General features: G+C 35.5%; 6 protein-coding genes across 9 annotated transcripts; 3 read left to right on the plus strand and 3 right to left on the minus strand.

Annotated features, from left to right (window-relative positions):
• The first annotated feature begins 4,610 nt into the window (after positions 1-4,610).
• Positions 4,611-19,146, plus strand: LOC140973371 (F-box protein At2g27310-like). 3 transcript variants are annotated; one of them, XM_073436099.1, is made up of 3 exons: positions 4,611-4,912; positions 5,794-6,983; positions 19,038-19,146. In XM_073436099.1, the coding sequence occupies exon 2, from the start codon at positions 5,814-5,816 to the stop codon at positions 6,933-6,935; it is 1,122 nt and encodes a 373-aa protein (XP_073292200.1). In that variant the 5' UTR covers positions 4,611-4,912; positions 5,794-5,813; the 3' UTR covers positions 6,936-6,983; positions 19,038-19,146. The 3 variants fall into 3 exon arrangements, with proteins under 3 accessions (XP_073292200.1, XP_073292199.1, XP_073292201.1); XM_073436098.1 differs by lacking the exon at positions 19,038-19,146 and having other exon boundaries at positions 5,794-7,023; XM_073436100.1 differs by lacking the exons at positions 4,611-4,912; positions 19,038-19,146 and adding an exon at positions 4,928-5,140 and having other exon boundaries at positions 5,189-7,023.
• On the plus strand, positions 8,101-12,887 carry LOC140972117 (uncharacterized). Its single transcript, XM_073434585.1, has 5 exons — positions 8,101-9,029; positions 9,206-10,626; positions 11,257-11,868; positions 11,974-12,079; positions 12,821-12,887. The coding sequence occupies exons 1-5, from the start codon at positions 8,101-8,103 to the stop codon at positions 12,885-12,887; spliced, it is 3,135 nt and encodes a 1,044-aa protein (XP_073290686.1).
• Positions 19,147-27,266: 8,120 nt separating the features above from the next.
• On the minus strand, positions 27,267-27,683 carry LOC140972122 (antifungal protein ginkbilobin-like protein). The gene has a single exon (XM_073434588.1). The coding sequence runs from the start codon at positions 27,681-27,683 to the stop codon at positions 27,267-27,269; it is 417 nt and encodes a 138-aa protein (XP_073290689.1).
• Positions 27,684-43,037: 15,354 nt separating this feature from the next.
• Positions 43,038-49,214, plus strand: LOC140973372 (transcription factor BHLH42). Of its 2 annotated transcripts, XM_073436101.1 has the most exons (8): positions 43,038-43,274; positions 43,547-43,801; positions 44,600-44,696; positions 44,992-45,006; positions 45,126-45,182; positions 47,316-47,784; positions 47,884-48,641; positions 48,885-49,214. In XM_073436101.1, exons 1-8 carry the CDS (start codon positions 43,162-43,164, stop codon positions 48,960-48,962), a joined length of 1,842 nt encoding a protein of 613 aa, XP_073292202.1. In that variant the 5' UTR covers positions 43,038-43,161; the 3' UTR covers positions 48,963-49,214. The 2 variants fall into 2 exon arrangements, with proteins under 2 accessions (XP_073292202.1, XP_073292204.1); XM_073436103.1 differs by lacking the exon at positions 44,992-45,006.
• Positions 49,215-49,294: 80 nt separating this feature from the next.
• LOC140973373 (general transcription and DNA repair factor IIH helicase subunit XPD) lies at positions 49,295-55,211 on the minus strand. The gene is made up of 12 exons (XM_073436104.1): positions 54,532-55,211; positions 53,788-54,068; positions 52,886-52,968; positions 52,383-52,786; positions 51,900-52,093; positions 51,583-51,763; positions 51,349-51,473; positions 50,770-50,859; positions 50,294-50,372; positions 50,126-50,202; positions 49,813-49,921; positions 49,295-49,634 (listed from the first exon to the last, which is right to left on the minus strand). The coding sequence occupies exons 1-12, from the start codon at positions 55,063-55,065 to the stop codon at positions 49,509-49,511; spliced, it is 2,283 nt and encodes a 760-aa protein (XP_073292205.1). The 5' UTR covers positions 55,066-55,211; the 3' UTR covers positions 49,295-49,508.
• A 1,007-nt stretch (positions 55,212-56,218) lies between these two features.
• On the minus strand, positions 56,219-63,424 carry LOC140973374 (preprotein translocase subunit SCY2, chloroplastic). Its single transcript, XM_073436105.1, has 13 exons — positions 63,120-63,424; positions 62,416-62,937; positions 62,119-62,207; positions 61,089-61,168; positions 60,892-60,981; positions 60,176-60,267; positions 59,661-59,744; positions 58,783-58,924; positions 58,261-58,377; positions 57,728-57,857; positions 57,113-57,236; positions 56,925-57,031; positions 56,219-56,599 (listed from the first exon to the last, which is right to left on the minus strand). The coding sequence occupies exons 1-13, from the start codon at positions 63,163-63,165 to the stop codon at positions 56,510-56,512; spliced, it is 1,713 nt and encodes a 570-aa protein (XP_073292206.1). The 5' UTR covers positions 63,166-63,424; the 3' UTR covers positions 56,219-56,509.
• Positions 63,425-72,089: the final 8,665 nt, after the last annotated feature.

A 72,089-nucleotide genomic window follows, 5' to 3' on the forward strand; every position in this document is an offset into this window, starting at 1 on the left:
TTTTTATTGACTTTTATGAATTTGATAGATTTTTATTGACTTTTATGGATTCTCACAGATTTATAAACAGGTTTATGTGGATTCATGTAGACTTTTTTGCAAGATTTTTATAGAATTTTGTGAATTTTTTTTTATAGAATTTTATAAATTTTTTACTTAATTATAACATATTATTTTTTATTAATTTCTTTGAACCAATAATTAATTGACATATACAACATATTCAGTTTGAAAAACTTTTTCAATATTTATATTAATAAATATATGTGGGTTTGTATGCATGTTTGTAAATTTTTTAAAATAAATCAATTGATTAATCTGTAATATTGTTTTGGAATTGATAATATACAAGTAAAAAGAATATTGTTTATGATTGTGTGAATATAATTTTGTATAAAAATATCATAGCTTATATATTAATTGAAAATGCTAAAAAGAATTTAAAAAATCATGGTTATTGCGAGGCTATTAAATTATTAAAAATAAGCGATATTTTTTGGATCATCTTTTATTATTATTGAATATTACATTAATTTGTATAAATCATAAATTAAAAATCACAAAATCAATTCTAGAATTCAAAATTTCCCATGATATTAAAATAAAAAATTATTAAATGAACAATCAGCTGAAAAATAAAAAATTTGAAAAAGAAAGATGAAAATATATATAGAGATACACTTCGAAAATTTGAGAGAATGATAGAGATAGATGAGAGGTGATGTGAAGTGACAAAGAGATAAATAAATAGCTTGTGTATAAGTTAGAAGTTTTAAAAATCCATCCAAATCTTTGGGTTGAACCAAATACAATGTTTGACAATTTATAGTTGTACTTTAAGATTTAATGTTTGTATGTTAATGAATTACATGAAGTTATTAAAAGTCTATTGAAAATTTGAATACCTATAGAGTTTTTAAAAGTTAATGTTGAATACCACATGACTTATTAAAACTATATGAAAGTCTATATTGAATATCACTAGACTTCTATGGAGTATGTAAAAGTCTTAATTGAATACATCTAGACTTTTAAAATCTATAAAAATAATTAAAAGTCAATAAATCTCCTACATTGAATACATCTCCCTTAAGATAGTGTTATTTACACTCCACTTTTTTAAAATACACTTCGTATTTTTTTCTTTAGTCTAAAATGCCTAATATGTCATCAAATAATTTGTTAAAATATTGATATAAACCTGCAATGTTTTTTTTTATATATATTTTATCTTTTATCAGATATAAGAAAAATACTAAAACTAATTCAAAAATCTTTTATGAGACAATCTCATTAGTCAATTTGTATGACAGATCTTCTAACCAACCCGACTCATTAAAAATATTGTTTTATATCGAAATTATTATTTTTCACTCAAAATATGGATCGAGTCGAATCGTATCATTAATATAGATACGTGAGACCGTCTCAGAGAAGACTTACTGAAACTAATTTATTTAAATTTATTTTTTCTACTTTGAGTAAATTTTTGTTAATATGTCGACATACAGTATAATTAGACTATTGATTTCTAACATTTTATTAATATTGTAACACATTATTATACAATAATAATGTCGCTAATATTGTTTTTCTTCGAAAATATAATGTAGTGAATTTTACGATAGTTTATTTTTTTAAAATAATTATTTTTATTTTATTTATAATATTAATTTAATTTAATTTAATGAATTACAAAAAGAATTGTACATATTTGTATAGTTTGTAATTATTGTGTGTGTCATTGTATATTTATTTTGTCGAATAAATTTTTCTTTAGATAAATAATAAATATTTTGATAGGATCGATTGAAGGATAATCATTGAGTTACAATAGTTCGGTTCTTAAAATAGTGAACAACGATGAATTAAATCGAGTTTGATTTTCAAAACAAGTGGAAGACACTCAAAATAATCTTTCGTAGAAACCGAATAAACATTTTTGTAAAACATTTAAAACATATGCAAGTTGAATTTGTAAAAACATTTTTGATTGAAAATTTTTCAAACACTTGGTATACAATATTTTGGTATTGGAAATACACAGAAAATGCTTCAACGATGCATCTTAAAAATAGTAGTAATAATAAGTAAATGCGATAAATAAATAGACAAAAATTTGTTTATAGATGTTCGAAGATTAAAAATCCTTACGTCGCCTCTTCTTCCCCTTGGGAAGGATCCTTATTTATATAACTCTTTGTACAAACTTATTTTGACTTAGGACTTATCCATTGCCTAATCTAAAATCCTAGCACACTTCTCGATTGTATGCCGCAACCTCACAATCTGCATAATAGTTAATGTCTCTTATGTCAAGATTACAAATACAATCTTTAACAACTTTGTGTGAAGATTCACTTAACTAAAACTTTGAATCTCAACTCTTATGTATATGTGTGAATGATTGTGTGTAAGGATTTAATCAATTACAATGTGTGTATCTCTCAAATATATCCTCACACTTGAGCTTGCTCTCATTCTAGCTAATTTTTTTTATGTAAGTTATCCATACTTTGAATCCCCTCCAAAAGATTTTATTTGATCTTCAAGATGTTGTATTTATAGATCGAACAATGATATACACGTTAGATACAAGAATATGATCGTTTGGAAAGTTTATGTACAGTTTTTGATATTGAAATGGTCATTTCCGTCTTGCTGGCCATTTTTACCGAGCCTAAATGGTTTTGAGGTCCGCTGTCAGTTGGGCTCGTCAGCTAGACATATAATTCAATTGGGCTCGTCAGCTAGACTGAACTAAACTGATGAGGTCTCGTCAGCATGTGTAAAACCAATATCTTCATCGTCATTAATCAGTATCTTACACTCTGATTCAGAATTTGACTTGTAAAAATGATTTGTGGATCATCGTCGTAGATCCGTAATGCATACTGAATTGTCCCATTTGGATAACTGAGCTGATCAGGCTGACCAAAATACAACAACTGCTCATATCCAACTAATATTTGCTGATCAACCGAACTGATGAGCTTTCTTGCCACCCGTTTGCCTAGATAACATCCAAGTTAGCCCAACCGACATGAAATACGACATATTCCAAATTGAGTTTTCTATTCCGTCGTTTTTAGCGGCAAGTCATTTGTATTACCGAGCAGTGAAATATCATCGAAAAATTGTAACTCGTCAGATTTTTAGTTTGGATAAATTCGAGTTTCAGCCATCTTGAGTTAACAATTTCACATTTAAGTAAATATGTTATAAACACAATAAAATTTTTTGTAATCATCAAAATTAAGATTGTTAGAGTTTCTAAACCCAACATATTTGTACTCTTATATTTTAATGTAAATTATTTCTTTAATTACATATATACAATATTAATATAATTTTGTTTAATACTATTTCAAAATCAATACATTTAAATAAATATATGAGAAATAATGAAGAATATTATTATTTTTTAAAATAAAATAATTAATGATATTGGAAATTAAAACATAATTAAATATATCACTAATCCATATTTATTTCCTTTGGTAGCATGAAATTTTTAACGGAAATATACTATATATAACATCGACGCTGTTTTTATGTAATATATAAATTTGGTGGTACATACATGGCAAATGCAACAAGTTTTTAAGGTTTATCTGCCAATAACCCAAAATGAATGTGTGGATATGTGCCAACTGCCAAAATTGAAATAAATATAGGTGCTGTAACCATAAAAAAAAAATTAAGATTTCTACACTTCCACACTATCATTTTAAGATGGTAAACTTTGACATTTAGTTTTTCATAGAATTTTGCAATTAACAATATATATATAATAACTGTAAATACAACACATTTTATAATGTATAATAAAAAACGATCAATTTAATACATTTGAATTTGTATTGAGAATATTTTTTAAGATATGTATCTATACTATATTATTAAGTGTGAGGTTCTTAGAGTAACTATCTTAAAAGATACCAAAATATTTAATTTCATAATTACCCTTCTTATCTTATCAAAAACCTCCTCAAGTCACATAGAAAAAAATATAAACAAAACTTCCTTTTTATATCGAACAACTCTTCTAAATTGAAAATAATTTCGTGTTAATTTTATAGTATTATTTGATCAAATTAAAAATAATAATAACATATGCAACATATGTGCTTCTTTTACTAGTATATATTATTGAAGTCTATTTGTGTTAATTTTTTCATGTAATACAGTTAAATAAATCATCATTTTTAATGTGGTGCTATATTTTTTTTAGACCGCAGTCAAACATATTAAAATTTAAATAGATATATTTGTGTTAGTTCGGGATTTCTCAATATTTATTGATGGATAACAACTTTGAGTTCTAATTTTGTTGAAAAAAATAGATATTAATAATTGATACTAGTATATCGATGCACGCGTTGCGTGTTTGTGTAATATTTTTTTTATAATTCATTTTATTTATATTTAAGTGAGAATCAAAATGTAATTATAACAAATAGTGAGAGACTACACTGTAATTTTGATAAATTTTTCCATAATGAAGGGAAAAAAATGTATATATATTTTTTGATATCTCTGTCGATTTTTACGATGTCCTCAATTTTAATGAATAGAATAAATGTAATAATATGTTTTAATTTAAGAATATCTTTTGTCGCTAAAGTTCAATCTCCGGAATCGGGTACGCGGTGAAGCGTCATCGTAAACGTCGTCCGCCGGCTCCAATTTTTTTTCCTTCTAATTTTCACCTTGCGGAAACTCAGTGGTTAGAAACGAAATTTACACCACAAGATAATATTTTAAAAAAAAGATCTGGAAGTGGGCCTTCGATTTACCTTATTCTTTGAGTAGAAATATTCATCGATTTTCCCCAATTTCTCAGTTATAGTTCTTGCGGTGAATCTTTGCTGAAGACCCGAGTCAGATTCCGTTCATGCAACTTTGGGAGGTGGGTTTTCTTTTATTTGAATCTTTTTCACTCTTTTATGCCCTTTTGTTTCTTGAGTTGTTCTTATTTGTGGAATTTTGTTTATGATCGCAATAATTTGGTGTTGTTTACGCGTCATGCATAAATTTCCGTGTTAAGAAGTGGGTGATTAATCCAATTTTGTGGTTGCAAATTAGAGAAAATCTTGCCTTTTGCTGGTACGTTGCTGGCTCTGTTGGTTTTACTTTTGTGGATTTGGTGTGTTCTGATTTGATTTCGAGATACGGTGTTAATTAGGTGGGTTTGGTGTGTTCTGATTTGATTTCGAGATACGGTGTTAATTAGGTACTATTTGATATTATTAATCCATAATCTGTACAAAACTTTGGCTCGTTAACAGAACTTATCACATGCAAGAATAGACCTGGGGAAAGCAATTGTTAAGTAGGAAGATGTTCCTTTAAAACAGTGCCAAAGGTTCATTTTTTGTTAGTCATCCTCACATGGCAGCCAGGATAAGCTGCGGAACAAATTGTAGACTTAAATTTTTGAGCCACCATGTTCTATATGTGCTGTTGTAAATTTTATTTTTATTTTTTCAGTCCACAGTGTAGTGCCCCTGTTGTAGTCTTCTCTGAACTGTGTGTAAGCTTAGCTTGATGCGCTGATCACATATAGATTTGAAGTGGCCACAGCATTCACGAATGGGACACGGATGTTTTTCATTCAACTCTCAAAATACAAAAAAAAATTCCATTACTGAGGCTGATATTATTGATAGTTTATTGTATCATATGCATGGTCCTGTAAACTTTATAATGGTGTTGAGTAATCATGGGTCTGTGTCTCTCTCGTCCGCACTTATGGTTTTTATCCATCAATAGTTTCTTCAATTCTTTCAGATGGTAAGAGAATTCTAACCATGTCTATGTCATCGGTCGAAAGTATGACACCATTGAGCAGTGATCTTTTCTATGATATACTTGGTCGTCTTGATGGTTCGACTTTGGCTAGTGCTGCCTGTTCTTGTGCAACATTCTGCTCGATTTCAAAGGAAGAAAAATTGTGGGAAAATGTATGCTCTTCTATGTGGCCTTCAACTAATAGAGACGATGTTAAAAGTTTTATCTCGTCAATTGGTGGATTCAAAAAATTTTACGCCGATTGTTTTCCCCTCATAGTAAACAAGGAGGTTCGTGAGTTTCGTTGGAATGATTATTACGAATATCCTCAAGAATGGGCTGAAGCCGTATATTATGGCTACGAGGATGAAGTGGAAGATATTTCACCCTCTGATTTTGTCTCTTTGGTCGATATCAGATATCAAGATAAAACAATTTGTTCTAAAGTCCTCTGGGGCATCCCTTATGCAAATGACTTTAATGGGTGGTTTTATGATTGCCCATTTCGGATGGATCTTCTTGCATATACGTCTGAAGATGATGATCAGGCAGATGCAGTCACTATTTCTTTATCCGACGGCCTGCCTCCAGTTCAGTCAATCGAAAGAGAGAGGAAAGATGGAAAGCTCTGGCAAGAACTCCGTGGTGGCATTAGGCTTAGTTGGATTCTTGTTAACCATAAAATCAAGAAAGCTGCAAATCTATCCAGTTGGAGCACCATTGGAGGACAGAAACATTGGCCAACAGGAAAGGATTTCTTGATACGATTCGGCTCTGTTCTTCCGGCCAAAGATATCCTTCCTTGTCAAGTGGTGGAATGCATTCTCACCATGAAGTTCAGATTGATCCATACTGAAGGTGAAGGCACAAGTACGACTCTGAAGATAACAGAGCTAAGCATGCAACTTGGCGACATGGAGGGTTCTCATCTTAATGGTAGAAACACTTTGCTGGTACTGAAAGAAGCACTTAGCTGTCGAAGGAGCAAGAATTACAGTGAAGCCCTCGAGTCATGTCATCTGTACTCGAAAGTTCAGAGCGAGCTCAAGGAGGAGAAGATGAGATATGAAAACCGGTTGGACAGATTATGGATTTTAGGAAGCATTACAGCTTGCGCCACTTTTTGTTTGTACTGTTTATGAGAAAAGGAATGAGTCGAATGATTGTTCTTGTATGAATCAATGCTCGATGTAAGTTCTCGTTTTCAATGTCTCAGCTGATTTTTCTACATGTCACTTATCGTTTTGGTGCCAGTATAGTTGTAGGTTAGTGTTGCTTGTATGCATATATCACTTTATTATGCTGGTGAATATTTAATTATTAAAACACATTCTAAGGTAGACTGCTCATTATTCGTATTCAAGTTCATGTTGAAGGGAAATAATATTTCCAAGTTTAAATGATATACTGATTTAAATTAGTTCCCCAATATACTTTTCTTTGTTGATTTGATTGAGTAAATATTTAATATGATTTTTCCTTTCTTAGATAATGAGACATTAATTCAAATATATTCGAAGATTTGTTATTTGTGATAGAAGATTGATGAGATATAGTATTAGTGTTTAAAAAGAGTTTATTTCTATTAAAACTCTTACCTTCCTTGTGGTTTAGGTTTCCTTGTGGAGATAAAAGTCTACATCTATAAATAAGAGACCAAGGACATCATTGAAGCTCTCTCTTCTCGATCACACATACACGCACTTGTGCACATTGAAGATTTCAGAGAAAATATTCTGCAAGGACGTTGCTGTTTCGAAGTGTGTTGTCTCGAGTGTTGCCTTGAATGTTGGGAACATCTGCAGACAACATCCGTAACGAAGTTGGCTGAAGATCGTTTTCGTGGATTTCCTTTCGGCATTACGTTTTTTGCTTTCTTGTTTTAGTTTTTATTCTGGTTATGTGTTTTAGAAAGCGTTTGTTTTCTCAACTTGTTGAGAGAATTGATTTTTGTTATAATCATTAGTGATAGGTTTTTGTGTAAACGATTTGGTTTTCTAGTGATTAATTTTTGGCATAAGGCACCGATACTTGTGCATATTTAATTTTGTTCATCGATTTATTTCAAGTCAATTTGTGTTATAAAAAGTTTCCGCTGCATGAAGATGTTGTTCGAGATGTTGTAACATCTGGCACAACATTTAATTCTGACAAAACAAAAATTTAATACTTTTACTCTTATTCTGATATTTTCATTATTTATTGATATCTGTCGGACAAAAGAATCCTTACAAGTGGTATCAGAGCTGACTCTTTACATACTAAGTGCTGATTCTGGTTTGTTTTTTGTTTGACAGAATTATTTGAATGGACACATCACTAGCAAACACAGCACTTCGTCCACCAGTCCTAGATGGTACAAATTACAGCCTATGGAAGGTCAAAATCAGATATTACATAAAATCCATAGATGAACGGGCATGGCAGCGTGTCATCAGTGGATGGACTTCACCAAGTGTGACAGATCAAGATGGTGACAGCCTGCCAAAACCTGAAACTGACTGGACTGCTGATGAGGTGCAAAACTCGAACTACAACTCAAAGGCCTTAAATGCTATATTCACGTCGGTTGACATGAACATGTTCAGCTTGATCACAAATTGTACGTCTGCTAAAAGTGCATGGGATATCCTCCAAAGACACTGTGAAGGTTCTGAAAGTGTGCGGCGAACCAGATTAAGGATGCTCACTTCCAAATTCGAGATGATGAGAATGGAAGAATCTGAAAATATACTAGATTATGATCGTCGCCTACGGGAAATTGCTAATGAGGCGTTCAGTCTTGGAGATCCTATCTCAAATGAGCGTTTAGTCAGCAAGGTCCTTCGCTTTCTGCCTGAAAGATTTAACATAAAAATCTGTGCAATAGATGAGGCCAAGGACACTTCTCAGATGGCTTTGGAAGATCTTATCAGCTCACTCCTCACTTTCGAGATGAACACGGACATGCAGAAGAAAGAAAAGGGGAAGACAATTGCATTCCAAGTCTCGAATGACTCTTATGATGATCTTCTTCAAATATCCCAGGAAGTTAATGAATCAGATCTTTGTGAGGACTCTATCTCCTTTATCACAAAGAAATTCGGGGATTACCTGAAAAGAATCAGAGATAAAAAGAAAGATGCACAACCCTCGAAATTTCCAAGTCTTCCTGCACCTGAAAGACCACAAAAATTCCCAGCCAAGCAACAATTTCAACCAAAGAATGAAGGTAAGGGACAATACAATTCAAAGAGGTATGATTCGGTGCATTGTAGAGAGTGCAAGGGCTTTGGACATTATGCCAATGGATGTGCTAACAGATTGCGGAAAAATAAAGGATATAATGTTTCTTTAAGCGATGAAGAATATGATGAGGAGGAGAAATCTAATGATGAAGATAATCACTTCTCCTTGACTGCACTGCTGACAGAAAAACACTGCCTACAAGTGAACCCTTAAGTGTTGCCTTAGGTGTTGCCACACCTGGTCGCAACATCTGCAAAAATTCAGTCTACTTAAAATCTGCAACTTCTGAAAACCCCAATGCAGATGATGACTTGGATGATGATGGTGAAGAAATCACTCTTGAGAGTGTCCAAAAGCTTTATGAGGAGTTGTATGCCGATTGGACCAAAAGAAACAAGCTTAACTCAACTTTCATGAAAGAAAACACCGAACTTAAAGCCGTGGTTGCCAAACTTGAAGTAATTCTTAGCAAAAAAGACTTGGAGATGGGCAAGATCAAGGATGAGCTTCAAATAGCGACTGAAACATTGACAAAGTTCAACTCGAGCATGTCTAAACTTGAGTCCATACTTTTGATGGGAAGAGATGACAAGAAAGGCTTAGGTTTCAAAGACAGTGTGTTTGAAATTGGTGAATCATCAAAATCTCCTGTCTTTGTGAAAGGAAAAACTGAAACATTCACACCGCCACAAACTACATTGTCAACTAAAAGCTCTTCACCGAAAAGACAACATGCTACACATACTCCTAAGAAAAGAAAACGTAGGTATGTTTGCCATTACTGTTTTAAGGCTGGACATATAAGGCCATATTGTTGTAAACTCAGGGAAGACCGCATGAATCAAAAGGCGAGTCGGATGTTGCCACGAATGTTGCACAACATTTCCCGCAACACCTCCTATCATCGACCTACAGTAAGACAAATTTGGGTCCCGGAGGTAAAAACTCACTGTAATGTTGTTTATACTTCACTGAAAACTAACACTGCAGGTCATTGGTACTTTGATAGTGGAAGCTCACGCCATATGACAGGATCACGAGAATATCTCATCGACTATGTTGATCAAAAAGGTGGTAGAGTGACCTATGGAGGGGGAGCTAAAGGAAAAATTGTCGGGAAGGGCACTTTGAATGTTGAAGGATTACCTAAGCTCCACAATGTGCTTCATGTTGAAGGATTAAATTCGAATCTTATAAGCATAAGCCAATTGTGTGATGATAATCTACTTGTTAAGTTTGATAAACATAACTGTGAAGTTTTCAATGAAGCTAACAAAGGCATTATGACAGGTACAAGGTCCTCAGACAATTGCTACCAAATAGGTGAAGAACCTTCATGCAAACATGTGCAAATCACCGAACTTGACCTGTGGCATCAAAAACTCGGATATACAAATTTCAAAACCTTGAAGAACTTAAGTAAGTACGATGTAGTACGAGGTATACCTAATCTTTCATCTGGAATACCACATGTGTGCGGAGATTGTCAAAAAGGAAAGCAGACTCGCGTGTCACACCCAGTGTTGCCAACATCTGGGACAACACGCTGTCTGGAATTACTACACATGGATCTTATGGGTTCTATGGAAGTTGAAAGCCTCGGAGGTAAGAAATATTCCTTTGTATGCGTTGATGATTTCTCACGTTTTTCATGGGTTAGATTTATTAGAGAGAAATCAGATACCTTCGATGTATTTACAAATTTGATCAAAAGAATCACTAACTTCCACAACTTGAAGGTAAGAAACATCAGAACTGATCACGGTAAAGAATTTGAAAACATTTCATTTTCATCCTTCTGTAGCAGGAAAGGTATTTCACACGAATTTTCGGCACCAAAAACACCACAACAAAATGGCATTGCCGATCGTAAGAACAGAACTTTGCAAGAAATGGCAAGGGTGATGCTAGCTTCAAAGAATATCTCAAAGCGTTTTTGGGCAGAAGCCCTTAATACAGCATGTCATATTTCGAATAGGGTCTATTTAAGAAGTTGATCAACCATGACTTCTTATGAAATAATCATGGGAAGAAAGCCTAACCTTAAATATTTTCATGTTTTTGGCTGTGTGTGTTACATCTTGAATGACAGAGATCAATTTGCTAAGTTTGATTCAAAGAGTGACAAGTGTTTATTTTTGAGTTATGTCACTAATAGTCGTGCTTATCGAATGTTTAACTTAAGAACTAGAACTATTATGGAATCTATTAATGTTGTTTTTGATGATTGTGCAGATCTCAGGAAGAAAACTGCTGAAGATGAAGTTGAAGACCTTCTGGAGAATGAAATGCCACTGGGAAATACAGATGTTGTCCCAGATGTTGCAACATCTGGCACAACATGTGAAAATGAAGTCACTAACTCACAAGAAGATGATCACAGCGATGATGAGGCAGTAGATGATGGACCGAACATTCCAAGCAAAATTCAGAGGAACCATCCATCATCTCAAATAATTGGACATATGCAAGAAAGCGTTCAAACCCGTGAGAAAGAAAAAGTTGATTACCGAAAAATGGCTGGACTCATATGCATGAGCTCTACATATTCACAGGTTAGATTTTCATGTTTTGTATTCAATGTCGAACCTAAAAATGTTGATGAAGCCTTAAAAGATCAATTTTGGATTAATGCAATACATGATGAGCTTGAGCAATTTGTTCGAAATAATGTTTGGACTTTGGTTCCACTTTCTGACCATGGGAATATAATTGGAACAAAATGGATTTTTAAAAATAAAACTGATGATTCGAGGAACATCATTCGAAACAAAGAAAGGTTGGTCGCTCAAGGGTACACACAGGTTGAAGGGGTTGATTTTGATGAGACCTTTGCACCTGTTGCCCGTATTGAGTCAATCCGACTTTTGCTAGCCATTGCATGCTTTATGAAAATCAAACTGTTTCAAATGGATGTTAAAAGTGCATTTCTGAATGGTATCTTGTGTGAAGAAGTATATGTTAGACAGCCTAAAGGATTCGAAGATCCACATAATCTTGATCATGTGTACAAGTTGAAAAAAGCTCTCTATGGCTTGAAGCAAGCACCCCGTGCTTGGTATGGCAGACTGACTGAATACCTACTCGAAATCGGATTCAAAAGAGGTGAGGTAGATAAGACTCTGTTTATTCAAAAATCCAAAGGTGAGATCCTTATTTGCCAAATCTATGTTGATGATATTATTTTCGGGTCTTCATCCCAAAAGCATGCAAATGATTTTGTTGAATGCATGTCTACTACATTTGAAATGAGTATGGTTGGTGAATTACACTTCTTTCTTGGCTTACAAATCAAACAAATGCATGATGGCAACTTTTTGTGCCAAAGTAAGTACGCCAAAAATCTGATAAGAAATTTGCTAATGAGAACACCAAGCACATGAAGACACCTATGGGCTCAAATGAAAAATTATCCAAAGACGATGCTGCCGAAATGTTGACAACACCCTATATCGCAGCATCACAGGAAGTCTCTTGTACTTGATTGCTAGCCGACCTGACTTAATGTTTAGTGTTTGTTTGTGTGCTAGATACCAATCTAATCCTAAGATTTCTCACTTAAAAGCCGTAAAACGTATCTTACGATACATAGCCGGAACCATTGACTTAGGATTATGGTATACACGCGAAACCAACTCTAATCTAGTAGGGTTCTCAGATGCTGATTGGGCTGGGGATTTAGAAGATAGAAAGAGTACTTCTGGAGGATGTTTTTATCTTGGAAATAATTTGATCTCATGGCATAGTAGAAAACAGAACTGTGTATCACTTTCAACTGCTGAATCTGAATATGTGGCAGGTGGAAGTGGTTGCACTCAACTTTTGTGGATGAATCAAATGATCGAAGATTATGGATTAAAGAGTGAACCCTTAGTTATGTACTGTGACAACTCTAGTGCGATTAACATTTCAAAAAATCCAGTACAACACTCTCGAACAAAACACATTGACATAAGACATCATTTTATTCGAGATCTTGTAGAAAAAAGATTGATTCGAATGGAGTTTGTTGATACAAATAACCAACTAGCCGACATATTCACCAAAGCATTAGATTTTGAGAGGTTATTCAATCTTAAGAAATCTCTCAGCATGTGTTCTGTTTAATCATTATTGGATGTTGTCTCAGATGTTACAACATCTCAGACAACATCTACCATGCATCTGCATCTTTAGGACTTAGACATATTGCATTACATTCATATTGTGATATGCTGTGTTGAAACTGTGTAGCATAATTTTCTGATGCACTTACAATTCCTAGTTATCTTTTAAACATCACACCTCTACATACAAACTTAATCACAAAAGAATTGCAGAATGGTCACTTAACCGTAACCAATGTGACAAGTAATCCAAGAAAAATTTGAAAAGTTGTGATTAAAATCTTGGGTCTGTGATTAGAAGGCAAGATGGAAAAAGCTGCCTAAAGTAGCCCAATGAAGGCTGGACTTTTAGTGCGGGAGCTACCCCTTCTAAATGTTAACACAGAAATAGAAGAAAATGGAAAAAGCTGCCTAGAAAAGTCCTTGGAAGACTGTTCTTCTATTGTGAGAGCTGCCACTTCTATGTTCAGAAAGTTTACAAGTTAGTGTGAAGAAAAACTGAAAATTGGTTATGGAATTGTAGGTGTTGTCAGAAGATGTTGCCAACATTTGTGACAACACCCCATCTGTACACGTATCTCATATTTGTTTTCATGTTTCTATTTAAGTTGCATTCTGTTATTAGGCATCCATAAGTCATGCATAAACATAACATAGTGAATATTGTTGGGTCATAAGGATATTCGTATTTTTTTAACAAATGAAAATTCTATAAAAATCCAATTTTTGCAGGAAATTGAAATCATGTGCTCTATAATGTTAAGTGGAGCTAAAATTCGATGTGTGTTTTATCTCTGGATTTTTTTAAAGTAATTGCTCGTAATTATCAAGATAATTTTTGAAGATAGTAACGGTTAAATTTTGTATACCCGTTTCTTTTTACCGTTGGACTGAGTCAATTACTGATATGGCATGTTACCGTTGCACTGTAGGCTTATGTTTATCCGTTTTGATTTGCATAGCCTAAATTATCATTATTGGCCTAATTGTTTCTCGAATTTCCTTGCTCGCAAATTTCTCTTCTACACTTTGCTTTTGAAAAGTTTTGTTTCACACAATCTAAACAATGGCAGGAAAGGGTTTCGATCCCTAAGATATCCGCAGTGAAATGGGTCATACAGAGGATGTTTCCCCAACTCCCGCAACATCTGATGAAACACTCACAACTCCGCATCTCCAAATCATCCCGGCTGTTCTAACCCCTGAACCGTTGGAGGTTATTGCTCCAGGAGAACCAGGGAACCCAGTAGATCTTGACAATCCTCCTATGTTCAGGTTTCCAAATCCACCACAACCACCAAAGAGACGATCAAAGAGACAAGCTGGGTATAACCCAGACCTCACGCCTGGCAAACGTTTTCGATACAAGGGCCAGCCGTTCATTCGCCCATCACTGATTGATCCTGCTGAATCGTCAGGAGATGACTCGAATGATGGTGACTATGAATTTGTGGCTCGCAAGAAGACTGTCCCTCCACCTAAGGACAGTAATACATCCAGTGAAGCCACTGAATCTGATGAGGACGCACCACCTGTTCCTCCACCAAAGCCCTCACCGTCTACTGAAGAGGAAATCACGTTGGCCCAGTTTATGGCCAACTTGAGAAATCAAAGAGCTGACACTTTTGATGCTGTCGGTGCACCCCAAGAATCGGGAGGTTCTACTGAATCTAGCAGTTCTACTGACAAACCTGCTGAGGAAACTATGGTGTCTGAAGAACTGGGGTCTGATGAACAAGATGTTGCCGAGGATGTTGTACACATTGAGGACGGCACTGACATCAGCACTGACATCAGTGATTATGACTTGGAGACTGCCATCTCTACTAAATTCTACACTGAGCACGCATTTGCTCAGTTGCCTCTTTATACAAATCGCGACTTGATTGAAGAAAAGAACGTTGACACTGATGCCTTTGAAAAGCAAAATTTGATTGTTTTTCTGAAACACTGCTCTCTGCTCTCCACAGTCTCAGTAGTCTCACCGTTTAGCCGATGGCCTGTGTTAGAATTTTATTCAAACCTCTCACCTGGAGTAGGTAATGCACGATCTGCGAAATATGGGAAAGTGTTTGTTCAAAACAAAGTCTTTGAGTTCAGCCCGAAATCCATCAACTCTCATTATCAGACTCCTGCCGCCGATGAGGATGGTCTTGATCCAGACATTCATCTAGTTACTTCCACACTCACTGGGGGTCTTGTGACTCACTTTCCAAGTCATCCACAGAAGCTATCAGCAGCGAAGTTAACTTCATTCTACTCAGTGCTTCACAAGTTGTCTGTTCGAAATTGGACACCCTCTACCAATACCACTGTTGTCACTCGACACCAAGCAATAGTGTTGTACTCCATTGGAACACATAGGTGCTTCAACTTTGGGAAGTTAGTATTCAGTACAGTGCTGCAGTATGCTGATGGTGGACTTAAAGCATCTAAGCTTCCATTCCCTAGTCTAATATATGGACGGTTTTGTCAGGGATATAAATGAGCAATTATCTGACCTTGGTGAACCTTTCATGATTGCTCCTGCATTACTCAAGGGAAATCGCAAGATTGACCTTCCTTGGTCTTCATCTCCTACAGTATCACCGCCTTCTGCAATATCTCCTGAACCCCCAATTACTCATGCTCCTCCACAGACCACTGATTTCATCAAGCTCACTGTTCCTGAAGTACAAGCACACATTGATCATGCTATGGCCAAGATTGAACAAGCCAAAGCTGACATTGCCTACTATGAAGATGTGGCTGCTCACTTCAAGTTACTTCTGGACGTAGGTATCTTTCCAGGACAAAAAGGGGGAGTTGATCAAACAGCAGCTGGTCCATCTGGGACCAAAGAAACTGATAAGGAAGAAGAAACAGATGAAGGGGATGATCAGGATGGAAACTAAGTATCTTTATGTTTCCTTGGTTATGAAGGGGATGATGAGGATGGAAAATAAGTATCTTTATGTTTCCTTGGTTCCTTGTTCTGGTTTTGTTTTTTTTTTTTTGGTCTTATTTTGCTGATGTAGTGATTTGGGTTTCTTTCTGTCTTGATGAACTGTAAATGAAATGGTGCAGGTGTTGTGTCAAGTGTTGCCAACAATTCTAACAACACCCGTACTAACAGTGTCTTATTCAGGGGGAGTAAATCTCTAATTAAGGGGATTTAAATTGAACATGTCAAGTATTAATGGTTTGATCTCATTTTGTCCAAGAAAGGCAAAAAGGGGGAGATTGAAGGGAAATAATATTTTCAAGTTTAAATGATATATTGATTTAAATTAGTTCCCCAATATACTTTTCCTTGTTGATTTGATTGAGTAAATATTTAATATGATTTTGCCTTTCTTAGATAATGAGACATTAATTCAAATATATTCGAAGATTTGTTATTTGTGATAGAAGATTGATGAGATACAGTATTAGTGTTTAAAAAGTGTTTATTCCTATTAAAACTCTTACCTTTCTTGTGGTTTAGGTTTCCTTGTGGAGATAAAAGTCTACATCAATAAATAAGAGACCAAGGACATCATTGAAGCTCTCTCTTCTCGATCACACATACACGCACTTGTGCACATTGAAGATTTCAGAGAAAATATTCTGCAAGGACGTTGCTGTTTCGAAGTGTGTTGTCTCGAGTGTTGCCTTGAATGTTGGGAACATCTGCAGACAACATCCGTAACGAAGTTGACTGAAGATCGTTTTCGTGGATTTCTTTTCGGCATCACGTTTTTTGCTTTCTTGCTTTAGTTTTTATTCTGGTTATGTGTTTTAGAAAGCGTTTGTTTTCTCAACTTGTTGAGAGAATTGATTTTTGTTATAATCACTAGTGATAGGTTTTTGTGTAAACGATTTGGTTTTATAGTGATTAATTTTTGCCATAAGGCATCGCACAAGTATTTATACTTGTGCATATTTAATTTTTTTCATCGATTTATTTCAAGTCAATTTGTGTTATAAAAAGTTTCCGCTGCATGAAGATGTTGTCCGAGAGGTTGTAACATCTGGCACAACATTTAATTCTGACAAAACAAAAATTTACTACTTTTATTCTTATTCTGATATTTTCATTATTTATTGATATCTGTCGGACAAAAGAATCCTTACACATATGTTAACTAAGAGCTATTTCAACTACGTACTTACCATTCTTGCTTCATGTCCAATATCTGATATCTTCACCTCCTCGCCGATTTAAAGGATTGCTGAGAATTGCTTCAGCTTCGTGTACTGGAAAATACCTCCTCACGGCTTCCTCGTGCCAACCTCCTAAACTTGTATCAAAGTTCTCCACTTCAGCGTATTTATCAGAAAGTAGATTAGCACTACTATGATACGAATGTATACTAGGTATCCATGGATCTGAATCAGCCGAGATTTTCCTACCATTACCCACTCTCCAACACAATCTTTTTTCTATAAGATCACGAATCCACAATATCAGTGTTCTAAATGGCGGTTAAGGCGGCCGCCTATGCGATAGGCGGCCCTCAACCGCACCGCCTATGCATGAGGCGGGTTTTTTAGGCGGCCCAAGCTATACGGCGTTGGGGAGGTGGGTCGAGGCAGCGAGCAGGCGGGTCGAGGCGGCGAGCAGGCGGGCGAGGCAGGCAGTCAAGATTTTTAAGTTGTAGTCAACAATTTTAAAAACCTAGTCAACAATTTTATAAACCAAATCAAAGTCAACTAATTTTAAATATTAAAACCCTAGCACACCTCAATTTCTTTATTTTATTTTTGGTTTTCACTCTCAACCACCACACACAATCCGCCCGCCGCACCCGCCGCCGCCGATGATGAGAGGATCATGGATGTAGTAGATGGTGCATATGTAGATGATTTGGAAGATTAGTTATGTTTAGTCTACTACTTGTACTAATGATGGATAATTGATTGAAACTTTAAAATTTAAACTTAGTTTTTTGGTAAAAATAATTATATTACTTTTTTAGCATAATAGCATTAATATGATGATGAATTTTTATTAATTGCACATTATCTAGATGATATTATATCCCGTGCTTAAACATTATTTAATTGCACATTTTATATAAAAATGATTATATTGAATTATTATCTATAAAAAAATTACTTAAAAAAATTCAAGGCGACCGCCTACCGCCACCGCCTCTCGCCATTTACAACCTTGCACAATATAGAACGCCAGATATAAGATGGATTCGATCCCAATCCAAACTTCATAATGTCCGTGTGTTTAAAATATCGAGCCTTAAGAACTTGTCATCAAAGAATTGGGTTTCTGATAATTCTTATTTGTTTAGCTAACAGTGCTTTGTTAAAAGGCTAAAGTTAGGAAAACCCATGTCACCCACAATTTTGTCGAACCCAATCCAACCTTCATAACGTCCTGTGTGTAAAATATCGAGCCTTAAGAACTTGTGCCGTAAAAGAATTGGGTTTTCGGATAATTCTCCATATTTGTGTAGCTAACAGTGCTTTGTTAAAAGCTTTTAAGTTACGAAAACCCATGCCACCCACACTTTTGGGTCGACACAGATTCTCCCATTTCAATCTAAGCATGGTTCCACCGTCTTTTCAATCTAAGCAGCCTAATCTTTCTTGGTAGAAAACATTGTGGAAGCTAAGTATCCCGCCTAAAATCCGTATTTTAATGTGGTGGGCCTCACTTGATCTTCTCCCAACAGCGACTACTTTATTATCTCATCATGTTCCTGTCGATGAGAACTGCTTTCTGTGTAAGTTCCACTGTGCATCTACTAGCCATTTCATTTTCTTTTGTCCAGTTTTTAGGGACGCTTGGAAAACTACTCCCTTATAGGTATTGTTTGAAATCATATTGGGATGCTTCTTTTCTTGAGTGTGTCTTATATGTGTCGAAGCTCTTTAATCAAGAGGATCTTGAATTGTTTGTTATTTTTTGCTGGGCCATATGGTATGAAGTCTGCAAAAGAAAGCACGGAGGCGTTCGACATAAAGATGCATTTAGATTGGAATGGGCGTATGCGCCGATGGATAGATAACATGCGAAATTCCAAATTGGTGAATGTTACAGTAGTGAGTGAAATACAACAGTATTTAGACTAGACGTCGATGCGGGTTTTGATAATTCAAATAACATATTTAGCATTAGGGCAGTTGTCAAAGACTTCAAAGGGATGATCTGTGGAGCTCATGCTTATGCTATCGGGCATCCAGGTACTGTACATGGTGCGGAGCTGTTTGCAATTCAACGTGGAATGGACTTATGTTTGAAGCTTGGTCTCTCCAACTTGTGTATTTAATCAGACTCCTCTGACGCTGTTAGAGCAATACTCAACCCAGATGATGAACTCGGTGCTGTAGGTGTTTTGGCTTTGGAAATCAATCGTCTGATTGGGACAAATATTTTCATATATCTTAGTCATATGAATTAGTTAGCCAATAGTGTGGCTCACATGTTAGCTCGCAAAGCACTATCGATCTCGGTTTGTTTAGAATGGCCAAATGGAAATATTCCATCTAGGCTTTACAATATTTACCGACTTAGACTTTATGAAAGTTCTTTCGAAAAACCTGGCTCATTTTGGCACATCCCGAATCCGACATATGCCCTCGGCTGGCTACATAATTTATTTGGTGTAAATATAATCAATTTTGTGGCATAAAAATCAGCAACTAACCTTTATCAGCAAATGCCACTCTTATTACAACAATACACACAGTTTTTGCGTCATTAAAGAGTTTTTGGTATCTTCATAATCCAAAAAGAGAATGAAAGTTAAAAAAAAAAAGCGAGAAACTGAATTTGGAACATTACGACCCCAAAAACACGAAAATGTTTTCTGATGTTTCATGAAATGCATGCAACAAAAACACAAAATCTTGTTCTGAGTTGAATGCGCACATTTGTCTTCTCTCTTTTCCATATCCCCCCTCTCTTTAACTGTTTAATAAAATCACTAATTGGATTCTCATTCAATACCACCGAAATACTGTTGTATTAGCATATCAATTATCCTATGCCGTTTTCCCTTGTTTGATGATAAAAAAATCTTGTATTCTTCTGAAATCTCAAGATGAAAAGGAGAGAAGAAAAAGAGAACTCTATGCCATTTCCGGTCTGTGTTGGTTATGGTTTGTGTTAACACAAATCTTTTTTATAAAAACAACAAGAGGGAGGGCCGATAAACATCTATCAACTTGGAATCAGGTATTTTATTCGACCCTGGTTCAACGTAACAAGACAACACAAATCACTGAATCTGAGTGTATATGAAGCTAACACATAAAATGATAGCTGGAATTACATATGCAGAGATGGTTTTCGAGATTCTTGATGTGCTTGAGACTCGGTATTTTGGCAGAAAATCTACAAGCAAAAGGGTTATCTAGTTCAAATATCTCAGCTAATGTAGTCGATACAACGTTCATAATTCAGACAATATTTGGTATATATGATAAATTAGTTTTCATTTCCTCACTACAATAGTTCTCAGGGGAAGAGTTCTTCGAAAAGGATTGCTCTCAAGCCAAGTTTGATCGTTCAATCACTGAATTTAACCTGACCATACCAATTTAAGGCCAGGTGCCATTGGAAATAATTAGCCAAATCTTAGTTTTAGTCCTTTTTTTGGTTACCCGTACCAATCGTCCGTTGAATATTGTTAAGAGATTGCCACTTACCCTGCTCGTGAATCCAGGAATCATCCGATGCTCTGGGAAAAATATGGGTCGATATACCTGGAGAACCTCTGAGGATGAAAAGACTTTGAGAGCTATACACCTAGCTGGGGTGCGTAGATGTCCTGACAGCTTAAAACGAAAGAATGAACGTTAGAAAGAGGTCAGAAGTTTGATTAGAGTGTCTGAGAAGATCACTTTCTAGCTAGTACAAACTATCTAAATCAGCCTAGATTTGTGGGGATTTGTATTCCCATAGGAGAGATAGGATCACTATTCTCAAATTGGCACTTTCTTGCTTTTGGGTAGGATCTTTCGTTGATTTGAGATGTATGTCCAACCTCACCAAAAGAGGTCGGATCTCAACCAACTATTAGTCATTTCTGAGCTATGAAGCCTTGCTGAGTAATTTACGAGCCAGTACCCCTTACTATACGCACAATCGAGCACTCTGTCGGTAAAAAAGTCAACAAAGGTGGCTGAAGTTGTTGAAAACGTGGTGGTAGGCAATTCAAACTAAAATTTTCAGAGGAAAAAACGTGTTTTTATACGCGTTTTCACACGGTCAAGGGGCTCTATAAATAAAGCTCCCCCCTTCATTCTGAAATCATCCCTTTTTCGAGTTTTCTCTCATCTTATAACATTCTATAATATTTGTGAGGTGTTTGTTCTCCTGTATTAAAAGAGTGTGTGTTCTCTTTGGAAACACAGTGAGTGAGTTGTACACCACAAAATATTATAGTGGAATTCTTTTCATCTTGCCCGTGGTTTTTACCCTAATAATTTTTAGGGGTTTTTCACGTAAATCTCGGTGTTTAGTTTATTCTTTATTTTCGGGTTTATTATTTTAAAATACGTCAAGTGGGACCAACAAGTGGTATCAGAGCCTTGGTTTAAAATTTCTTAAAATTCTGAGTATGCTCTGTGGTTGCAGCCTAGACTGATCTTCCATATCAGAAAAGATTTTTTGAGATTTTTTATTTAAGGCGGGATTATTTTGTCCAGTCTACTAAAATTTTTGTAAACATAATGGCGGGCAGGTACGAGATATCAAAGTTCAATGAAAGCAATTTTATGCTGTGGAAAATAAAGATACAAGCAGTTTTAAGAAAGGAGAATTGTTTGGTGGCTATTGGAGATAGACCCGTGGAGATTACGGATGATGGAAAGTGGAATGAGGTGAATGATAATGCTGTTGCCAATTTACACTTGGCTATAGCAGACGAAGTATTGTCAAGTATCTCTGAGATAAAAACAGCAAAATTTATCTGGGATACTCTAACAAAGATGTACGAGGTCAAGTCGCTACACAACATGATTTTCCTAAAGAGAAGGCTTTATACTCTTCGGATGACGGAATCTTTATCGATGACCGACCATATCAACACACTGAATATTATATTTGCCCAACTCACTTCCATGGGGCATAAAATAGGAGAAAATGAACGTGCGAAGCTTCTAGTTCAAAGTCTACCAGATTCATATGATCAACTTATCATCAACATAACCAACAATATTCTTATGGGCTTTCTAAGATTCGATGATGTCTTAATTGCGGTGCTCGGTGAAGAAGGCTGGCGCAAGAATAAGGAAGACAGGTTGGTAACATCGAAGCAAGCAGAAGCTTTACCGATGATAAGAGGAAGATTTATGGACCGTGACTCCAGTGGGAGCCAAAGACTAGGTAGATCAAAGTCGAGAAGTAAGAAGAAAAATATTTACTGCTTTAAATGTGGCGGTAAAGGGCACTTCAAGAAAGAGTGTACGAGTATCGAGAAGAGTTCTCAAGGAAATGTAGCGAGTACTTCAGGCAGTGGTGAAATTTTATTCAGCGAAGCAGCAAATGTTACAGAAGGCAGGCACAAATTTTGTGACACATGGATTATGGATTCAGGAGCGACGTGGTACATGACGTCTCGGAGAGAATGGTTTGACCATTATGAACCAGTCTCAGGAGGATCTGTATTCATTGGAAATGATCATGTCTTGGAAATCACTGGGGTTGGTACTATCAGAATTAAAATGTTTGATGACACCATTTGCACCATACAGGAGGTACGACATGTGAAAAGACTGACGAAGAATCTTTTGTCCTTGGGCCAATCGGATGACATCGGGTGCAAAACTCGTATCGAGAATGAGATCATGAAAATTGTGAATTGTGCGCTTGTGGTTATGAAGGCGGAAAAGGTTGCTGCAAATCTGTATATACTTTTGGGAGAAAAACATAAAGAGGCAGAACTAGTTGTTGCATCAAATGGTTCAGGAGAAGAATTAACAGTGTTATGGTATAGAAAGCTCGGGCATATGTCAGAACGGGGGTTGAAAATTCTCTCAAAACGGAAGCTGCTGCCAGGACTTACAAAAGTGTCACTACCCTTTTGTGAGCATTGTGTTACCAGTAAACAACACAGATTAAAGTTTGACACTTCTACTTCCAGGAGCAAAAGCATATTGGAGCTAATTCATTATGATGTTTGGCAAGCACCGGTTGTATCCCTAAGAGGAGCGAGATACTTTGTCTCGTTCATTGATGATTTCTCTGGGAGATGTTGGGTGTATACAATCAAGAAGAAATCAGATGTTTTCCAGATCTTCAAAAATTTCAAAGCGCGGGTTGAACTTGATTCTGAGAATAAAATCAAGTGTCTGAGGACTGACAATGGAGGAGAATATACCAGTGATGAGTTTGATGCATATTGTCAACATGAGGGCATTAAAAGACAATTCACGACGGCTTACACACCTCAACAGAATGGAGTGGCGGAGCGGATGAACAGGACCTTGTTGGACAGAACAAGAGCTATGTTGAGGACTGCGGGTCTAGACAAGTCATTTTGGGAGAAGCAGTCAAAACCGCTTCTTATATTATCAATCGTTCTCCTTCAGTGGCGATTGATCTGAAGACTCCAATGGAGATGTGGACTGGGAAGCCGACATATTATTCTCATTTGCATACATTTGGAAGTCCGGTGCACGTTCTGTACAATGAGCAAGAAAGATCAAAGTTGGATTCAAAATTCAGAAAATGTATTTTCTTGGGTTATGCTGATGGAGTAAAGGGGTTTCGCTTGTGGGATCCTACTGTCCAAAAGCTTGTCATCAGCAGGGATGTTATCTTCGAGGAAGATAAAGTAAAGGGAGACAAAGGCACACCGAATTCAGAAACTACTATATTTCAGGTGAAAAGTAAGATGGACGAAGGTCAAGTTTCTTGTGAAGCAGTACCAGAGCGCGAAGAACAAGAAAAAGTTGAGTCTGATGTTTCTAATGTGAGGCAGTCAACTCGAGACAGAAGACTACCAGGTTGGCTTTCAGATTATGTCACTGAAAGCAATATTGCATATTGTCTATTATCAGAGGATGGTGAGCCATCGAGTTTCCACGAGGCTACTCAAGGCTCGGATGTATCCTTATGGATGATAGCAATGCAAGAAGAGTTGGAGGCATTAGACAGGAATAAAACTTGGGATCTTGTTACACTACCACGAGGAAGGAAAGCCATTGGTAACAGATGGGTCTATAAGATCAAGCGTGATGGCAATAATCAAGTGGAGCGGTATCGATCTAGATTGGTGGTAAAAGGGTATGCTCAGAGAGAAGGAATTGACTTCAATGAGATATTTTCTCATGTGGTTCGTCTTACAATAGTCAGAGTGGTGCTGAAATTGTGTGCGGTGTTTGACATACATCTAGAATAACTAGATGTGAAAACGGCGTTTCTTCATGGAGATCTTGAAGAAGAAATCTATATGCTCCAGCCAGAAGGTTTTGCGGAAAAAGGCAAAGAGAACTTGGTTTGCAGGTTGAACAAATCTCTGTACGGTCTCAAACAGGCGCCGAGGTGTTGGTACAAGAGATTTGATTCCTATATCATGAGCCTTGGATACAACAGACTGAGTGCAGACCCTTGTACGTATTTCAAGAGGTCTGGTGATGATTATATCATTTTGCTGTTGTATGTGGACGACATGTTGGTAGCAGGCCCCAACAAAGATCAGGTCCAAGGATTGAAGGCACAGTTGGCTAGGGAATTTGATATGAAGGACTTGGGACCAGCAAACAAGATTCTAGGGATGCAAGTTCACCGAGACAGAAGTAACAGAAAGATTTGGCTTTCCCAGAAAAATTATTTGAAGAAAGTCTTGCAACGCTTCAACATGCAAGATAGTAAGCCAATTTCGACCCCTCTTCCTGTTAACTTCAAGTTATCCTCCGAGATGTGTCCTAGCAGTAAAGCAAAGAAGATGGAGATGTCTCGAGTACCATATGCATCAGCAGTGGGAAGTTTGATGTTCGCTATGATCTGTACAAGACCAGACATTGCTCAAGCAGTGGGAGCAGTTAGCCGGTATATGGCGAATCCTGGACGAGAGCATTGGAGCACTGTTAAGAGGATCCTTAGATACATTAAGGGTACCTCGAATGCTGCATTATGTTATGGAGGATCGGATTTTACACTCAAGGGCTATGTCGATTCAGATTATGCAGGTGATCCTGATAAGAGAAAATCTATTACTGGTTATGTGTTTACACTTGCAGGAGGAGGAGTAAGCTGGGTTTCAAAACTGCAAACAGTTGTGGCGTTATCTACAACGGAAGCAGAATATATGGCAGCTACTCAAGCTTGCAAGGAGGCAATATGGATTAAAAGGTTATTGGAGGAGATCGGACACAAACAAGAGATTGTTCCTTTGTTTTGTGACAGTCAGAGTGCTTTGCACATCGCAAGGAATCCAGCCTTTCATTCCAGGACGGAACACATTGCAGTACAATTTTATTTTGTGCGAGAAGTAGTAGAAGAAGGAAACGTGGATATGCAGAAGATCCATATAAAGGATAACATAGCTGATTTTCTGACCAAGCCAGTGAACACTGATAAGTTTGAGTTGTGTAGATCCTCAAGTGGCCTAGAGAAACGTAAGCAACAGGGAATGACAAGATTGAAAGGATGTGTGGAGATGTGTTTGATTCTCAATCAAATCTCCAAGTGGGAGAAATATCGGTAGAAAAGTCAACAAAGGTGGCTGAAGTTGTTGAAAACGTGGTGGTAGGCAATTCAGACGAAAATTTTCAGAGGAGACGCGTTTTCACACGGTCAAGGGGCTCTATAAATAGAGCTCCCCCCTTCATTCTGAAATCATCCCTTCTTCGAGTTTTCTCTCATCTTATAACATTCTATAATATTTGTGAGGTGTTTGTTCTCCAGTATTAAGAGAGTGTGTGTTCTCTTTGGAAACACAGTGAGTGAGTTGTACATCACAAAATATTATAGTGGAATTCTTTTCATCTTGCCCGTGGTTTTTACCCTAATAATTTTTAGGAGTCTTCCACGTAAATCTTGGTGTTCAGTTTATTCTTTATTTTCGGGTTTATTATCTCAAATTACTGCAAGTAAGACCAACAAACTATTCCCGCCTAGTGGTGTGCAATCGGTCCGATCGAATCGCCCGAACTGAAAACAACGAGACCAAACAAAATGAATTTTTTTACCAACCGAGCCATTAAAACCGATTAAACCGAAGCCATAAAATATCAGTTTTTTCGGTTACCCAGTAACCGAAATAATCGATACTTTTTTAAAAAAATTTGGTTTTTTCTTTTATTATTTTAACGCCTCAAACACTCAATAAAATAAAATAATAAGTTGTGAAATAATTATAATGATTTATGACTTATAATAATAAAATTGAACTTTTGTTTAAACCTAATATTTTTGTTAAGATATGTTTAAAGACCAATATAAAAAGTATAAATTATAAAATGTCTGACACAAAAATAATTATACCTATGATATCGGTTTAATCAGTTTAATACTAGCGCAACCTAGGTGAGTTGAATGTCGGATCGATCCAAACTAAAATCGCCTAGCATAGGTTATGCCACCTTTTACAATTCTTTTCCCTCATAAGAGACTTTCCACATGTCATGTGAGATTTTTCACATGCCTGATTGTTGGTGCTCTATCTAACTGACTGTTGGTGCTTCGGCTGCCCATGTAGTACTCTTTTGTTCGCCAGTGTGGTGGTTTGTGCAAAATCACTACTCCTTGGAAACAGTCGCCCGGTTAAATCTTCGAAGCACATACCGGAGGTGCCAAATCTGTTTTAAAGAAACTTACTTGCTACAAGTCTCGGTTGGTTTTTTTCTTACATATACGATACTCATATTTTCAACAGTATACTTGTTCTGTTTATTGCTTTGTCTTTACGAGCTTGCTTCTACAATTCTGATATTAGCAATTTCGGTAACAGTAAATACAATATAATTCATAAGATTGTGCATTTATAAGCTAAGCCCACACGATTCAAATGTCAAAGAAATGAGATACAATACCCCAGCTACTAAACACAACGCACGAACAAAGCACCATATGGTGTGCATATCAAAGTACATGAGAAATATATAGGGAAAAGGAACACAACGTGAATTCAAACAACTCAAAACATATTCGGAACATATTATTTAGCAAAAAACATTGTTTCTGGGTCGATGCCAGTCGTGCCAAATCTACGCGAACGCATAGTTCTCGTACCTCATGCTACAATCAACCATCGTAACTTGGCCACCGATGCGATTAGCACAGAATCTGGACACATCTCCTCGTGCAGCAATCAAGCAACTGACGCACTCCGAATTTCCCAGCTTTACACTACAAGTTGCATGTCCATAAGCAATGGGTTTGAAAGGAGAGACTGTGTAGTAATTGTAGCCTTGCTGCGAAGGCGTAACGTTCGTTAGATCCGCTAAAACATAAGCCACGCTGCTGGCAAAAGGGCCATTTGGTGAATACGAATTCAAGTTGCAGATAAGGGATTGCACAGTGGTGTCTGGACGACTCTCCACTGCAGAAAATGAAGATGCTGCCAGTATTCCCATTATCAATGTGATTATAATCTTCATAGAATTATTAACTGGATTAGGCATTGCCCTTTTGTTTACGATTCTTGATTTCTTTTATTGGTGATGCATGATGGTGAGATCGATTGGCATATATATATATATATGCATGAGGTCTGGATCGATACATTTGGCACATGCAATTTGGATCATATGGTATATATGTGCGCATTTGCTTGTACTTGAGGATGAAGTATTTTGACTGAACACAATTATGCATTTGTTGTTACCATTCAAGTTATGTGCATAATAATTAAGAATGATTCAATTCATTTAACTTTATATCTTCCTAGTTGAATTTATTGCATAGCCATCGCCATAAAAGACTAATTCAATGGTCATCATCGACACTATATCGAACAAATAGGTCANCATGTGAGTTGCACATGTGGAATACACAAAGATGATATGATAAGAACAATTATCACCTTACTATCACTATTTTTTATTTTTCAACTATTAATTCAATTTACGATACTTTGATAAAGTTTGGATCTTATTTTTTGTTTGAGTTATTGAATACTAACATAATTGAGTTGTTTTAGGTTTGATATACATATAAGTATATAGTGTTATAATATTTTGTCTAAATATAAAATTATTTATTAATGTGACTACTAATCAGAACCATATTCTTACTATCACTGTGACAGCTATTTTAATATCACACAAATCTTAAAATTGTACAAATAATAAGGTCATACTATTTAACAACAATCATAATTTCTAATTTTTATGATATTTTTTGAAGTTATAAAGTTCGATACATAAATCGCGTCCTTATAAAATCAACTGCAAGTTGTATAATTATTCATCAATGGAAATTCGACATGACATAAAACATGAGACATTTGTAATATTTTTAAATTCTTTTATTTTTCGAGCAAAAAATTTTTTTAAAAAGCATAAGAAAATTTTAAAAATTTATAAATAATTTTAAGTAAATTAGATGTAAGAGTAATTTTTTTCGCATAAAAAAATTTGAATTCATTTTAATTTCTTCTTTTATATCACTTTGATGTATATAAGAGTAATTGTTTAGCACAAAATCAACTTAAACTCATTTTGATTCTTTTGAAGTGTTTTCTTGTGACGCCCAACAATTATTGTACTTGTCATACTTAGGGTTTTACGGTTTGACCTATTAGCGCCCACATCAGTGCAATCCTCATTATGTCAACCATCCGCTTAGTATAAATCTTTACATGGTAAATCACAATTATAAGAAATAGAAGTCGTGTTTTAGATAACAATTATAACTTTTGACCTAAAGATCAAGAAAATTTTGAACTAAAATATTAATCTTTCTATCATTCAATTTAGTTAATAATATTTTTTTTACACAAGTACATAAAAATATCCATATTGAGTAGGGATGACAACTTTTTCCACGAGTTTGGAGCCCCGCCGAAAAAACCCGAAACGGGTACGGGGATCCTCGATTTTTTCGGGTTTAGGTTTAGGTTCGGGTTCGGAGATTTTTTAAAATCTCCGAAGTACTTCGGGACGGGTATGTGATTACTATCCCCATCCTGAACCCGCATCGAAAGTAATATCAATAATAAAATANAATAATATTAATATTAATATTATCACTAATAATAATTGATAATAATAAGTTTTGATTTGATAATATCCCCGAACCCGCATTCGTCTTGTCCAATTAATATTTTTGAAACGGGGATGGAGGCGGGGATGAGAAGTTGATCCACGCTGGCTCGGGGAATCGGTTTTCGCTCCGAACCCGAAAAAACGAGGATCGGAGCGGGTATAGGGGTAGGGATGAAATTCGGGGACGAGGATGTGAATGGAAAAACCCGCCCCGCCTCATTATCATCCCTAATATTGAGTATAATTTTGGTCTATTAGTTTACCACTTAAATTTTTGTGGTCCTTATTATTTTTGTTCAATATTTTTTCTCTCCGATCTTTAAAATTAATAAAAAATATGTCCCCTTTATTAATTTGATATTTATAATTAATAACTTAATAAATTTTTTGATTTCCTTTAAAAGTCTAAGTAATCAAAACATTAATCTAAAAAAATTCATTGGGGATAGGCATTGAGGAGGAAATAAGTCAAAAAAAATTAATAATTTTTTTTATAATCATATATATGATAAAAATTTATAAATTTTTTTAAAATTTTGATAATATATTTGAAATGATCTAATTTATTTAATAATTCAAAATATCTGTACTATATAACTTTTAAAATAGAAATATAATTTTTAATACAATTAACTATAAAAATAATAGGAATTTCTTTCAAAAAAAAAAAGAAATATAAAGAGAATCAGATGAGAGCTATAAATAAAATGGTTTAGATAAAATGTACATAAGCTACTTGACAAAGATAATATGACCAAGAGATTCAAGAAAATTATATATTCAAAGCTTGAGCCAAATAACCAAAAGAAATTTAAATAGTAAGCCGAAATAAAAACATGCACTATAACTATGTGTTACCATTTGCACAAGATTGTGGTTTTAATTATGGATGAACAACAATTATCTTTTAATAAACAAAATATGTGAATCCGAGGCTAAAAAGACGGCGGGGAGTAATCGTCGGCGCCAATAGGTTGCACGGGCAAGGGACGATTCGTGGCAAATTAATAGATAGAAAAAATAAATAGAGAGACGTGTATTTATTATTATTTAATAAAAATAAAGACATATATGTAAATTCACAACTCAAAGTAATGTATTTATAATTGTATATATAGATATAGATAATAATGCAATATCATGTGTGTCCCAATTGGGCACCTTCTGTGGGGACCCAGACGCTAATCATCTTCTTAATCATTATTTTGAGAATAAATGGATCAATTAATTAAACTGGTTCTAAAATTTTTTTTTATACAAATGCGGAACGTAATGGAATCAGTCTAATATACATGTCAACATAAAAATACAAGTCTTGTACAAAATACATTCAAACTAGGGTTCAACAACTATATATACATCAAGTGCTGAAACTAAATCTACATCAAAGTCCGGAATCACCACTCTAATCTCGATCTCTCATCCTCTTCTTGACCCTGATTCAGTCCCACCTGTCGTCATGCACACATACAAACACAACAACAGCCGGATAACTCCGGTGAGAATATATTCCCAGTATAAAACAACGAAACATGCATTGTATAAAATCATATACATTCATTAAAAGCATCTAAACATAATCGATAAAAACATGTAACTGAATCAATGAAACATAATCGAGACAATTCAGTAAATCAAACTCGGATTCTCATTCTTTGACTCGACTCAATCTGGCCTAGTCTAGGGATCCCGGTTGAATAAGAACGCAACAACTCATCTACTCTCCTCAGCTAGATAATGGTACGTTCTTATTCCCAGACTTTGGTACACTATATCGAATCTTTGCAATAGAAGTTGATCTGCATTCTAAGCAACATCAATATAAACCAAACGTCTTGTGACCTGGCACCTCTGCCAAAGACTCTATGTCTTAAATCAATCGTCTAACTCATGCTTTCTACAAATCAATAGAACAAGCATATAAATGCAATGAATTCAAATATTTGAAAACAATAGCAAATAAGTATCTGGTTTAAGGGAAAATCGAGTCAAATCTAACTCGAGTCGATCTCCCGGTTAACATTGGTTTATATCTTTCTTTTCGTAGTCTCGGTCTGAAGAAATGGAAGTTCTGAATTCAAAGATGTCACTACAATCTGAAATGACATATTCGACAGGTACAATATCAATATACCATCCAAATCAAATCTGTTCTGATCAATCTTAATCTGATTCAAAATCAACGGCATAACGACACTATAATGATGTCCCTGGTAACTCAACAACACGAGATATCAATTACAAGTCATAACCAATAGCCAATACAATCCATAATTAATCAATAATCGCAATTTCAATACCAAATCTGTATATCTCAATCATATCAATTCTGAAAATCATAACAATTGCATAAACAGTCTGTTCTTCGATCCGTTTTCAATTCTACGATGTCTAGTATTTCCAGAACACGTAATCATAAACAAATCACAATTCCTTCAATACCCTAATGTCAAATCATATCAGAAATCAATAAAACTTACGTCCTGTAGTAGCTGTCGACGAGATGAGTACAGAACTGAACTCGGATCAAAATTCTGATAACTGGAGCTTGTAAAAATCAAATTCTAAGCAAATTAAGAAATTGGAGAATTCCCTGAAGCTTTCTTTTCATCTCAAGGAGAAATGAGATTGTTATATATCAAATACATGATGAAGACAAGTGTCTCACTCAACATTCCAAAAGTCATAAATTAAATAATCTCATATTAAAATGATAAAATCTCGGGCCTTACACCTTCATCAATAAATTTTTATCTAATTAATATGGCTTTGTGCCGAAAGATAATTTGAAAACCATCTTGAAATTAATACAACTAATATATATAACTTGGGAATATTCTCAAAATAATTGATCTCAGATTCTTTTATATATATATGAAACTAATATCTAAGAAAAACTATTTGAAATGTTCCCCAATTCTAATTGTGTGATCCGAGAATCGTAATATTTGATAAAAGAATCTGAGATCAATTATTTTGAGAATATTCCCAAGTTGGTGATTTTATTTAAGATGGCCGGCTTCGGCTAATAAGCTTATATAACGTGTCTGGCCGGCTATGGCTTGTTAGATACGACCAAATATGAAAAAGGAAATATCGCATTTTTATCTTTTCACGATTTTGATCATTTATACTAATATTTTATATCCTTGAAGTAATACCAAAATTAGAACTATCAAAATATAAAAAAGCATAATTTTGAATCTAATAGAAAATATTAATTGTGTTTTTTGTTAATTTTTTTCAAAGTACTCTCTTTATAAAAAAAGGATTGAAAGAGAACTATTATAATAATTAAGGCAAAAACTTGTGTGAGACGGTCTCACGGGTCATATTTTGTGAGACAGATCTCTATTTGGGTCATCCATGAAAAAATATTGTTTTTTATGCTAAGAGTATTACTTTTTATTGTAAATATTGGTAGGGATGACCCGTCTCACAGATAAATATTCGTGAGACCGTCTCTTATCAATAATTAATAAGCATAATCTCCGGTTACATTTTTAAAATAGTAATAATAACTTGAACAATTGATTTCCACTACAAAGAAAAAGTGATTCGGACACAATTACATGTGCAAGAGAACAGTTGAATCTCAAATTAATTAGATTTTATTTTTCTTTCTTCTTCTCGACAAAGTTCTGAATCAAAACATAAGTTAAAAAGATTAATGAAGCAACTTCCATATTGATAAATTAAATTGTACGCTGAAGAAGAGGTAAATAAATGGGAAATTAAACTATATATTATATGAACAACGATCTCTAATTTAAACTTTGATCAGATAAGATAGTAACATTCTAATGTCCTATGCCTACAATTAGAAATGTAAACGAACTAAAACGCTGAAGAGCTATTCAGAACTTAGCTCGGTAAAAAGCTCATCCGGGTTTGTTTGTTAATATTATCGAGCCAAGCTCAATTTCGAGCTTGAGTTTAAGGATATTCGGCTCGTGAGTTCACGAGTCTATTCGCAAGCTCGGCTCGTTTATTGTTCGCGAATATTTTTGTTTATATAGCTAGCAAGCTCGAGTTCACCTTGTGTGTGAGGATACGCTTGAGAGTATGTACACTGTAATGGATTAATTTTCTCACACACACAACCATTTACAGTCTTCACACAAAGACCTTAAAAATTGTGTTTATATTCTTGGCACAAAAAGCATTAAACAGTATGCGAATTGTGAGGTTGTGACCTACATTCGAGAGTGTGTTAGGAGTTTCAATTAGGAAAATGATAAGTCCAAAGTCGAAATAGGTTTATACAAAAGTTTGTATAAATCAAAGTCTTCTAGTGAATCTTTACAAGAGAAAGAATTGGTGACATATGAGTTGTTAATCTTAATATCTATCAACAAATTTGTGTCTATTTATTTATTATATTTATTTTATTTTGCTACTGTTTTTGGTAGCCATAGTTGAAGTATTTTAAGTGTTTTTCAAATAATATTGCATACAGGGTGTTTGATAAAAATGCTTCAATAAAGCTTTGTTATACATCCAAATTTCATTCTTTTCAAATGTTTTACAAAATGTGTAATCGGTTTAAGAGAGATTACTTTGAGTTTCTTTCGTTTGGTTTTAGAACCAAACTTGATTTCATTTCTCAGTGCTCGATTCATTTTTTACCATTTCAAGAACGAGCTATTGTAACTCATGTTTTTAAAGAAATTTTTCAAAAGAGTTTATTCAACCCCCTCTAAGCTCTACTTCGATCATAACAAATTATATCAGAACGTGTAGTTCTTGAAAGAGTATTTGAAACTGATTTTGATCTTTAAAATTTTGAATTTAACATATATATGCATAGTTGAGTTTTCTGATAGCTTGTAGCAACCTTGGGAAAATATTATAAATCCTTGCTCCATTGCTTAAATGATGAACCTCATTTTGCGTTTCAAACAGACTTGTAGATGATCGCAACAGTATAAAATTTGAAGTCTGTTCATGCACGAGAAAAAGAATATTATTCATTGAATTCAGACTATGAGTGTTGCTGCAGAGAAAGGCATGTCCAAAAGTTGGCTTTTTTTTTTTTTAAAAGAAGCTCAAGGATATAGCATTCATCAAAGAAAGGACGATTATATTCAAATTTTAGTCACATATCATAAAGAAAACTCGGAACCCTCACTCCAATTTTTATTTATTCTATGATATTTGTGTAAAATGGCAATTAGATATTCCATCTTATGCTAACTTGGCTAGCAATTCCCTTGCATTTGTTGATTGTGCTTAATGACTAATAAAGGACACTTTCAATGTTTATAAATTTTGGAATTGACAAGCATGTCTTGATTTTGTGTTGGCTACAATTTATAAGTTTGATTTTCTTATTCTTGTTAAAGATAGGTGTTTGATTCATGTATTCATGTGTGAGACATTTTTGTGTTATTAATTGAGCATTGCATATTTTGAAAATATCATTTTGAAAATATTTACATTTATTATCCGCCCCTCTACCTTTATCAATTTCAAAGTTTCTAAAATTTAGGGGAGAACTAATTATAAATTAAAGAGGGATATTGAATTTTAATTTTGAGGGGATAAAAACTTTGCGAATAATTTTGTTTTTTTTTTTAAATCAATTTTTTTTACTCTCACAAAAAGGGAGAGAAATATGTTGGACAATTTTTTTTTTCTAAGTTTTGTGATCATACAAAATGGAAGATTGTTGGGTTGCGGAAACGCTAGAAATCTTGATTTTGATGATAGCAAAGTTTGTTGTTGTATTTCTAACATATTTTCTAGTGTGTAGTTGCAAGATATCAAACTGAGATATTTGACAAGCTGGAACCTAAATGGAGTCAAGCTAGAAATCCGACGAAGTCAAGTATTTCAATGATATCTCACACACAATAATCCAAATGACTAGATGCCAAAATGGTTGGAAATCAAACTAAATTATTTAGAAACCATATTTCATGCCGATCGAGTAAATTCGGATTTTATTATCTAAATAAAACTTGTTAATGAATTAATACACAACTACTAAGATCGTACTTATATTTTTATTTATAAGTGAAATAACAATTCAATTTAAAGTATAAAAAAGAGCTAGAATCATATACGATGAATGTTTATTTTGATAATTAAAATTAAAATTATTCAATAAAAATAGTTAAAGTACTAAAAACAAACTAAAAAAATTTATTCATTATTTTAAATAATTTCTTGAACAAAAATACGAAAATAAAAATAATTACAAGAAAACAAGGCTCCAGAGATATATTTTTGAGAAGTAAATAAAATGTTTCTCAAATTTATGTAAATCAATGACGGATTTTCTACTGAATTATCCATCAATTTTACTTTAATAAAATATAATATGAAATATAAATGGACCAAAAAAATTTCAAATTTAATGAAATTTGAGATGGGAAAAAACTATTTCAGATTCATATAAAACAGAGACATTGTTATGGAACTATAAATATTTTTATATTTGAAGGGAAATAATATTGTCGAGTTTGTTAGAATTATAGAATTAAAATATTTCCCTAATTATGTCTTTCCTTATTGATTTAAATTGAGTATGAAAGTATTATGAGATTTTGCCTTTCTTAAGATAATGAGATAATTGTACAAATATATTTAAGCATATTTTTGATTTATTGAGATATTATATTTTTGTTAATGATTTGATGAGATATGATATCAATGTTTAAATAGAGTTTATTTCTAAACAAACTCTTATCTTCCCTTGTTTAACAGATTTTCTTATGAGATAAGGGTCTCATCTATAAAAAGGAAGACCAAGGACTTTGTAGGGTTGGCCGTTCTTTCTCAATAATACACATGCACGTTGCACGTTCTGAACCTTAGAGAAGAACACTTTCAACGTTACTGTTGCCATGAAGACTGCCGATAGCAAGTGTTGCCTTGAGTGTTGGGAACATCTTCAGACAACATCCGTGATGAAGTTGGCCGAAGAGTGTTTTTGAAACTCTAGTTTTCGTTGGCGTTTTTTTTGCTTTCTTATTCACATTTTAATATTGTTGGGTGTTTTAGAAAGCTTTATTTTCTCAACTTGTTGAGAAAATTGATTTTTGTTATAATAACTAGTGATAGGTTTTTGTAAACAGTGTGGTTTTCTAGTGATTAATTTTTGCCATAAGGCACCGCACAAGTATTTATACTTGTGCATATTCAATCTTGTCCATCGTATTTATTTAAAGCAAATTTGTGTTACAAACTTTAATTTTCCGCTGCATGTTGTCCGAGATGTTGTAACATCTGGCACAACATTTAATTCTGATTAAACACAAATTCAATATTTTACATCCTATTCTGATATTATCGTTATTTTTATTATCTGTCGGACAAAATAAATCCTAACAATATTAAACATATTTTAAATAAAAATTCATATAATTTTTTACGGACCATAAACAAAAATATTATGGTGGTATTATTTTATTTGGTATAGATGTTATATTTTGGGATGTTTAATGATGCACTGAGTGTATGTTTTTAGTTAATAAGTTTGTTGTTTTGGTTATTTATGATTGAATTTCTCATTTATGATTGAGTTTAGAATTAATTTATAGGGATACGTTCTATTGTATGCTCGAGCTTGATTCTATATTTAACGAGCTTGAATCAATATCAAACTCGAGCTCAACCGTATGCTTGACGAGAACACAAGCCCGTTTAGTAAGCTGAGCTAGAGCCGGACTCATTAAACAAAATAAACGAATTATCAACAAATCGAGCTCGAGCTATTCGCGAGCTTAGTAATTTCAAAACGACTTGAGCTCGAGCCTCATGATAAAGGCTCTTATCGAGTTTAAGCCTATATATATCTTAAACGAGTCGAGCTTGAGCCTGATATTGTTCTGCTCGGCTTAGTTCGTTTATATCGCTAGCTACAATCAACCAACTCAGTCTTTGCGTAAACGATATTCCGGAATCGGATCAGATCTGACTCATTAAAATCGCAACTGGTTCGAAGTATCTGGTTCCGAAAAACTGCCCCAAATCCATTAGTGAATGGATCAGGGTGGTTTTTCACTTATGCAACCGGAACCAAAAGCGGTTAGGATTTAAAAAAGAAAAATAAAATAGCAGTTGGGCCATATTTAAGTAAATTGTGATAAATTTTAAATGTTTAATATAGATATCATGTTTCATTTATATTTATTTTTTTGTATGATGTATTTTCTCAATTCAAAATATTAAATAAAAATAATATTTTCTACCATTTATTTTTGTACGCTATTAATTTTTAAAAAAGGCTTGGAAGAGGTCCGGAACTGGTTACGAGTTTAATGAGTGGATATTTATTCTTGACAATACACTTATTCAATTGTCGGTCAATACATATTCTCATTCTACGATCTTTATTCTTGACAAATAGAAAATGTGCATCTCAAGGTGAAGAACTCGGACGCATATAACATTTACTCAACAAATGTTGGGTGCAATGATTGTCCCTACTTGGTAGAACGATCGAACCATGGTGCTTGAGCTATGTGCGGTTTAAAGATTTGAGTTGCACCATTACCACCAGCTATAACTTTTGGTAAAGCGGCAAGCGCTAGGTCCTACAAAAAATCATAAAATTGTTCTTCCAATTTTTCACTCGACATGAGCTAAACAGTAAGTGCTCGAGCTATAGATTCATTTCTGGCATCGATTCGATACTGAAATCGACTTCTTGTTCTAGTGAAAAACCATGAATTTCTTCCGAAAACTCACAAACAACAGGAATATCATATATTTGTCGCTCACCTTGTTACAGATCGACAATATAAACAAAAAACTTTTGTGGCCCGAATCTAACACATGTGTCATCTCGATAGAAGATATCAAAGGAATTTTGGCTTGATAACCGCGTCTATAGAAATTCCACTTAGAAGCAAAATTGGGTCGAAGACGAAATATTCCTTGATAACAGTCAACAATATCTCTATTAACGGTCAGAACGTCCATATCAATAATACAATCAAAATCATGCATAGGTAGGATTATAAGATTTAGATACATAACATCTTCACCATGAAACAACACCACATTAAACACTACATCATCAGTGATAACCATCATTCCCATCGAAGTAGCAATAGATAAATTGAAAGTCATACTAGTAGTGCAAAGGTCATGCGAAACAACAAATGCATGAGAAATAAAAGAATAAGATGCTCTAGTAACAAACAGTACTCGTGTTGTAAATCCACATAAAGTAGAGTTATTGATAATAATAGTACATGCATACAGCTGTTTGAGCCTCATCCTCAATCAATGCAAACACACAAACAAGTGGCTGATTCTGCTGTTGACCACCTTGTCTTCTGAACTGATGCAAAGGTCGACTAGACTACTGAGAAGAGTGAGATGATGCTGAAATTCTGTTACCCAGCGTTCCATCAACTTCTTGAACTGTTTTTCCTGTTTGACTAGGACAAACACTAGCAAAGTGATTTGGTCAATCACAAATATTGCAAACCCCTTATACTCCAACACACTGATTATTGTAATGTTTACATCCGCAATATTCACAATAAGTTCCAGTATAACGCTATCCACTACGATTCCCAATGCTCTTAGAACTCGAACTGCTAGAATCAGATTTCTTAAATTGCTTTCCTCTAGAGTGAAGTGATGCAGAACCAGATGGACTGAAATGTTTCCTCTCAGATTGATGGTGTTGAGTAGGAGCTCGGTTACCACTCCTTTTCAAGCTCGCCTCAGCTCTCTTAGCTAATTTCACTGCTTCAGGATAATTCATTAGTTTCCCAATATAAACAAAAAGTTGCAGACAATCATTAAATCCTTTAACAAAACTCTCAAAAAACGGCTCCCCAACTGGCAGCAACATGAGGATCATACCTTAACATAACAAAGAAAGTATCAGCATATTGCAACTGATTTATCTCCATGTTTCAGATTCTGGAATTCGGAAGCCTTAGAACTATAGAATGACGGAAGAAAATAAGTATCCTGAAACTTCAAAATAAAGACATCCCAAGATGGAACAATCCTCTGAGCATCTAGATTCATCAATGTAGTAGACGACTACATCTTAGCACAGTCCCTCAACGAATTGAAGGGCTAACCTCAGACGAGGCTTAAGTGGATACTCGATCAAAGCTTTTTCATCTCCTTCAGTACCATTATAACGAGATGGATGCACGGTATGAAAAGGGCAACTAACTCGTCCATCTTAAGTTTCTCTAAGTGACCAGCAGCTTAGGAAACATCATCATCATTAACACGAGTACTAGTTCTACCACGTCTATGACTTGGACATCGACAATGACACCTACAATCAGAGGTTTCACTTCCATCTTCCATTCTATAAAATATAACAAATACTAATTACAACGGAAATAAACAGGGCACATAAATACATACATGATGGCAAGTAGCATATACAAGCACAACAAACATTTTAATGCCAACACATCAGTGTCCTATATTCTAGTTCGAGCTTACCCTAGTTTACGCTTTCATACCATGATGTGAGGCTCAGTTATTGTCATTACAATTAATTATCAGACAATAATGATTAATTTAAAATTGTAGTGTAAAAATAGTTTAAAATACTTAAAATGGACCCCAGGGCATATAAAAATTTCGGCACGACCTCCTCGTAAAAAAGACATACCAAAAATTTAAAATGCATATAAAAAGAGAAATTACTCAAGGACGACGATGATGTAATCATAAACAGTCACACACAAGTGCCGACTAGGAACAAATCAATGATTCACAAGCAGCATTTCAAATAAAGTCGACAAAGCTCACAACAACACAAACTAAATCAATACACATAACAACAACTACAAATTATCTTACAGATGCACAAGGCATCTCCCTTATAAATAAAATTTGGTATAAGCTATAAGCCCCAACATCCCTTAACAAAAACAACTTACGAAACTTATACTTCTTCTTCCGATTCATCTTAGAAAAAGGGATGCAGGGCTTGGGAAAACTGGTTTTATATTTATTTTACACGCTTATGTTATTTTAACTCTATAAATATTTTATATAGTTTAAATTCTTATATTCTAAAATACATATTTTTAACATACTTACTAAATATAGTTGTCATAAATAATTATTTTAATTTATCAAATTAATAATTATTTTAATTATGCTAAATTACCAGTTAATTAATTTACAGGAGCTTACAGCTTTGGTTGAGGGTTTCTACTTCTCTTTATTATTTTTGGAAAGCGAAATCTCTTTTCACAACATCCGTGAAATGTTGGTGTATGTTGTCCTTTATATAAATTTTCAATCCCCTTGGCAACCCATGGTTTTATTTTTCAACCAATCCAAATAAACTATAGTTGATTTGGTCATTGCCATATTCCGGATTGGTCTAAGCATTGTAACATGCATTTGCAAGACGTTTGTCTTCGCCCTTCCTCCAACGTTTTCTAGCGATAGATTCACTCTCATCAGACACAGCAACGACCTTCTTCCATTTCTTTTTTGATTTAGAAAATGTGGTTTCAAAATTAGGAATAACGACTTCATATGGATTTTGGGAGAATTGAGCTTGGTTGAACATTGACTCAACATTTTCTAGTTGGTGTATCGAGATTGGGAAAGATCAATCCATTGAGAATTGAATTGAGAAAATTTGGTGAATGAGATACGAATCTATTTTCTTATTTTTGGATTGGATTAAATCAAACATGAATAAAAAAAAATTCTAATGAAATTGGAATAAGATGTAAATTTTTGAAAGCATGATGAATTGAATTTATAGGAAATTAAATAATATAGCTGTGACTCTCATTGTACATGGTCTTAGTCTTGCTCTTGCATAATTTACTAGATGGTCGGCCGGTTTTCAAGCTTCAACTATTTATAATGAAAAATGTGTAAACAATAAGTTCATTAACATTAAGAAGAGATATTGGGAGCAACTGGTCTTTTTCTATGCTATTATAACTCACAAGTTACTCAACATATGAATTTATATAAATATTTATTGATTTTTCTCATAACATTATTTTATAGACAAAAACTTGTGTGAAACGGTCTCACTAGTCGTATTTTGTAAGACATATCTTTTATTTGGGTCATCCATGAAAAAATATTACTTTTTATGCTAAGAATATCTCTCATTTAAGTTATCCCTGAAAAAGTATTACTTTTTATTCTAAGAGTATTATTTTTTATTGTGAATATCGATAGAATCGACCTGTCTCACAGATAAATATTCGTGAGACCGTCTCACAAGAGTCATACTCTATTTTATAATAGTTAAAAAACACAAGGCCATGTCAATTTATTTTCTAAGATCTTAAAATATTAACTAAAATACCATCAATACTTACCCTAGTACCCCCAATTCTCGAGTCTCATACCTTTTAAATAAAATTATATATATAGAAAAATTCGTAAAATATTTAAGATAAACTAATCGTATCAAGAATTTCTTGATTTTTCGAGACAAGTAACTGAACGGAAACTTTTACATTGAACAGAGAACAAAAAGTACAATCAATTTAGCAAATCCCGGAGGACCAATCGCGCGAATGAACCCGATCGAATCAATCATCAAAAGGGTACTGTTCATATCTAACTGTACAATCATACAGCACCGATCGGCCCCCAATCCTTCCGTCGCAGGCACAAGAACCGATGTTTTGGCGGCGGCCAGGCAGGCGGCACAGGCGGAGCTCGCCAGCGTTTGATTGCAAGCAGCATGGCCGTAGGCAAACGCGTTCGGGTACGGAGAAACGTTGTGGAAATCATAGCCTGGCCGCGAGGGCGTGGCATCCTCTAATTCTGCAAGAACATAGGCGAGGCTGATTGCGAAAGGATCGCCTTCTGAGTATGTCCCGGTATTGCACTGCACGAGTTCGACGTTGGTATTCGGTGCGCAGGTTGCAGGGCCGCAGGATAGAGATAGCAGGAGAGTTAGAAGGGAGAGATTTCGTGTAAAACTGCTCATTTTCCTCATCTTTTTTGTTCGGACTTGGTGGGCAGAACATATAAATGATTGAGGAATTTACAATAAATTCACCACGGACATTGGATTCTTCGCTCACTATTTACGGTCATGCATCGCTGGAATTTGTCTTTTATCCCGTACGAGGAACAAGAATCTACATGGAGACATAGATGCGGCCCATATGTGGTCTTGCCCTACATTTGGCAGGCTGGTTATGGATTGGTCAGTGCTTTAATCGGCCCAGATACACATCGGTCCAGTTTGAGCCAAGATACCTTTTTTCATTTTTCATTATTATTATTTTTTTTGATGATACATTTTTCATTATTATTGACTGGATAATGATATAAAATAACATGTACCTTATTGTTTTTTAATCATGGATTAATGAAATCTATCATCTTTCTCAATTGTTTGGTCTCATGTTTGAAGGTCATTGTGCAAATATATCTTAAGAAATGTCACCATTTTTCATGCGGGAAATTTCTAAATTATTATAACATCATATGCAAAGATCGACTAATTATTATATATAGCAGATTGTCTTATTTATACTTATCTGGCCCAATATATCTGAACATCTTGAATTTTGATAACAAATTTTTTCTCATAGTTTGACTAAATACATTAATATATTTTGCGATGAGTGTTATAATTGTTTTAGTGACATGCCATGCATGTGATTTTGTTCAAGTGTGAATCTAAACAACACACACATACACATATGTGTGTTTGTGTGTGTATATACATTAACACGGTGAGAGATATATACGTATAACTAACGAAATTTAGGTAAATCAATCCCAAGACAATTCGGTTGTCACCTACCGTTCAATCTAATATAAATCCCATCATTCTCAAATTAATGTTTCGAAACCCTAATCTGGCTATTTTATCTCCATTTCCGTGGTGATTCATATTTCATCAACATGGCCGATCACCGAAAAATCTCCCATTAGTCGGTCTCTTGGATCTGAAATGGATGCTCCATCGTCGTCGCAGAGGAGTCGGCTGCAAAGCATGCTGCAGGCGGCAGTTCAAGCAGTTCAATGGACTTACAGTATTTTCTGGCAACTACACCCACAACAAGGGTAACTGCATGCACAAGATTAATCACAAAGCAACAATATTAAACCTAAAGATTTTGTTGAGGGAAGATAATTTTGATCATGATCTACCCATTAAATTTCTATAAGATCGATTTTTTTTTTTCATTTGATGTGTAATTAGTACTTTTATCCTTGTATAATATAAATATAATTTCAGGCCCATGTGTACTAATTAATATATAAGTACAAATATTGATCTTCTGAAACTGACACTCTGTACGTATACCTTAATTGTCGGTGTGTTCATGTCAAAGAATTCTAGTATGGAGTGATGGATATTACAATGGAGCAATTAAAACAAGAAAAACAGTGCAGCCGACCGAAGTGAGCACGGAGGAGGCGTCCCTGCAGAGAAGTCATCAGCTTAAAGAACTGTATGATTCCCTCTCCGGCGGTGAGACAAACCACCAGTCACGTCGGCCATCCACCGCATTGTCCCCGGAGGACTTGACGGAACCCGAATGGTTCTATTTGATGTGTATTTCTTTCTCATTTCCTCCGGAGGTCGGGTAAGAATTAAATTTTAGTTATTTAATGAATGATTTCTTTAGTCAATAAGATTCCAGTATTCCATCCATCTAGTAGTGTGCATTAATCCCTACTTGATATTTCGTTTTCATCAATATTGTTTCATCTCCAGTTTGTCAATTTATTGAGTGAACCATTCTTGAATATTCAATACTGTTTTTAGTATTTGTTGAATACAAAAGTTGTTGAAAATTCTAGTCCGAAAACTTTAATTTTTCAAAAAAGAGAGAGCTAAATTTCCTCGAGGGGTGTAACCATTCTCAAATATTATATATTGTAATAGGCAAAAAATGTAAAAAAAAATTACATAAAAAAATAGGCTAACTTTTCGTTACTGTGAAATGCTAATTTATTCAGTGCATGCATATATATGTCGTTGGTTAATTAAGTGGTCCCAAATTAAATTTCCAGTATTCCATGCATAAATTCGATTTTCTAATTTGAGGATGTAATGATATTTATTAGGGGAAAGTGATGAATGGATAGTGCTCTAATTTAGGGGCATGATATTGAATGTTTGTGCTGTTGTTTCGTCCTTAAATTCTGTCGTGCAGTCGGTAGTTGTGTTAATATAATGCAAGAATCGAACTAAATACACTCGTTAATTAAATTAAATTCTATCTGTTCGAACCGATGTTATTTCCACTCCATTAATTTGGTATATATATACTACTCCACTTTACGTATATAATAAACATAAATTATTCTTCTCAAATACGACGCATGCTTAATTACACGAATATTAATTATAAGTTCATTAATTTTTCTAACATGCAAAGATTACCCGGAAGAGCATACTCAGACGGGCATCATGTATGGCTTTCAGGCGCAAATGAAGACGATCCCAAACATTTTTCTAGAGCTATTCTTGCCAAGGTATTCAACATATTCATTCGTTTATTGATTTATTCGCTCGTGTTTTCGATCATGTCTGGGTGATTTATTCGAACATACACTAAGGGCGGCAGTGAACGACGTGAAAAATCAGATGTGGCTCATACTACACTATTAAGATCAAATGTTAAGGAAAATGCCCTTAGTGTAGGATCGAACTAACCCCTACGACATGATGATTAAGTTTTGAGAGTACTGTTGATTAAAAGCTTAACTAAATATGGTGTGGAACTCTTTATCTCTTTTGCATGTTCCAACTCAATCGCTGATTTGCAAGAGTGCCAAAATACAGGTATATTAGTCATTAAAATTAATTTTAATTTATAAAATACATAAATATTTATTTTTGTACGTATGCTATTCAATAAACAAAAGGTTGGAAAAATGTAACATTTATATGTTGCTGATCAGACTGTGATTTGCATTCCTCTGCTGGATGGAGTAGTAGAACTCGGAACAACGCAAATGGTATATTTCCTTTGTCACCCATTTTGTTTCATAATTTATATTTGAAGTACATAATTACATAGTACGTAGATGGTAGAATAGATATTTTGATGGAAAAGTATTTTTTAACAAATAAAAAAACATATATCTAAATGCCAAAACAAATAGACAGTTAACATTACAAGAAAATACCTTTTAGCATGGGCGGAGCCACATGCTCCTTTAAAACCCGGGTGACCTAATTTTTTTTAAAAAAAAATATATATGTAAATTTTGTATAATTTTGGATAAATATGATATTAACTTGGGTAGATCAATTTAAAATATTAAAAGATTCTATAGTTTAAAATTCCAGCCCGGACAGAGTCATATTTCTGGCTCCGTCAGTAAATTTTAGGGCATTTTAAAAAAATTTAGCTTGACTTTAAAAAAATATATATATTTTCTGTTTTGGATTTAGGGTTGAGTGGGGATAACAATGGGTTTGGATAAAATGGATATAACATTAAATGGGTATGAATCAAGCAACTGGTTTACCCAACTCGTTTAGGTTTTTATATATCCATTTATTTTATCAACTTTCTTTTTCTCTTGAAAAATAATTTTTTATAGAAGTTTTGTTAGATATCCCATTAATAAGTTGTTGGATTTATGTTGATTATTGGATCGTAGAGAATTGCTACTTTTAATATATGGTTAAAACTCTTATAAACTTAGTCTGGATTTTTTTTATTTAATCTTTATTTTAACTTTACAAGTGAAAAATTATAGATGTGAAAAAAATATTATGAATATAATTGTCTAATGAGACTAATATGTTTGATGGGTAAAACCCGTTTAACTTTAGATATGAGTTAGACATGAGTACGAGTTTAGGTTTAGATTGGACGAGACAGTCTCAAGTCCTTCAAAATGTAATAGATCAAGTTTGAGTCCTCTTGAATCTCATCTGTTTGGGTTGGGTTAGGATAACATTAAATGAGTATGGGTCAGGTAACGAGTTTAATAATATGAGTAGGTCTCTTGTGAAACAGTTTCACGAATCTTTATCTGTGAGACAGGTCAACCCTACTGATATTCACAATAAAAAGTAATACTCCTAACATAAAAAGTAATTCTTATTCATGAATGACCTTAATAAGAGATCCGTCTCAAACAAATTTTTGCCTTATAATATCTAACTCGTTTAGGTTTTTGTGTATCCATTTATTTTATCAACTTCCTTCTTCTCTTGAAAATAATATTTTATAGAAGATTTTATAGATTGCATATTGTTAATATCCAAATAAATAAGTTGTTGGATTTATGTTAATTATTGGATTCTAGAGAATCACTACTTTTCATATATGTTGATTGAAAGTCTTATAAACTTCGTTTGAATATTTTTTTGATTTAATATTTATTTTAATAGTGCAATGGAAAAATTATAGATATAAAAAAAATATTATGAATATAATTGTTTAATAAGACTAATTGGTTTTATAGGTAAAACCCGTTAACTTTCTATATGAGTTAGAGATGAATACGCCTAAAAGGTTTAGATGGGACGAAAGAGTCTCAAATCCTTCAAAATTGTAATGGACCGGGTTTCGATTCTTAGTGGACCGACTCGAACTTAATTTATTATCATTCTAATTGAGAGACTTGATTCGAGAAAAGCACTTAGAGCTTGGATTTTAGTGGATATGAAATCTATTATAATTGTAAATACAATAATAATTAATTTGAAATTTTCTATCTTAAAAACATCCAAACAATTAAAGACAAAAACTTGTGTGAGACGGTCTCACAGTGGTATTTTATGAGACGGATCTCTTATTTGGGTCATGCATGAAAAAATATTACTTTTTATGCTAAAAGTATTATTTTTTATTGTGAATATCGGTAGGGTTGACCCATCTCATAGATAAATATTCGTGAGATCGTCTCACAAGATACCTACTCCAATTAAATAAATTTAAAAAAAAAATTGAATGCCTCGATTCAAACACACCCTTAAACCTTCTATACAAAATCATTTTAATCTGCATTTGATGTTATAAAAAATTAAATAATAAAAAGTTTTCGATTTACTGTAAAGATTCACTTTTCCCTATGAAAGAAATGGATGAATTTCCTTCTTGAAAATAAAAAAGGAAGCAAAAATGGGAACAGGTTAAAGAAGACAGTAGATTAATCGAACGGATAAAAAGCTTCTTCAGGGAGGTTAAAATGGATCCGAACCGTCCAAAGCCAACTCTCTCAGAGCACTCAACGTCTTCCATCAACTATCCTACATCCCACCAAACTTCTTCCATGCTCGAAACCTATGCATCCTCCGTCGGACATGAACCAATCAATATATGCCAGCCATGCTCCGAGGCTGCCGCTGAAACTCCGGGTGGCACAACTCATGCAACAGGAGATCAGTTGATGCTACTTGATGTATCCGAGGATATTCGGCTTGGAACCCCGGATGATGGCTCCAAGAATTTGGAGTTCTCCAATATCCAGCTTCTCGCAGATGCTCAACCAGAGGATTCGGCGGAGCATCACTGCGAACTTGACATGTGCGGGGATGAGTCGGGGCACAGGTGGCCGTTTCTGCAAGGCCCCTCTGGTGCCGATCACCAATCTCATCCAAGTAACCATATTATTTACCATTTCAAAGTTTATCAATATGTGTGTTTTTACGCTTGAAAGGATCATATATCTTATGTGTGGTTCAATTGTTCAAATGCAGACTTTTCTTCATTTGATTTGTTAACGCAAGAGGACACCCATTACCCACAAACAATTTGCACAATCCTCCAAAACCAACCGGGACGGTGGCCAAACTCTTCTTTCTCAACCCTTTCCTCGGCCTTCTCCAAATACTCTGCCTTACACAATCGACGCCTCTCTGGCGGTGTCTCCCAGTGGATGCTTAAATACATTCTCTTCACAGTCCCATTTCTCCACATCAAGTCTAAAAGCCGTGGAATAATCTGCCATCAGGATGAACACATGAGCGCCAACCATGTTCTAGCAGAACGACGGCGTCGGGAGAAACTCAACGAACGCTTCATCATACTAAGATCCCTCGTGCCATTCATCACGAAAATGGATAAAGCTTCGATCCTTGGAGACACTATAGAGTATGTGAAACAGCTGCGCAAGAAAATCCAAGATCTTGAGATGCAAGCACGGGACATTGAGGCAGACAGGAATAGTAAGAGGAAACCGATGATTGTAGATGGAAGTAGTGGGGACGGCGGCAATGGTGGGAGGATGCTTAGGGCAGGGGAGTCCAGTAAGCTGCCGCAGGCAACGAGGACAGAGGATGTTGTGCAAATAGAGGTGTCTATAATCGAGAGTGATGCATTGGTCGAGATCAAATGCCGGCACAAGGAGGGGTTGCTATTGGATGTGTTGCAGGCGCTTCGGAAGTATAGAATTGAGGTGACAGCGGTGCAGTCGGCTGCCATTGATGGAGTTTTTGCAGCCGATATAAGAGCTAAGGTACAACTAATTCCTTTCATTTTATTAAATATCTTGAACATAATTTTTAAAAAATGAGAGTTGATATTTACAATTTTTTTTAGTTATTTGCACTCTATTTGTGAAAAAACGTGGTACATATTTTACACATGAAGTAAATTATATATAACAAAAAAATAGATTGTAAATATCAACACAAAAAAATTCATAATGTCTTTGTTGGTGTTTAATAGTTTTTTTTTTTTTCCTTTAATTTGTTCTCAGATAGAAGAGAATATGAACGGAAAAAAGGCAAGTATCGTGGAGGTCAAAAGGGCAATTAACCAGATAATTGATGGCTAGTTAATATCAATATAACGAATAAATGTTCCCGACAGTTGGTGCAAATGGCCAACTACACTATTACCACATAATACTCTCAGATTGTAGTTACGTCTGCGCATGGAAATTTAATGCTGTTGGCATACCTTATGTGAGTGTGTAATTGTTGGATGACACCATACACATTGTCTGATTTGTCGCGTGTGGTGTTGGGTTGGGATTGTTTCACGACATAGGACACACTGTTTTGAAAGATTCAATGTGGCAATTCATCTATGGACTATGAGTTTAGTTGGGGGGGGGGGGGGGGGGGGCTAGAGATTGATGAATTGATGTATTTTGGCAACTGCTCAAATCAAGTCAATTTTGAGAACTGTATAACCTCAAGATGTTTTTCCCTTGTGAACATCCTTGTACAATACATTTTGTAATCAAACAAAAATACACTCTGGTTTTAACTTATCAAGCAAAGGACATCGAAGAAGAGAGAACTGTGGACATAATATTAAAGGAACCTGACTTGGAAGTGCTGCAAAATTTCAGGGACTGACTTGTTTCTCGTGTATGTCATCTAAACATTCCCCCAACTCCGCCTCCATTGGAAGGCATTTTCTCCAAGTCTTCTTGCGACATCAGGGTTTTCTTACCAATTGCCCCAGTCTTATCGTATGGCTGAGCCATCCTCTTCAAGAACTGCACGTCAAAAAATATACATGATGTACCACGGAACAGTTAACAGTGAACAACTATCCCAAATCTGGATAATACATCAAGGTCAGACCATTGCGGATATAGTGCATTTGATGTTTCTGGGGGAAACTTGTGTCTTTCAAAAACACTTTGGTAAATAAAGTACTGATAAAACATGTACCTCTCTTGCTATATGCACAGCCATGTCAGTACTCAAGTTCAGGTGAGCATCCCGTAAATGGGAGAGAATCCAACCAGGTAATTTTGAGCGCTTGTCATGACGGCTATATCTACATGCATGAACAATCACTAAGCAACAATTAAATATATATTAAAATTAACAATCACGTGATAAAACAAGTGTCATCAAGCTCATTGCAAATAAAGTTTTGACTTTCCCAAAACGATTATGATTAGCCTGATAAAGAAATTCCAGGATTGCTCACCGTTAATATAGCTAGCATTATTATTGAATCTGAAAAGAAGATACCAACCTTTTGTCCGCAAAGATCATCATACCATAATCTGCCTTGGATCGAATAACTCGGCCCACGCATTGAGCAGCTTGTCTCTAAATACGAATTCAACAAGTACCTCAGAAATACAATTTTACATGCTATAATTTTCTCAAATATAAAACAGGACTTCCGGTCAAAAAGTACCAAAGCATCAAATGTTAAAAAATCGCCCTCTTTTATCTGGAAAGTCTCCCGCAAATATTCCAATCTTGCAAGCAATACTCTGCAAAGTGAAGACATGACAAACACAACACTGTAACTTACAGCAGAAAGATAGATTGTCAATAGCTGAACAGTTGATAGCATCCAAATTCAAATGGACTTGATACAGCGTAGATGCAAAGCTTAGATGGTAGAAGCAACATTGAATTGCGAATAGTTTGCAAGCATGCTAAGGGAAAAATAGTTAGAACTGGATAATTTTATGCATATGTATACACATTAACATATGCATAAAAAATATGTGTGTGAGTCCACACATATAACGATATTTGATAGAATCGTATAGGTATATGTTTGCATGAACCTCAATAAAGTACGGATAAGCGCATAGTCATCAAATAGGGAAACAAATATAAACAAGATTGCTCCAACAAGTTAGCAGCAACAAAACAACTAACCTGCTCAATGTGTATTGAAAAGGAACACCAAACATGATTACAAGTCTGCCATAATGCCTATCAAAGTCTATACCTTCAGCCACTTTTCCCCTGAAAATAAAACAACATTGATCGCATTAAGAAAGAAACAAAACAGGGTGGAAATCACTCAGAGCTTTGCTAAGTGAGAGCAAATTCACACAATTTAACATTTTGATTCTGCCAAGGATAGTAAACTGGCTGGTAAATAGTTTGATGACAATCAGAGAATCATGGGAAGTAAACTGCAGGAATTGTATTCTTCATACTAAATAAACTCTCGGATGGATATTATTGCACTTATAAATGCTGATGAAAATAGGATTCATTTTACGGTATAATTTTATCAAAGACACGATAGGGATGCGCAGAAAGTTTTCCGTATCTTTAGCCAATACCATCATGCTTTCACAAATTAAATCACTTCTTGAAATTCATTGTTTTTATTACAATCCTTCTTTTATCCCCCATTCCAACAGGAAAAACATTCAATTATCCATGAATTGATAGTTCAACCACCAAGCAGTGCAACTGAACTGTGAAAGCTGGTGGAGAAGTTACCTGGCAACAGAGAAAAAAACAGCACCTCTCCCGCAGTCACAAGCTCTTCGGTAATTGTCCAATGCCAATGTAGTTTCAACTACATCCTGTGTCTCAATGAACACAAGTTTATGCTGCATTATCTCCTGCAAATCATTCAAAATGCAATCAATTTCAAAAGGAAGGCAGAGTAGCGATTTCAACTAACTTGAAAGAAACCAACAATTGTGAAGGATAACTTCTAATAATTTGTACCTTCAGAATTCCAGATTCATGCCAACTATTAACAATCCCATCCATATAAGAGTAGCTCACAAAAAAACACACTACTCCATCCGGAACAACAGACACCATCTCCAGCAAAAGCTTCCCATAATTTTTTTCCACCCCAGGGTCGCTTCTCAAATCATATTTTGTGCTCACAGGAAGTTGATCACTGAAAAATAAGTTGATTGAAAACTATAATAAAGTGGAGATGCACATTTTTCCAAGAGACAAAAATAACATGGCACTGATCACTTGAATTAATAGAAAAAAATGAGAAAATATAGAATATCTTATATATTATATACCTCCCACGTGTGAGGACCATCGGGCATATGCAATCCCTTGTTAAGGACATTGTAAAGCTTCGACTGACCTTGGGATCAAAATTTAAAAGGCGAGGGTACAGATCAATGGGGCTGAGTGTCCCAGATGTAATTACAACTGATTGAAATCTTTCAAATACAGGCTTTATGGCAAGAGACGCATCATGGCAACAGAGCTGCATACCAAGAAAGAAATCAATCCAGAATTATGCTACAATCCAATATATGATTGATGGTAAAAATAAAGCAAAAGTTTGTGATCACAAAATGCTATACGTAAGACAAGTAAATCCAAGCGAAAGGAAGATAATGGAAATTCAACAAATACATATGGGATTATAATAACCGATTGGTGGATCAGTATGCTAATCGCATCAAATTTGCCACAGAAAATCAAATCCTCGAAATACAGCATACCAGACATTTTAATTATCGAATAAAAATAAAAACAAAGTACAAGTAGACCTGAAGGACAGGGTCAGGAATATGTGGCATTCTTTCATCAAATGGTTCAATAATAATAGAAAATCCTCGAGTGTAGGTCCCAACAAGTGTTGCCAAATCACAAATTGATTGGATATGTAAAAACTCATCCGTGTCTGTTATCTCCAATGTCAACAAAAGCGAGTGAAGCCGATCATAGCAAAACCGTAGCATTTTCTGGTCGATTCCAACTTGTGTATTGATAGAAGCAACAAATGTCACCGGTCCTTCCTTTTCTACATTTTCTGCCTCCAGTCTCCCTTTGAAATATTGGACTAATCTGCGTAAAACAGATAAGAAATGCTCGGCACGCCTTATATTTCCAGGAACGGCTTCTTTCAGTAAATCCTCAGGCAAGGTTGGATTTGCGAACCAGGCATCAGAAACTGCAAAGAAACACGGATGATTTTCCTAGTGACAAACTAAAAACAGAAATAATTAGCATGTAAATTTGAGGGGACAAATCACACATCAAATCAACATACTAGGAAGGTTCCCCTTTTGTGCCAAACCCTCAACAAGACGGTTGTATTCTGCACGCAATCGACCAGCATCGGTCGCCTTTAGCCTTCCTTCCATGTCAAATAAAGTTAAGAGAAAAGAATAAACACCAGTATCGTTTTTATTCATTTCCCTCTTCTTTTGTTTGAAAATACCAAACAGTAGTTAAAACCAATAATTTCAGCTACGGGTAGAGGAAAGAACCACTAAATAAAATAATACATCAAAACCACTAAGCAAAAGTAAATCATCAAAAAAATAAGGATTCAGCAGAATGAAGGTATATGAGCTTTGAAGTTCTACAAAATAACATAATTTAGATTAGGACTCACATGAGCAAACAATAGTGCTGACTACTGATGCAGCCACTGATAAATGATTTGGATGAGTGCAAAGAATCAAACTAAAATAGCCTTAAACAAAACAATTATGGCATATATTATTCAAAATCTCATTTTTTTTAATCTCAAATAATGATTAATGGCCAATAATTTTTTCTTCTGCTGAACTTTTTGAGACAAATGGCTTCATGTGTCAATCTCAATCATCATTTAAAGGGCCAACCACAAATTTCAAAATCATATAATCAAAACAAATTATGAAAATATCCATTGGGATAAAAAATAGAAAAAGGAGTATCTGTATGTCAAAACTTCCCATCTGGTACAACCACCCAAATAAACTTTTGGAGACAAATGACATCATGTGTCAATCATCATTTAAGGGCCAACCACAAATTAAAATCATATAATCAAAACAAATTATGACAATATCCATGGTATAAAGAATAGAAAGAGTCTTTGTATGTCAAAACTTCCCATCTGGTACAACCACCCAAATAGAAATTAACGTGGACAAAAATTAATTTTCCAGAAAAATTACATACCTTTCAACCTCCTGAGACATCCTATTAATATTCCTAGTTGCCCCTTCAAGTGTCTGTCTCCTTACACTGACACTAAGAGCCTCAATGCACACATTGTCAATATTGTGAGCCTCATCAAACACCACAACAGACTCTCTCTGCATCTCCTTTGATATTATTCCCGCAACCTTGGGATCAAGAAGGTACTGGTAGCTATAAACCACCACATTAGCTGACCGCACCATATAACGTGCTAAAAAGTACGGACACCACCCTTTTTCTTTCCCAAATGCCCTCAAATCCTTGAAAACGACAGAATGAACCACAACTCAAATTCAATTTTATAGTTTCCATGAACATACATAATGAGACCATCTAGTCCAGTTGCAACACAATAAACTCAGTAAAAAGACGTGTGTATCATTTTCCACCAAATCAATGCAAGATAAAAGTGCAAGCACGTATGTTTACTCTAGCAGAAAAATCAAAACGCTACAAAAACGAAACCCGACATCGACAAATTTAGGACACATTCACTAAATCTTAAGAAGTAAACCCGAATTTAAAGATATTAACAAACTCTGAGACAAAAGCTAGTAAATTTGCTGCACAGCATAAAAAATAAATATTGAAACAAAAAACTGAAGTCCATCTATGCTCTTTATAAAATTTCAATTTAACCGAGTCTCGGGAGAACAAAAATAGATGAAAAAGACTAACAAGCAAGCCAACAACAAAAAAAAAATTTGATTCACAAATCGGTACCTGTAGCGTATAAACCCCTGGAGGCAAAACCACATTAGAGGCAACCTTCTCATAGTTCTCATAAAACCCACAGGTCGGTACATTCCGATTCTCGATGGCCATTGCTCTCACCCAACTTGCCGTCAACTTCCTACAAGCAGCATCCACCGAATCTCGATTCTCTGCCGACAACACATTCGGATTAACACACAAATTCTTCCTCGAAGAAAGCCCTAGAGCAAGAATCCCTGCTGAAGGACCCAACATCTGAACCTGATACTTGTACAAGAATTTCAATTCTGCCAGGGTTTTCTCCATCTCGTGAACAGTGCGGGTGCAGTAAATGAGCTTTAGAGAACCCGAGGGTTTTGATAAAGAGTAACTTGTGATTAGAGATAGGAGGGCTATGGTTTTGCCGGTTCCTGTAGGCATTTCCAGGAGGCAATGGCCCTTGGCATCGAGAACGCGTTTGAGTTCGATCATATATTCGTACTGTTCAGGGTAAATGTTGTCGTAGGGGAAGTAGACCGTCACATCTTCGATTTGGAACTTCATTTCCAACGGCAGAGGCCGCCGTTATTTGCGGCGGAAAATGGTGGAAAGAGGAGGAGAAAGAAGGGACTATTTCTACAGTACCGCCATAGGTGATCGCCGCTTCAGCTCGAGGGTGTAGTTGAGTGGGTTTATTTATACAGAGCACAGCGGCGTCGTTTGGCCATTTATAGAATTTCATTTATATGGGCCTGAAATCTGGGCCGGGTATTGATCTTTATGACACTCAAGCCTAATACCAACAGCCAGCACTCCGTTCAGCAGTTGGGTAGAGCTGACAATTTTCTTCACGGATTAAGGGTTATGTGAGAAAAATTCAAAATAGGTACGGAGATTTTTTATTTTTTCGGATTTGAGTTCGAGTTCGGGGATTTTTTTAAAATCTTCGAAGTAGTTCGGGACGAGTATGAAATTACTATCCTCATTCCCGAACCCGCTCCGAAAATAATATCAATACATTAATATTAATATTATCACTAATATTATGATAATAATAAGTTTTGGTTTGAGAAAATCTCCGAACCCGTTATCATCTTGTCTCATTAATATTTTTGAAACTATGATGGAGGAGGGGACGGGAAGTTGATTATCGCGACTTCGAGCCCCTTAACCCGAAAAAGTGGGGATCGAGGCGTGTATGAAAGTAAGAATAGAATTCGAGATCGAGGATGGCAAACCCGTCTCCGTCCTACCCCATTGTCATCCCTGCTGCTGGCCAATTCGTCTCAACCCATGCCTGACATGATTTAATTCCAATTTTCACCTACTCGAATTGATAGATTTTTATTTTTTAATAAAAAGAAAATTGAAATTTAAGTCTCGTATATTTGCTTATTTATTAATTATTAATATTAATATTAATATTAATAATAATTGATTTTATATGTTGTTCAAATTTGTTTTTAGACCTATAATTTTTAATTTTTGACAATTTTACTCTTTTTATCATAAATATTTGCTTTTAACACTACACATGCACACACTATGTTGCCATCATGTCATCACACTTTGAGAAAAAGATCAAATTTGCAGAAAAACAAAAACCATTGTTAGTAACATGTCATTGATCGCAAGATCGAAATAATAATACTAGCTTTAAATACTGATCGTCCATTGTAAAAAAAAAAAAAAGAAAAAAAGAGAATAATCCCCGGGATGATTGTAAGGATTTGTTGCATATAGAAGCCTTCTTCTAGTTAATGTTAATTCAGGGTATACTGTAAGCCAGGAAGTTTACAGGAATACACTATGTCACTACACCAGCGTAGGCGATTTATATAGTTGAAAATCAAGCCGGTCTAAATATTTCCAGCCGCCAAACCAGGCTTCCTGTCATGCTGAGAAACTAATGGACATTGCTTTGTTTAATCCGAGATTGGTGGGTTTCACCAGTTTAACAGGAAGGATCGCAACCAATAGTTAAGCTTCGGAGTCACTGTTTAACTGGTTAAAGCCCATACCGCCTCAATGCTTTGCTCAGATCAGGCATTACATTGTAGGCTTGATAGGATCTTCTCAATTCAATTATTGAACCCACCTGGAGACACCAACAGAAACAAAATACAAGTGGGTCAAGAGGAAAACTGGCAATGCGTTCTGTGTTTTCATGAATGATCAAGAAAAGGAAACATGAAGCACGCGTGTGAGAGTTCACAAAAAGCTGTTCTGGAGGGTATGATGTGTTGGCGACATTACTGTTCAAAGTTTGTGCAACGGAAATGAAGTTGCAATAAATAGAGCAATAATTAGAAATTATTTGAATCCCGACCACAGAAAAATCATTAACATGGGATAAATAATGATCCCAGATGTTGGACGAAGTTACCAAAAACTTGGCAACAAAATGCAGAAGTTTGACTTACAATGATTAGAATAGAAGTGAACCCTATGGAAAAACCTTCATTAACCCGTCGTAAATAATGATCAAGAATGGTAGAAGAAGTTGCTAAAACACTCAGCAACAGACCCCCTGCACAAAGAACCGTACGTCATATTTAGAAAATCCAAATAACACACACAGAGAGACAGGTGGACAAGGTATAAGAGATACCCCAGAAACGTGTTGAAGCTTGGATTTTTGTTAAATACTCGATGGTAGCTTTTCCGGGCTTTATATTTGGAATTCTGGCACCCATCTTATTCAGATAATCAGCTATTTCTTTCGGCATATTGGCCTAGATAAGACAAGTTAATGAACATTCGTAGAAAATATACAACAGCCTATGATAGGGACCCTAGCAAGATATACCAATTCGCGATTCACAACAGGAGTGATTACTTCCAGGAAAAAAATTAGTTCACAAGACATTCATATTTTTGTGCATAGGAAATGTGAATTTGATTGAAGGACTCTTAGGTTAAGACACTGATGAGGTTACGACATGGTTGTTCTTTCAGAGAAAAATTAAGTTCACAAAACTTCACAGAAATTTGTGCACATATGCTGCAAAGTTAATTTTTTGGGTCCGCCAGAAACACATCAAAGAGACAATTTTTTATAATATCTGAAACACAAGTAAATTTGTTTAATTCGTTCAAAATAACAATTTTGACATGATGGAGTTTACTCTTGTGAGTAAATGCCTAAGAAGGATAGCAAACATGTAACTAGGACTTGAATGAAAAGGGGGAAACAAACTTGAGCTGAAAACAGGAAAATCCTTACGATATCAAATATGTTGAACAGGAACACGAAAAATGCATAAATTGAATAGTAAACCCATGGTTCTGCACCGCGAGGTGTGTCAGGATTCAGGATATCTTTCACATGTTCCCAAAAGCGTGAACCAAGAATACTGATCAAAATGCATATGTTAGTTAGACTTCACAGCTGAAGGGTCATAATAGAACTTGACAATAATAAATAAGCTAAAAAATAATAAGTGCAGTCTGGTGATTACATGGCCAAATAAATGGCAATATTGTAAGGTGAATGGGAGCGGAAACCTGTAAATTTGTAAGCATGTCCAGCATCCAAAAAAAGACGAACTCTAACGACACATACAGATAAGAAGGAAATGAGAGAGGGGAGGAGGGAAACTAGAAGGCGAATGCCGGAATATATCATCCAACTGCATGTAGAAATTAGACCAACTACTAACGAGTAGACAAGTAAAACCTTCAAATTACCTTCTAAATATCATGCATGCAATTAAGAAATAAATAAAGAGAAAATGTAAAATTCCTATCAGCCAGTACCTTGCAACAATGCTTGGAAATGCCAAGAGATATGATGTAGTGAGAACAGGCTGCATTCCAGAAGGATTGATGTTGAATGGAATATAAGGCTCCACCTCAGTGATAGGAGAATCATCTCTGCCAGAAGCAGAAGTATAAATTTGATAATCGAAGTCCTAACCAACATATTAAAAATATAAAGCAGCAAAAAATTACCCCTTCCCCCTACCACAACTACTTGCAAAAATTAAACTCTAAATTGCTGAAAATTTCTTGATAGTCACCGCGCCTGGGAAAAGGCTCGAGGGTTCTTTTGATGAGTTTTGGGAACTCTAGACAACAATTCTTTTCTTTTCTTTTTTTAAACAAAAAGAATATCACCACTCTATAATTGCTACAAAAGTGAATTATTGATCATCATCAATTCAAGATCAAGATGCTTGATTCAAGATTTTCGGTAGTCTATGAGTTTGTAAGATAACTTCATATCTTTGATTATCCCAAATGGAGAAAATGAACGTAAATCATTCGGCTGTCATTCACCTGGCAGCAGAAGCAAGTTTAAAACCATAGTATTGCAGCTTGATCTTCCGGCAACCCTCAGTGACAACAACCGCCCACATAGTGACTATAGTGAAGACACCTAATACTGCAATTACATAAGGCCACCAGCTCACAGAACTTCCTGCAATGGGTTTGAAACCCCAGATATGAAAGTAATATTGTTATTATCTCTAAGATATGACAGAATGGAACCACATTCTCTGAAGTGTTTAAGTAGACATATAATTGCTCAGGAAAAAGTAACATCAGGATGCATTCCCTTCTTAGATTCACCATATCAAACTTAAGTGATACTTGGTGGAGGTGCAAGGAAAAGACTTCATGCGAAGGAAAACACAAGACTTTGTGTATCTACAAACTGAATTAGCCTTCAAGGGATAAGGTTTACAGTGAAATTCAGAGATATTCCATGATGACCACAGTTCAAGCAATGTTGCAGCATTTCTAGTTTAAGAACAAATATTTCAGTTAGGTACTGCGCTAAGTGACCAATAGTTAAGGGACTAATTTTGATACTTAAATAGATAAAGGATTAAAAATGTCATTCATCTACTCATAGGAGATCAAAAATGAAACTTTGCAGGATTTCCACAGATAGCATGGGAGACAGGCTGAAACAAATGAATCATTAAATTCATTCTGAAAGTGAGAAGAAATTTACTGTCACAAGGAGTTTAGTTCCCATCCATGTAGCTTGGAAAAAGTAATCCAGATAATCATGCTCTCCATAATCATCAATCAGGACCATACATTGTATCTTTCTCAAAATTAATTAAGAGAATTTCATAAATGTGGGATATGATATGCATATGATGTCTGGTTACACATTAGAGATCGATAGTGATATTTCCACTCACCAGAGAGCTGAGTTAGCATCTTGTACAAAGTATCTGTATATCCAGTCAAAATGCTGACACAAATAATCAAAGACGATCCTTGACCTGCCAAAACATTGCAAAATGGATAGCCATATTCAGTAAAAAGTGAGCAAAAGAAACACACTAAAGTTAAGATCTAAAAAGTAACTCCATTTAAATCACGTTTTTGGATGAGAAACGAAACATTCAATTCATTTTCGCCATTTCTTCATTTTTTTACTGATTCCAGTCAATAGTTTCAAGATACACAAGTTCCTGTGTATACCGTCTTTAGGCCATGTAACACTGGATCAAGTATCATTTTAGTCCCCTTACTCAAAAACAGATATCAGGTGCCATATGTCGACGTCACTGGCTAATATTATTACTATGGCAAATTCCAAGATTCAAATCTAAATAGTAAACGCAAAACAAAGAGAAAAATAAATTATTCCGGGAAACAAATGTCATTTTTGCAAATAGCCAAAGACCCAAGAAGACAGACATAAAAGTACCAAATCCGGACTCCGTTATCTTGTCACAAATCCAAGTCATTGTCATCGCTCCACACACCAGAAACCAAGTAGTGTACATCACATGCTTTACCCTGCAAAATAAAATATAATACGCCAAACCAATTTATTTATGATGGTAAAAGAGAATCCGAAGTGTGCCAACAAAATTGCAAAGAAGTACCTCCTCAAAACATTTTGCAATGAGCACATATCCATAAGAAAACACCAATGTGCTACCAATAAGCTTATATTATCAACAGAAACAGGGGAAACTCAGCATACAAGGCGCATGCATGGATCAAGAATGAAGGCATAAAAACATGCATGGGAAATTTAGCACAACCCACAAGGATTGACCACAATTGGGAACTTCAAAAATAAACTCATTCCCAAATGAATTTCAACAAAGCAAACCAAGTACTAGGGTTAACACTCATAAGCATAAAGCACTCAATTTTGCACTTGCAGCATATTCAAATATATAGATTATGTCAATGAAGTCCAAACAATATAAGTATTGACTTCGTTTCAATACTATGCAAGTAAACTACACCATGCAATAAAGAATAACAGATAAACATAGATGCAGAAGCAACTACATGTCATCACACCCGAAAAGAACTACATAAGACCTGCTTAAACTTTTGTAAAAAATAATCTACATCAGCACTTGGAAGAAAAGTTAACCATGAACATAAATTTTTGGCCATAATTACCTGTGACTGGCTGCATAAATAGAATAGGGAAGGGAATAACAAGAAAGTACAAGGGCCTCCACCATTGCAAAGCCAAGGGAGATCCACCATCTACAATACATGAACATGAGAGATTTTGTATGCGATGGAAAAAGAACTGAACATAGAAAATATTTAACTAAAGATCTCTCACTGCTTGAAATAGTAACTAGACACACATATAACTCTTGATCTTCTCATGACCATCTAAGCCTTCTTTCCGCAGCTTCACTAAGGAAGGAACTACATGGCAAAGCACCTGAACAAGAATCATGCCAATCAGCATCACATGGAAGATTAGCCCATTACAAAAAGGGGAAAGTTCACAGGGGAAATTCAAAGCAGCAATTTTATTGCCCCAAGCATTTTTTTGAAGGCGCTCAAAGGCTCATATAAGATAAATTAGACCACCCATGATGAATAATATATAGATTTATTTCAAATATCTACTTCTGTATAGGTTTGGGTTCTTTTCAATTTAATGTTACATTAAGTGTCCGATGAGCCAATTGTATCATCACAATAGAAAAACAACTCTCTGTGATATTAGAAATCAAACTCTTTTGCTCTCCGGATACACCCTCGATTGCACCCACATTGTATTAGGGTGCCCATGTTGTATAATTGAACTATTCTAATTAGAATAACCATTATCTCATTCCAAAAACACCTATGCACCACAGTCAATGCCTGACATCAGCTCATCGAGGAAACCTAAATACGAATGACTAGCACATGGATAATCCTCTCAATTTACAGTTACCGTGCAGAACAATCTTCTCATCCATATGTACCAGTCAAGTCTTGGGTCATCGGTCCATCAAGGCCTAGACACAACCCCGATAACCGTGTATTTGTTGCAGGTTATGTTATTCTATCATGCAATGCTAGAAAATTCTTTATCAAAACCACAAATTAGCTTTGGCTAAAGACGCCTCGAATCAAAAAATGAATTATCAAACAAGACATCCTCGCTCGACAAGGTGAGTGATGAATCATCAACGACAAAACGAAAACCTCCACTTGAATGTAAATGACATCCAAAAAGGTAACACTGTGTAGTTTAACTAAACCATGCTCTCTAACAACACATAAAACAACCAATATCAACTCTCTGCCATGCAATGTATCAAAGGCATTCCAAAAAAGCTACATAAATACAAGTTCACTGAGAGTAATACATAGTCTGTAAGCGAATGGAAATAACACCTGCATAAGAATTGATGCTGCTATTTGAGGACTGATTCCAAGCTGAAAAAGAGAGAGCTTAAGCTCTGGAGTCAAATCACCGAGCTCATCTGGTAACAGAGGTTGATCAGGATTCCAAAGAATAAATTTTGAAAACTAGATGATAATAACTAACTAAAGAAAGTCAATTTATTATAACTAAATTTGGAGATAAAACAAGACAGAAGCTTTAACCGGCACGCACATGCATTGCCTGTGAAACAAAAATTTAGAACAAGAAATTCCAATTCCAAATTAAATAGATAAAAATCCACTCACCAACAGAACCCGACACGAAACTGAGATAATTCTCGGGCATCAACCTCCTATCAAACCCCGGTAAGGGAATAAAGTATCCGAGACGACTCATCACAATCAAGACAGCAGTCACAAACAGCCTCCTCCTTATCTCGCTCTTGAAAAAAGATTCCGCAGCATCGTTAATGATGGAACCAAACTGTACAAAGTTCAAAAACCTATTCCTAAAAGCCTCAGGCCTCGGCCCTACAACTTCCGAATTGTCAATATTATTATTCGCATTCAAAACCACCTTTTCCCCGTAATCCTGCTTGGGTATAAACTGCTCAACTTTAATGGATTCTGTGGATGATGCCCTTACATTTAATGACTCCCTTGATAAACAATCAAGTAGCACAAGCCCCTTATTTTTTCTCAAGAAATCATACTTCCTTAATGAGCATGACCCTCTTCCGCTTAACTTGGAAGGCACTGCCACCGGGTGAAAAAAATGTCTTGATAATCTTGGACTGTGGAAGTCAAAGTTTTGGGAAGATTTCCTGCCTGTAATAGAAAATAAGGCATGAAAACTAATCAAACAATCATGAAACGGCACAATCCCAAGAACTCTGTGGTTTAGCTCCAAAAGCAACAGAGAACTAGAATAGGTACCGGGATTCCAAGTTAGTCATAAACTTTACAATTACAATTGTAAAATCAAGAAACAAACAAAAGAAAGAACAAACCTTGAACGTATAAATTGGGTAGAGGTCTGAGAAGAGTAGCTGCCATAGCTGTAAAACACCAGTTTTGGGATAGAAAACAACCTGGCAACCTTATCTACAAGAGAGAACTGGCGCTCGTCTTCTTCTCTCCCAGGTTTTCTTTTTCTTCTTCTTTTTTGGGAACCCAGGTTTTTGAACCTGCGAAATACCGAATTCTTTATATATAGGCGGCCGTTGAGTGTATATTTGGTGTACTCTCAGTCGGAACGAATCGAACTTAAATCAACTCACACTCTTTGAGGCACTGACTACCGAATTCTTGATTCACTAATTTGACTCCCTTGTGGTTGTAATTAAAATCATATAAAAACCAAAAAAAACAAGTAATTAAAATCATTAAATGGGCTAAATCAGAAAGCATGTTTCCGTGGGTTGATTCGTTACTGCAGCATGGTTACGACACCAATCATAGATGTTTTTTCTTATAGGTTCTTGAATCTTGATTGATTCATGTGGAAAAATGTATAAGACTCATCGTGAAAATCTTTGGTTTTAAAATTATGGTATTATTTAACTAAAGATCTTTGTTTGATCATATTTGAAATATAACATTCTCAATTTGAACTCTTTATTCAGTTCTTGTATTTCCCGTATTTCTGAAGGTCCTTTTGCAAAACTAAAAATAAAAAATTGAAAAAAGGTTGTAAATAAAAGGGGAAGTTGGTGAAAAATCCCCAATCAAAACATTTATTTGGGTTCACTCCCTACCCACAAAATTGTGGTACTATGTCATTCAAATTGTGGTACACTTCATGTGGAAATGTGGTACACTTCATGTGGAAATGTGGTACTAAAAAAGTACCCAGGGACTGAACACAAAAAAAAAAATACACTCCGGCGAGTGAAGTCCAATTTCTCTTAAATAAAAATCTATACATTTGACGAAGATCATTTTTCAAATTATCATAGGATATAGTATCTAATAAATAGTTTTTTTATGTCCTACTTCTTTATTAATTTTTTTTTAAAAAAAAAAAGTTGCTTCAACATGAATTACATTTTTTTTATCTTAGGGAAAAAATTAGCTGTTTCATTGAATATTAAGAACAATAAAATAGTCTAATAAATATTGAAATCCGATAATAGAAAAACTATACGAATTTCTCATGAAATTTTATCGAACCTTGAAATGCTGGCCGGATGTATATTTATGATCCTTATAAAACTTCATAACAAAATCCATGTGCGATCGCCTCAACGACCAGATCCGATCGAACCCAACCCATTATCGTCCACGTTGTCGTACACATCTCCATTGCTCTCCGCTCGCACTCGCTGTCCATCTCGAAGTCGCTGCCATTCTTCGAAGCCATTGAGAAGCTCGCAGCCGCTGCTCATATTTTCGAAGGCATCTCCCTGAGTTTTAACAGTTCATCAGTTTTTTTTAGTCCATTGAGATTGAGTTTGAAACAAGAGTACTGGATTACTTTTGTTGCATTGAGTCATTCTTGTTCAAATTCAACCTTAGTCTTGCTAGAATTAGGATAATGGAGGCTTGCCTGTGGGTATTTAAGAAACAGCTTGTTGCTGTTTCTTTGAATTTTTTGGAAGAATATGACTCATAAGCTACGTTAGAAGTGGATCTTTAGTGGTGCAATTTCAATGTGCATATTACAATTAACAAGGATTATCTTTCTCATTTGAAATGTTCATGTTTGTTGTTAATCTGAAGTAATGCAACTGGTCATGGCATCTTAAAACGTACTGTTTATTGTAGGTGTCCAGTTGGGGGTAGTGTCGATCGCAAGTATGTGAGGCACCACCTTGGATGACTGTCCCAGTAGGGAACGTTACAAGAGGCACGAGGTGGTGGTTGGAGGATGGAGAAAGTATGAGTTCGGGTCGCGGGAGGCGGCGCGGACATGTATCTGGCCATGGGTGGATGCACATGCGAGAGTTGGGCAGATAAAGGTGGGAGGTGTCATGGGATGTCTTGGTCGTGGTAGAGAGTTGGGTTGCAGGTGGTAGCACGAGCAAGAGGTTGGCCAAGGGTGGTGGCATGGGTGAGTGTCCCTCGACGAGTTTGAGAAAGAGGTTTTTTTTAGGCGGCGAGTTTGAGACAATGGTTGTTTTACCGTGATAGGTGGAATGGCGGTGGAGCGTGACGGAGTCTGTTAGTGTTGCCAGCAAAGGGGCAGTGGTAGCAATGATCATGGATAGTGACGTGCGTGAAGTGGTAATGCCATGGCAGTGATGGATTGAGCTCGACTACCTCAAAGAGGAGATGGATCTAGTATTTTTTATAGTCGTTGGGACTTGGTGAATTTTGTATAGTCGTTAAGACTTGATTTTTCATAGTTACTATGACCTCTTCGATTTATGTTTTAGTTTCTATGACTTACTGTATTGTTTATGGTTGTAATGACTTGTTTAATTTTTTTTTATAGGCGACATAAATTTTTTGACTTATTTTTATATTTGCTATGAATTGACTTTTTTTTATAATCTTTATGACTTTTTTGATTTATTTTTTATAGTCAACTGTGCCTTATTGTATTTTTTATATTCACTGTGACTTGATTGTTTTTATAGTCACTACGGCTTCTTTGTTTTCTATTTGCTATGACTTCTTGGTAGAATTTGTGAATATTAATGTAATGTGAAACATGGGCTACTTGAGGGTGAATCAGGTTCCCAAGATTTTGCCTCAAGAGGAAGTCATAAACCGGCCACCCCGTTGGTGATGATGAATCTTGAGCTAGGCTTAATTTTATCATTGTGATATCTTATAGAGTCGGTGATTTAGTTGTCCTACGTACATGGTTGACCATGTCTCTTATGCTTTGTTAATATTTATGGATTGTTCGAGTCTATGACGTTTTAGTTAAAATTTGTTGGGTGGAGATTCACTTTTCACATGATAAAATAATGTTGTTAACGATAAGTTTATTAAACTTCAAACTGGATATTACAACCTAAATGATTCTTACCTACAAAACAAAGGAAATTAAAGCAAATAAAATATTCAAGGAGTTGACGCTTTTAGGTATAGAATTTCTTCAGGTTTTCATGGCTCTAAACATTATGTTTATTTCGTCGTACTTTTCTTCTTCTCATTTTCTTTTTCCCAGGGAACACGGTTCAACAACTTCCTCAATGTGTATGTAATTTTTGGCTCATTCTAACAACTTTTCATAGGTGTTCGGGGATTTTCTGCTAGCGATTACTTAAACCTTATGTGGCGAAGGTTCTGTTGCATTATTCCAACCAGTAGATTGTGGTTAACATAGGGAATTTCATATATATCTTGTGTGCATTATATCAGCCCATCTTCATATACTTCTTGTTACTTGAAAACTGGCAGAGAAAACCTTTACTGAGTTGTTGCATGCTACCAATGGTTCTTGAAGGTAGTTTGTTGAACCACGTGAGTGCAAGGCCTAACATTGTAGTTCAGAAAATATTGCAGTTATGTCGTATAAATCTACTTTTGCATGAAATTTGTCATGGTGATCTTGTGGATTGCTTGTTCCATCAAAGTACAGCAAGTTGGCCACTTTTATTCCAGTGAGCAGCGACTTTGCCAAGATGGTAGTGGTAAAAAGAATGCGCCGAGCATATAAGATTTTTGAAGGACTCCTGTCACGCCCCAGGATCGGGGTTAGGCGACACCGGCGTTGTTTAGCAATCACACAATCGAAAACAACAAGTCTTGTAGCACAATATAAACCAAAACCAGTTTATATCATAATTTACAACGAAAATATCATTATCTTTACAACGAAATAACTGCAAGATGACATAATAAATGCGGAAACGTTACAACTAGAATAAAAGTTAAATGAAAACTTAAACTTACAATATCTGTCACGCCCCAAGGACGGGGTTGGTCGACACCGGCAATGCTCTCAAATTGACATTCGAAAACAACAAGCCTCAGAAGTACAAAATTCAGAAAATAGTCTTTTTATTCATAATACGAAGCAATTCATTGTCTGATACTAACTCGAATCACTAATGATTTACTGCGGAAATGTAAAAATCAGATATAACATTATTTTAACAGATACAGCGGAAACATAATTTTGAACTGAAATAACATTCTTCTTCACCAGCCCCAGAACTGAGTCTGCTCTTCCTCTTCTAACAATTCTTCCTCGTTCTTATCTGAGATGGGTTTGGTGGGTGAGTGATATGGTTGTCACTCAGTAAGCGGGGGCGGGAATAACTCTCAATTTTCAAAACCATTTTTAACAGAAACAGTAATACAATAATATACAGAAAATTCTTATTTTCAGAACAGGAATCAGTATTCAGGAATCATTATTCAGAACAGAAATCAGGAATTTAACACATAATCAAGCACTGAGCACGTTAGTGAATTTCATGGCTAAACTGATATAATTCCCCTATATGTTCTCTCCTCTAAGGGGTGAGTCCAGTAATCAATAATCAGTAATCAGTAATGTTCAGAATATATATTCCTATCATTAGTTCACTAGGTTTCAGTGCTTCAAAATCAGATATCAGAAATCAAGAATACTTATACTTTGCTTTAAAACATAAATAATCAAACTGGTTTCAAGATATTTATACATAAGCCCACTTACAGTAATTTGCTAGAGATTTCGGTTGAAGTCTGGAAATCTGGTTGCTCTTGCTACTGGATTTTTCAGCTCGAACAAGGCACTCTCCTAGCTCAAAAATTCAAGTGATCACTCAAGATTTGTGTAATGCCTGAGATTTGAGCACTGTACTTAGATATGAATTAATTGACAGCATTTCAATTAATGGAGATTTCAAGGACTAAAGTGTGTTTGATGGGAGTTGAGTAGAAATGACATGGAAATGCATGTACAAGGGTGGTCGAACAGTGGACCACGCGCACATGCGCGAGAAGATGCGCGCATCTGTGCGAGAGGCCAAGCGCGAAGGCAGAAGACGTGGCGCGCATATGCGCGAGGAAGGCAGTAACCAAGAAGTCGGAACAGAACATTGCGCGCACATGCGCGTCTGGAGGCGCGCACATGCGCGAAAGACTGAGCTGAGCATTGTGCGAGACAGAACATCTCGTGCATATGCGCGAGATATGTCGCGCATATGCGCGAGGGGGTGAACAGCAAGGCATCTGGACAGAACTTCCGGCGCATATGCGCAGGCCTTGGGCGCGCATATGCGCGAGGTATGCTGAACGAAAAATTAACACTTGTCCTGCCATGCTTGCTGGATGTATATAAGGTTCTTCCCTTTCAGAGTTGCAGCATGAACCGAGAATCCATTTCCAGAAAATCCCTCAAGCTTCCTTTTAGCTTAGAAATGTGATTGTGCGAGATCCGATTATCAGAAGTTGAATCCGAACACAGTTCTGAGATCCTCTCGACAACGGCTACACAAGGACGTAAGTTTTCTTATGTTTTGATAGGATTTGAAAATATGATATTGAAGGAATCAGATATGATTGATATATGATGTTCTTGATATGTTAGACATCGTATAATCGAAACCGGATTGAAGAACATATTTTTTATGGAATTGTTATGATTTTTCAGAGTGGAGTTGAGTGAGATGATACAGATTTGATATCAGATTATGTTTGTTGATTGATTATGAGTTATGATTTGTATCGGTTGATATTGTATTGCTGAGTATATCGAGATTATGCTGTTATGCCGTCGAAACAGAATTAGATTGAGTTCTGATTATATCCAGTATTGATTTGAGTTGTATATTGATAGTGTACTTCTCAAAATGTCATTGCCAGATTGAGTATTGACAGCTTCGAATTCAAGACTTTGACTTCGTCAGAACTACAAAAAAGAAAGTATAAATCAATGTTGAACAGGAAGGATATAACTCGAGTTAGATCTGACTTGAGTTTCCCTAAATCACATACTTATTTGATTGCATTGATGTTTGCAAGTTATGAGATTGATTTGTTTAGTCTATTGAGTTATAGCAAAGCATGTATTGAGTCAGGGCGGAGGTGCCAAGTCTTTGGCGGATTTGCCAAGACACTGGATGCTTGGTTTATATCGATGTTGCGTAGGAGCAGATCGACTTCTATTACGGAGATTCGGTATATTATGCCAATGTCGAGGAATCGGGATCCCTAGATTAGAAATGAGTTGAGTCTGAGATGTTGAGTTACGAGTTTATTTACAGTTTTATATTGATTCATATCTTTCAGATTATGATACATGTTATTTATATCTGTTGCATGCTTTTATATCGATTCATATGATTGCATGTACTCATTGTTTATACTGAGAATATTATTCTCACCGGAGTTATCCGGCTGTTGTTGTGTCTGTATGTGTGCATGATAACAGGTGGGACAGGATCAGGGTCAAGAAGAGGATGAGAGAACAAGATTATCGTGGAGATTCGGACCCAGCAGTAGAATAGGTTTCATCACTTGATATGTAGTTGTTGAACTCTAGTTGATATGGATCTATGTTGTACAAGACTTGTATTTTAACTTGTGATATAGAGTGATTACATTATGTTCCGCACGGTATCTTTAAAAAAAAATTGAGACCCAATTTATTTAATTGATCCAATTATTCCCAAGAATGATTAAGAAATGAATTAGCGTCCGGGTCCCCACAATTTGTGTAACAATAATTTCAGATTGAGGGTGCTATTTATAGGCCAAATTCTGACCGTTGACCTTCCAATTAATGACCATAATATGCCATTAACAGCCTTTATTCTATGTTAAATGCTTCAGTTACAAGTCATAAGCAGAATCAGTAGCTTTCTGTTGGAATCTCGCTACTGAACTCTTCTGCTGCTAGATTCTGTCTGCTGGAAAATACATGTCTGCTGGAAAAATGTCAGCTTCTGAAATATTAGTTGCTGCTGGAATTACTATCTTCTGCTGGAATTTTCCCATTGCTGCTGAATATTGCTAGCTGCTGAAAATGCTAGCTGCTGCTGGAAAAGCGGGTTCTCACATCCCTCCCTCCTTATGAGAAGTTTCGTCCTCGAAACTTGGCTATACCTGATCCTCATAGAGATAAGGGTATTGTTCTCGCATATTTCCTTCCAACTCCCAAGTAGCTTCTTTTTCGGTGTGGTTGGACCATTGTACTTTCACATATGGAATAGTTCGTCGCCTCAGTACTTGGTCTTTGTTATCCACAACTTGAATCGGAATTTCTTCATACTTCAGTTCTTCATTTAGATTGCCCTCAACCAGAAGTGGTCCAGCTTCCAGAATATGACTTGGATCGGAAATATATCTTCTCAGCTGCGAAACGTGGAATACATTGTGGATTCTTGACATGTCAGGTGGAAGTGCTAATCTATAAGCAAGAGTTCCCACTTTCTCAAGAATTTCAAATGGTCCGACGTATCTGGGATTCAGTTTCCCAGCCTTACTGAATCGGATTACACCCTTCATGGGTGACACTTTCACATATGCCTTTTCTCCAACTTCAAATTCCACGGGTCGTATTTTCTGATCAGCTTAACTTTTCTGTCGATCTTGTGCAGCTTTTAATCTCTCATTGATCAAAGCAATTTTATTCACTATTTCTTGGATCAGTTCGGGTCCAACAATGGCTTTTTCCCCTACTTCATCCCAATACAGTGGCGATCGACACTTTCGTTCATACAGAGCTTCGTATGGTGCCATTCCAATACTGCTGTGGTAACTATTATTGTACGCGAACTCGATTAAGGACAGATATTCGCTCCAATTACCACTGAAGTCTAGAGCACGTGCTCTCAGCATATCTTCAAGGGTTTGTATTTTCCTCTCAGTTTGTCCATCAATTTGAGGGTGATATGCCGTACTAAGAGTAACTTTTGTCCCCATAGCTTGTTGAAAGCTCTTCCAAAATCGAGATGTAAACCTAGTATCTCTGTCGGATAGTATGCGTACCCGACATCGATAACCATCGGGTACGCACAATCGTCCTTTCATCCACAAGATTCCTTTGTTATCCGTCTTGAAATCTGGTGATTTCCCTTCTTTGGATTGCTCTTTCAATTTCACCAAAGCGGAATCTCTATCTTGACTTATCTTGATTGTCTCTTGAAGACATGGTTGTGCTGAAAGTGATGCTAGGATCACCTTACTCATATCCTTTCGACTTAAAGCATCTGCTACCTTGTTGGCTTTGCCTGGATGGTAGCTTATCGTCAAGTCGTAGTCTTTTAAGAGTTCAATCCACCGTCTCTGCCTCATGTCCAACTCTTTCTGTGTGAACAAGTACTTGAGGCTTTGGTGATCAGTGAAAATTTCACACTTGGCATCATATAAATAGTGTCTCCAAATTTTCAGTGCGAACACCACAACAGCTAGCACGAGGTCATGTGTTGGGTAATTCTGTTCATACGCCTTCAACTGTCTCAACTCGTATGCAATCACCCTTCCCTCTTGCATGAGTACATATCCTAAACCTCCTTTAGATGCATCACTGTAGATGGTGAAGTCTTTGCCTTCCATCGGTAATACCAATACCGGCATAGAGGTAAGTTTTTTCTTCAAAGTCTCGAAACTTTGCTCACATTCTTCACTCCATTGAAACTTGGAGTTCTTTTGCGTGAGTTTAGTCAGGGGTATGGTTATTGAAGAGAATCCTTCAACAAATTTTCGGTAATAGCCTGCTAGTCCCAAGAAGCTTCGAATTTCTGTCACAGTCTTTGGTCTAGGCCAATCTGAGATTGCCTCAATTTTCTTAGGGTCCACAGCTACTCCTGGTGCTGATTTTATGTGTCCCAAGAATGTGACGCTTTCTAGCCAGAATTCGCATTTCTTGAACTTGACGTACAGTTCTTTTTCTCTCAGCGTCTGGAGGGTGAGACGAAGATGTTCTTTGTGGTCTTCCTCACTTGGAGAATATACCAGAATATCGTCGATGAATACCACCACAAACTTGTCAAGAAACGGTTTGAACACCCTGTTCATGAGATCCATGAAGGCTGCCAGAGCGTTTGTTAATCCGAACGGCATTATCATGAACTCATAGTGTCCATACCTTG

This window comes from Primulina huaijiensis, chromosome 3, assembly GCF_012295235.1.
Source record: "Primulina huaijiensis isolate GDHJ02 chromosome 3, ASM1229523v2, whole genome shotgun sequence".
NCBI classification, from domain to species: Eukaryota; Viridiplantae; Streptophyta; class Magnoliopsida; order Lamiales; family Gesneriaceae; genus Primulina; species Primulina huaijiensis.

Coding starts and splice junctions, on each gene's coding strand:
- LOC140973374 (XM_073436105.1), bottom strand. CDS start 63,165: ATGGCAGCTACTCTTCTCAGACCTCTACCCAATTTATACGTTCAAG. Junction 58,925..59,660: donor GATGCTAACTCAGCTCTCTG/GTGAGTGGAAAT, acceptor AACCCATTGCAG/GAAGTTCTGTGAGCTGGTGG. Junction 57,858..58,260: donor TTTCCAAGCATTGTTGCAAG/GTACTGGCTGAT, acceptor CATTTTGATCAG/TATTCTTGGTTCACGCTTTT.
- LOC140973373 (XM_073436104.1), bottom strand. CDS start 55,065: ATGAAGTTCCAAATCGAAGATGTGACGGTCTACTTCCCCTACGACAAC. Junction 54,069..54,531: donor CAGGGGTTTATACGCTACAG/GTACCGATTTGT, acceptor GTCGTTTTCAAG/GATTTGAGGGCATTTGGGAA. Junction 50,203..50,293: donor TTTTAACATTTGATGCTTTG/GTACTTTTTGAC, acceptor ATTCGTATTTAG/AGACAAGCTGCTCAATGCGT.
- LOC140973372 (XM_073436101.1), top strand. CDS start 43,162: ATGGATGCTCCATCGTCGTCGCAGAGGAGTCGGCTGCAAAGCATGCTG. Junction 43,275..43,546: donor CAACTACACCCACAACAAGG/GTAACTGCATGC, acceptor TTCATGTCAAAG/AATTCTAGTATGGAGTGATG. Junction 45,183..47,315: donor AACTCGGAACAACGCAAATG/GTATATTTCCTT, acceptor AAATGGGAACAG/GTTAAAGAAGACAGTAGATT.
- LOC140972122 (XM_073434588.1), bottom strand. CDS start 27,683: ATGCCTAATCCAGTTAATAATTCTATGAAGATTATAATCACATTGATA.
- LOC140972117 (XM_073434585.1), top strand. CDS start 8,101: ATGGACACATCACTAGCAAACACAGCACTTCGTCCACCAGTCCTAGAT. Junction 11,869..11,973: donor GACCTTTGCACCTGTTGCCC/GTATTGAGTCAA, acceptor TCTTGTGTGAAG/AAGTATATGTTAGACAGCCT. Junction 12,080..12,820: donor AAGCAAGCACCCCGTGCTTG/GTATGGCAGACT, acceptor AATATGTGGCAG/GTGGAAGTGGTTGCACTCAA.
- LOC140973371 (XM_073436099.1), top strand. CDS start 5,814: ATGTCTATGTCATCGGTCGAAAGTATGACACCATTGAGCAGTGATCTT.